Source organism: Cervus canadensis, chromosome 17 (genome assembly GCF_019320065.1).
Source record: "Cervus canadensis isolate Bull #8, Minnesota chromosome 17, ASM1932006v1, whole genome shotgun sequence".
Lineage (NCBI taxonomy): Eukaryota > Metazoa > Chordata > Mammalia > Artiodactyla > Cervidae > Cervus > Cervus canadensis.
This window is the reverse complement of record NC_057402.1, coordinates 29387671-29456709: the sequence shown is the minus strand read 5'-3', so window position 1 is coordinate 29456709 and position 69039 is coordinate 29387671. Positions and strand designations below refer to the sequence as shown.

The 69039-nt window shown below is 39.6% G+C and overlaps 1 protein-coding gene, 1 non-coding gene and 1 pseudogene across 2 annotated transcripts; 1 reads left to right on the top strand and 2 right to left on the bottom strand.

The window, feature by feature from the left end:
• Positions 1–28555: 28555 nt before the first annotated feature.
• LOC122455072 lies at positions 28556–29892 on the bottom strand (annotated as a pseudogene).
• Positions 29893–30507: 615 nt separating this feature from the next.
• On the bottom strand, positions 30508–30579 carry TRNAK-UUU. The gene has a single exon. It is a non-coding gene; the product is annotated as a tRNA-Lys (tRNA).
• Positions 30580–56820: 26241 nt separating this feature from the next.
• On the top strand, positions 56821–66218 carry FOXG1 (forkhead box G1). The gene is made up of 2 exons (XM_043489915.1): positions 56821–56914; positions 62139–66218. Exon 2 carries the CDS (start codon positions 63821–63823, stop codon positions 65288–65290), a length of 1470 nt encoding a protein of 489 aa, XP_043345850.1. The 5' UTR covers positions 56821–56914; positions 62139–63820; the 3' UTR covers positions 65291–66218.
• The last annotated feature ends 2821 nt before the right edge of the window (positions 66219–69039 follow it).

The window sequence follows — 69039 nt, the reverse complement described above, 5'->3', positions numbered from 1 at the left end:
ATAAAAAAATTAAAAAAAAAAAAAAAAAGAAAAAAAAAAAAATTTGTATATCAGTGCATTTTTATATTGAGTTGGCCAAAGTTTCATTCAGGTTTTCCAGTAAGATGGTGTAGAAACCCAAACGAACTTTTTGGCCAATCCAACACTAGTAACAAACTATAACAAAGAGAAATTAAGAAAACAATCTCATTTACAACTGCAATTTTTACACATTTTACAAAAGTACTTTTACAATTTACAAAAAGAACAAAATACTTAGGAGTAAATTTCACCAAGGAGGTGAAAGACTTGTACACTGAGGAATATAAGACATTGATAAAAGAAATTGAAGAAGACACAAATAAATGGAGAGAAGTGATTAAGTTAAAGTCATTAGAGTGGACTTTAATCCAGTCTGACTGGTGTCCCTATAAAAAGAGAATATGTGGAAACACAGAGAGACAGCAGGATTTACATGCACAGGGAAAGGACATGTGAAGAGGCAGCAATATGCAAGCCAAGGAGAAAGAACTCAGAAGAAATCGAGCTTTGACCCTGGATCTCTAGCCTCTGGAATCATCAGAAAATTTAATTTCTGTTGTTTAAACCACTCAGTCAGTCTGTAGCCTTCAGTAATGGCAGCCTTAGAAAATTACTACAGAATAGAAGAGTTCTAGTAATCCACATGTTTTAAAGAATTTGAGAATTATGTCAGAAAATGGCATAATATATTCATAAAGAAACATAGCTATCTTCAATAAATCTATAAAAGTCTATTAAAATATATGAGTTCCTTCAGAAATTCCACAGATTTCTCCCCTTAATTGTATAAAGAAATTCCTTCTCCTTGAGCACTAAAATGCAAAGTAAATAAAAAATGATTTTTCATGATCTTAGTTTTCAGTTTTAATTTACACTTCTACAACTTAATTGTTTTTACTTATTTCCTATTTGACAAGATTCAATCTATATTATGGTCTAAATTATTTTCTGCATTAGGCAGAAAGACAAAAATCTCAATATAATACTTTTATTTGAAAAAAAGATACTGTAAGTTTCAAACAACCAATTTAACCTCAAAATTTCAAAATATAACCAAATGTAATTTGAGAACTACCTTATACCTCACTGTGCATAAATTGTGTGTATAAACATATTAAGTATCCTGCTGCTGCTACTAAGTCGCTTCAGTCCTGTCGGACTCTGTGCGACCCCATAGACGGCGGCCCGCCAGGCTCCGCCGTCCCTGGGATAAAAGGGTACTAATCATGCGTAATGGGCTTTCCTTGTGTCTCAGCTAGTAAAGAATCCACCCACAATGCGGGAGACCTGGGTTCAATCCCAGTTATGCATAGTATCTAACCAAATTTTTAATACAGGAACTCTAAATCTCCCTTTTTATTGATACTCCCCTAAAAGCAGTGCTGTTAAGAATATAATTCAGTTAGAAGATTTATTTAGATAAATTGTACTTTGCTATTAAATTTTACTATAAACCTTACTCTTATATCAATACTGTCGTCCTTTTTTTTCTCACTTTTCCATCATCAGCTACAGCCTTTAAATTGACCGTTGGGATTTGTTGGTAACATAAATACTGATATCACCTGAACTCCTAAATATTCAGGACTGAGTTTACTTCTTCCTATTTAATGTCTGGATACATGTTTTGTTTCATGATTTATCTATGGTATTATTAAATATCTGAATGGTCCTCAGAAGAAAACATTTATTATTGACATTAGTTATTGATCATTAACTTAACCTATGTGACATGAATATATCACTCCAGTTGCTCAGAAATTTACAAAGTAAAACCAAGTTCATTTCAAATGATGGAGAAAAATCACCCTCTGTATTTTCTTAAAGTCAGTCCTTATTCACACAATTTTACAAAAGCCTCCTTTTTACTGGAGTTATTAATCCTGAGAAATCAAAGGGCAGAACATCAAGCATTCAAAACATGGAAAGAATATGTTCTTATTTCTTTTCCCTGTGATTGTTGTTTTAATAGACACTTACTACTTTTGTCTTTTTTCCTGGAATGCAGTCAGATTTCACTTCTCTGCTGTCACCATGTTGTGGTTTTAAAAGCTGCATATTGATTTAATTTCCATGCACTATGGTTTTCAACAGTAGTGGAACTCTTCATTTATCCTCCATGTTTTACATTAATACATTTACCTCTATAGAAAATGGAACTGCAGCAATGGTAATGATACCTGTCTCTACATTATGTCTCTACATTAAAAACATATCTGTATCACTAAGAACAGGAGAAAATTTATGCTCAGATTATTGACGTTTAAGTATATAGAATGCAAGACTACCATTATTTACAAGTGGTTTATTACTTTCTTTCCTGAATCAGGGTAGAGAAGTTTGTTAATTATATACTACAGATGTGGGAAAAGATATTCTTATACCTTTGAATGCTACTTTTTCCACATAATTACCTTTAAAGTAAGACAAGCCTCTTTGTACTTCCTTAGCTATAATAAATGCATATTCTCTAACATAGTTTATGTACCCTAAATACGTTCATTAAATTTCTAAAACTTTGTAATCAGAAATTCATTCTCCTGTGCTAAGACTTACAAAAGTATAGAGGTTCAAACATAGTAAAGTTTTCACTATAACTCTTTCGCAAACTGTGCTTCAAATACGACAAATAGTCATTAACAGCCTTCAATATGCAAGACACTATTCTAAGAACTTTGAAGAACTTGGAGATAATAAAGACATTGTTCCTGTTTATGGCAGTAAAATTGATACTTCACCTTGCTGCTACTGGGAATAAGTATGTAAAATGCAGTTCATAACTAATAAACACTTTACAATTTTAGATAAACCAAAAAAACATTCAACTAGTTCCTCAGAACAAATGAGATCTTCACTTCCTATAAGTTACTGACGCCCCAGGATAATAACCATATGACTAACCTCTTTATAATGCTGATGTCTGAAGATATGTGATTATCCATGTAGAAATTATAATCATATGATAAAATTGTTTTATAATATACCATGAACAACTTAATAAAACTTTGGTAATTCTGGTAATTGTGTGGAATTTTTTCTTTTTTCTTGAAATGTCTTTTTGACTTTTACTTGATGAAATGGTTCTTCTAAAATCCAAATTCAGGATTGAATTCTAAAATAACCTTTCTGTATAAAGAATTGCTTTATACAATCCCAAGCATGCCAGAAACACAGAATTAGTTCTTCCTAAATAACAATGTAGAATAGTAATATTTCAGGTGCCTCCATTTGTATGTACAAAATTGAGAGAGGACAGCATTCAAATTTTTGTAATCAATAAAACAATGAATATTACAAACAAATTAACTTTGTATTCAATGCAAAAAGCTTGAAAATTAAATAAACCAGGAGGAAAAACTTAATACAATTTAAAAATATATACTAAAGCAATTAGAATATATTGAGGGTTCAATCCCTGGGCTGGGAAGATTCTCAGTTCATCCACATCACTACAAGTAACCTAACTTCATTCCTTTTTATGTCTGAGTAATATTCTATTGTATATATACACCACATCTTCTTTAGATATTCATCTGTCAATGGACATTTAGGTTGATTCCATGTCCTGGCTATTATAAATAGTGCTGCAATGAACACTGAAGTACATGTGTCTTTTTGAATTATAGTTTTCTCAGGTTATATGGCCAGTAGTGGAATTCCTGGGTCATATGGTGCTTTTATTTTTAGTTTTCTAAGAAGCCTCCATGAAGTTCACCACAATGGTTGTATGAATTTACCTTCCCACCAACAGTGCAAGACTGTTCCCTTCACTCAACACCTTCTCCAGTATTTAGTGTTTTTAGATTTTTTATAATGGCCACGGAATAGCAAGTGCTTCCCAGGTGGCGCTAGTGGTTAAAGAACCCACCTGCCAATTCAGGAAACATAAGAAATGGGGGTTTGATCCCTGGGTCGGGAAGATCTCCTGGAGGAGGGCATGGCAACCCACTCCAGTATTCTTACCTGAAGAATCCCCATGGACAGAGGAGCCCAGTGGGCTACAATCCATAGTGTCACAAAGAATCGGACACAACTGAAGAGACTTAGCATGCACTCATCCAGTAGTAAATCTTAATAAAATGTAGAAGGAGCACTAACAGTATCTACCATAAGTTTATTCTATAGATATCTGTTTTTAGTATTTGTAAGATATATTAAAGTTACTTATTTACATTTCTCTCATAAATGACTAATTTCCTGCTTCATTCTTTAGAAATTTTTGGTAGAAACACTAAAAAGTACAGAAATGACATAGAGAATGGATTTCTGGACACAGTTCTGAGAAGGAGAGGGTGGGATGAATTGAGAGACTAGCACTGACATATATCCATTACCATGTGAACAACAGATAGCTAGTGGGAAGATGCTTTATAGATTAGGGAGCTCAGCTCAGTGATCTGTGATGGCCTAGAGAGGTAGGACGGGAGGTGGGAAAGAGGCTTAAGAGGAAGGGGATATATGTATTTATATAGTTGATTCATATTGTTGTGTAACAGAAACGAATACAACATTGTCAAGAAATTATACTCCAATTTAAAAAAGCAAAAATGAACAAGAATGGCTACATTAAACTAAAAATGAAAAGGCAACCTACAGAATAGGAGAAAATATTTTGCAAGCTGTGTATCAGATAAAAGCTAACATCAAGTATATATAAAGAAGGGCCTCCCCAGGTGGTGCCAGTGGTAAGGAACCCACCTGCCAAAGCAGGAGATACAAGAGACAGAAGTTGGATCCCTCAGTTGGGAAGATCCCCTGGACGAGCATATGGCAACCTACCCTGTATTCTTGCCTTGAGGCCATCAGGTAGTGATTCTCAGCATCACTAATCATCAGGGAAATGTAAATAAAAGTCACAATGAGATATCACCTGTACAAATGGCTATTATCTCAAAAACAAGAGATTAAAACGTATTGGCAAGGATGTAGAGATAAGGGAGCCCTCGTATACTGGTATTGGGAACTTAAATTGGTGCGACCACTATGAAAACAGTATGGAGATGCATCAAAAAGTTAAAAGTAGAACTACCGTTCAATAACGGGTATATAAAAAAATTAAAATAACAGGTATATATCCAGAAGAAAGTGAAATAGGATAATGAACAGAGAAATGCAAATCAAAATCACAATGAGGTACCATTACACGCCAGTCAGGATGGCTGCTATCCAAAAGTCTACAAGCAATAAATGCTGGAGAGGGTGTGGAGAAAAGGGAACCCTCTTACACTGTTGGTGGGAATGCAAACTAGTACAGACACTATGGAGAACAGTGTGGAGATTTCTTAAAAAACTGGAAATAGAACTGCCATATGACCCAGCAATCCCACTCCTGGGCATACACACTGAGGAAACCAGATCTGAAAGAGACACGTGCACCCCAATGTCCATCGCAGCACTGTTTATAATTGCCAGGACATGGAAGCAACCTAGATGCCTATCAGCAGACGAATGGATAAGGAAGCTGTGGTACATATACACCATGGAATATTACTCAGCCATTAAAAAGAATACATTTGAATCAGTTCTAATGAGATGGATGAAACTGGAGCCCATTATACAGAGTGAAGTAAGCCAGATAGATAAAGACCATTACAGTATACTAACGCATATATATGGAATTTAGAAAGTTGGTAATAATAACACTATATGCAAAACAGAAAAAGAGACAGAAATGTACAGAACAGACTTTTGGACTCTGTGGGAGAAGGTGAGGGTGGGATGTTTCGTGAGAACAGCATCAAAACATGTATATTATCTATGGTGAAACAGATCACCAGCCCAGGTTGGATGCATGAGACAAGTGCTCAGGCCTGGTGCACTGGGAAGACCCAGAGATTTCGGGTAGAGAGGGAGGTGGGAGGGGGGATCGGGATGGGGAATACATGTAAATCCATGGCTGATTCATGTCAATGTATGACAAAAACCACTAGAATATTGTAAAGTAATTAGCCTCCAACTAATAAAAATAAATGAAAAATAAAAAAAAAAGAAATAGGATAACGAAGAGATACATGCATTCCCATGCTTACTGCAGCATTATTCACAATAGTCAAGATATGGAAACCATCTGTCAACAGATTAATGGATAAAGGAGTTGTGAGAGATATATGTATAAAATACTATTCAGCCATGAGAAAGAAGGAAATGCCATTAGTTGCAACAATATGAATGAACCTTAAAGACCTTATGTTAAGTGATATAATGTAGATAGAAAAAAGCAAATACCATATGACATCACTTACATGTGGAATTCAAATAAACCAAACTCATAAAAACAGCGAGTATAATAATAGGAGGGTGAGAGAATTCAGGAGCTGCTGTCTAAGGGCACAGACTTGAAAACAGAAGATAAGTTTTGGAGATCAACTGCATAGCATAATGATTATAGTCAACAAGGCCACACCATACCATGTTCAGTCGCCTCAGTCATGTCTGACTCTTTGAGACCCTGTGGACTGTAGCCCATCAGGCTCCACTGTCCATGGGATTTCTCAGGCAAGAATACCAGAGTGGGTTGCCATGCCCTTCTCCAGAAGATCTTCGTGACCCAGGGATTGAACCCTCATCTTCTGTGTCTTCTGTATTTCAGGTGGATTCTTTACTGCTGAGCCACTCAGGAAGCTCATAGTCAGCAATACTATGTTATAAACTTCAAACTTTCTAAGAGACTGTATCTTAGTTATTCCCATCACAATTAGAAATGATAAATATGTGACATGACAGAAGTGTTAGCTAATACTATGGTGCTAATCATATTGCAATATATATGAGTCTCACATCAATATGCTATATATTTTTAATGCATGCAATATCATAAGTCAATTACATTTCAATAAAAAATAAACTTAAGAACATTAATAGCAATGGCATTCACAGTATTTCTTTTTTCAGTAGTCATTCTAAGTAGTGCTTAAACATGATAATACTTATCCAGTAACACCATTCATAGACAGTTAGTCGGAAAATGTTATTGAGTGCTTCAATAAGTTAAAAATCACTCTCCTAATTTGAGGGTTTGGTATAAGATAAAGATTATACAATTATAGGGGGGAAAGCACCCTAAAATAAGAAGACAGAAATATTTGCTCCTTTCTGGTAATAGAGTCTTTGTTCCTTTCTCTCTTATATGACAATTTTCACTTTTCAGATGCTACCTTTTCTACTTTTCTAGTAGCCTCCAAGTTACATTTGAAGACTTTTCAAAGTCTCTATGTCAATCTCTTCCATTATCAATATGCTTATTTACTAAATAATTTTAAAAATCGACATGTAGAAAATAATTGGCTCAATTGAAAAATAAAGAAAAGTTTCTTCTTATATTTCCCCTTTCTCCTTGAATAATTCTCTACAAAAGCCAATAGATGAGGCCAAGTAAGAGCAGTACCCGTATGTCCCAGTTTCATGGTGTCAGATCACGCGAGTGAGAAGAAGGCATGTGTAGAGGGGGAAGGGACTTGGCAGTAGCTCTGGCTGGAGTCTAGCCAGAAGGAGAATGTTATTTTTGGAGAGAAAAAGGAATTATTAGTGGTAGCAGGTTGTTCAATATTCAAAGCAGGGAGTTGGTGGGAAGGGGTGGAAAGAGGTGGGGGATAGAGAGTAAAAATGGATTTGATGATATGGTAATGAAACAATGGTGCCATAAAAAGAGTCCTGAGCATTTTTACATTGTGGAAATACCCCTACCAGGGCAGAACACAAACTACCAATGATGAATGTGTGTGTGTGTATAACTATGTATTCTGTTTGTGTATGTTCCTTCCTTCCTCCCCTGCCCTTCTGGCTCTCACTCTCAGAACTTAGTTACCGTGATAGGAGAAACCCAAATTACATGGAGAGGCCATGTCTGGAGGCCTCTGTTTGGCAGCCACAACTGATCATCCAGCTCACCTCCAGACTCAACTCCCAGATATGTGGAGTGGGTGGGTGAGCAACTTGTACATCCAGCCCTGGCAAGTCTTCACATCACTTCAGGCCAACCACTATTTGACTTCAGTCTTATGAGAGGTCCCAAGCAAGAATGGTCTAACATATCCCAATCCACCTACAGATATGTGAAAGATAAAACAGGTATTTTAAATCACTGTGTTCTGGAGTGATTTGTTACACAGTAGTTGATAATTAGAAAAATAAATTCAGTGACACTTTAATGGGAAATGGGAAACTTGTATAGTATCTAAATGTCTCCCTGAAAATATATAAAAGGATAGAAAGAGTAAAATTACAGAGAAGAAACCTCTCAGGCACCTACTTTCCAAAAGGATCAAAGTTAATGTCTTCAGTAAGGGGACAAATGGAAACCATGTACCAGCTGATAGTATGAAACGAGAAGAACACAATATCACTCTGAGAACTAGCTGCCCAAAATGCACAACCTAAATCTAATCATGAAAAAATATCAGACAAAGAGACATTCTACTAAATAACTGGCCTGAAAATTTCAAAATGTGAAGAAAGTCCACAAAGTCAAGGGAAGACGGAGGGGCTCTTTCAGTTAAACAGAAGGAAAAAAAAAGTGATCTCATCAATGAACAAGTAGAAATTGAAATTCAAAATATATTACCTAACCTATAATGGAAAATAATCTGAGAAAAAAATATATATGTATATATATTGCTGAAATATATATATGTATATTTTAAAGACAGAAGCATTCTATCATAATGTGAGGTAAAATGACACAATGATGAATTGTGAAAAACAATTGAGAAATGCAGAATAATGTAGAAGTGTCAACATGATATAAAATGAGTTCCAGTAAATCACAGTATAGAAAATAAGGGTGTGGACAGTCTCATTCTCATCTTTTAGTCAGAAATGATCACTAGAAACTAAAATCTGTATGCTAGGAATGTAATTGCTTCACTGAGGCAACATGACTGCAACACACAATATAACAGTAATACTACTAATTTTACTCTGAACAATTAAATGACTAAATGGAAAAAACACATAATATCCTTTATATTAGCACCCTCAAAATAAAACAGTTAAATATATAAATCTTAGAAAATATGCAGGGGCTTCCCTTGTGGCTCAGTAGTAAAAATCTGCTTGCCAGTTCAGGAGACACAGATGGTCCAGGAAGATCCGATATGATGCAGAGCATCTAAGCCGCTTTACCACAACGAGTGAGCCTGTGGTCCAGAGCCCAAGAGCCACAACCACTGAAGCCCCCACACCTAGAGCCTGTGCTCTGCAACAAGAGAAGCCACCTAAAGAAAAGCCCATGCACCGCAACTAGAGAGTAGCTCCTTCTTGCAGAAATTAGAGAAAAAACCCACGTAGCAACGAAGACCCAGCACAGCCCAAAATAAATAAAAAAGAAAATTTTAAAAAGAAAATATGCAGAAGACCTCTATGAGGAAAACTACAAAGTTCTGATGAAATATATCAAGGAACTAAATAACAGGAGACAAAAGTTCTTAACACAAGAAAAATAATTTGGTAACTATTTACGGTTAAGGATATTAACTAGACTTATGTGGTGATTATTTCACAATACATAGAAATATTGAATCATTATGTTATACCTCTGAAATGAATATAATGTTTTATGTTAATTATACATCAATAAAAATTTTATAATACTTAAATAAGATTTTTTTTTTTAATTTGCTCTGTGAAAGACTACCAAGAAAATGAAAGGCAACTCACAGACTGGGAGAAAGTATTTTCAAAAGACAGATCTTATAAAGATCTGTTATCCAAGTACACAAAGAACTCTTTTAACTCAACAATAAACAAATGAACAACTCAATTAACAAATGGACTAAATATCTAAGCAGACTAGCTCACCAAATAATATAAACAGATGGTAAATAAGCATATTAAAAGACATTCAACATCATATATCATTTAGTAATTGCAAACTAAAACAACAGTGGAATACCACTACACACTTATTAGACCAAAATCCAAAACACAGGACACCACCAAACGCTGATGAGGTTGTGGTTACAACAGAAATTCTCATTCATTGCTGATGAGAATACAGCCATTTTGGACGACAGCTTGGCAGTTTCTTACAAAACTAAATATACTCTTACCACACCATCCAGCATGGCATTTACCCAAAAGAGTTGAAAAGCTTTGTGATTGCAAAAACCTGTACACGGATATCTACAGCAGCTTTACTGATAATTGCCAAAACTCAGAAGTAACCAAAATGTCCTTCAATAGGTGAATGGATAATAAATTGAGTTACTGTATCCAGACAATGAAATATTATTCAGTGCTGAAAAGAAATGAGCTATCAAGTCATGAAAATACATGGAGGAAAGTTTCATGCATTTTTCTACATAAAAGAAGCCAATCTGAGAGGGCTACACACTGTTATGATTCCAAGTATAATAAACAGCATTCTGAAAAAGGCAAAACCCCAGAGAGAATAAAAATGTCCATGACTACCAGGGGCTAGTTGGAGAGACAGGCAGAGCACACAGGATTGTCAGGGCAGTGAAACTATTCTATGATACTGTGGTGATACACATTACATATTTGTTAAAAACCACAGGATGTACAATGCTAATGGGCTTTGGATGGTAATGATATGCCAGTATGGATTTATCAGTTATAATAAATGTACCAGTCTGGTTGGTGTGGGCCTCCCAGATGACCCAGCAGTAAAGAATCCACCTGCCAATGCAGAAGATGTGGGTTCGATCCCTGGGTAGGGAGGATTCCCTGGAAAAGGAAAAGGCAGCCACTTCAGTATTCTTGCCTGGGAAATCCTATGGACAGAGGAACCTGGTAGACTGCAATCTGTGAGGTCGCAAAGAATCAGACACAATTTAGCAACTAAACAACAGCCAATCTGGTGTGGGATGTTGCTAAAGAGGAACCTGTAAGTCTAAGTGTGTGAGGGCAGGGAGTAAATATATGAGAACTCTATATTTTCACTTAGTTTTCCTGTGAATTTAAAGCTGCTCTGAAATTGATAAACAGTTAACTGGAACTACAGATTAAATGGTAGTGATGTTTTAATGTCAATATTCTGACATTGATTACTGTTATTGTGGTTAGGTAGGAGAATGTGTTTGTAGAGATTACACAATAAACATTTGAGAATGATGAGGTATCATATTATAACTCAGTTTCAAATGGTTCAGACAAAAGGTTTTTTATATATATATACTAGTCTTGCCATATGGAATTATTTCAAAATAAAACTTATCTTTAGTATTTAAAAAAGGAGAAAATAAATATTTCTTAAGGTAACACTCATAATATTGCATAGTTAATAGTTAAAATATAAGAAGGGAGACATTAACCAAAAAAAATTTCAAAAAAGATTATTTTTCCTATAAAATATTACCATAAAACAATATTAATTTCTAGTTTTTAAGCAGGATACTACATTCTTACTTCTTTATTGTTATGGTTACTTTCCTGACTACATATTATATAGATTTTTTGGTATGTGTCAGATATTATATTACATTGGGAAATTATCTGATATGTCCCCCTAAAGTAGGCACTGCATTATGCAAATATAAGAATGCAGAATCCCAAATAAAATTAACACCACTCTTCAACAAAATGCAACTAATGATTTCAACTTTTAAAACCACTTAAATTTTCTCCACTTTTTCATGTGAGTTGGTCATTTTGGACCTTATAAAGTTCAAAAGGGGTGAACAAATATATTAGATGAAGGATTTTTAATTACTATTTTAAAATAGCTCATTACCAGCGACTTTTGAAAAACGACAAAGGATATACTGAGCAAATAAATGGTATCAATATGTATTAGCCAATATGTAATTTAAGTACATGCACAAAGGAACATATAGGCAATGCCAAAGAATGCTCAAACTACCGCACAATTGCACTCATCTCACACACTAGCAGAGTAATGCTCAAAATTCTCCAAGCCAGCCTTCAACAGTACGTGAACCATGAACTTCCAGATGTTCAAGCTGGATTTAGAAAAGCCAGAGGAACCAGAGATCAAACTGCCAACATCTGTTGGATCGTGGAAAAAGCAAGAGAATACCAGAAAAAATATCTACTTTGTTTTATTGACTACGCCAAAGCCTTTGACTGTGTAGATCACAACAAACTGTGGAAAATTCTTCAAGAGATGGAAATACCAGACCACCTGAACTGCCTCTTGAGAAATCTGTATGCAGGTCAAGAAGCAACAGCTAGAACTGGACATGGAAAAATAGACTGGTTCCAAATCAGGAAAGGAGTACATCAAGGCTGTATATTGTCACCCTGCTTATTTAACTTATATGCAAAGTACATCATGAGAAATGCTGGACTGATTGAAGCACAAGCTGGAATCAAGATTGCCAGGAGAAATATCAGTAACCTGAGATACATACATGACACCACCCTTATGGCAGAAAGGAAAGAACTAAGGAGCCAATAAAAGTGAAAAAGACGAGAGTGAAAAAGTTGGCTTAAAACTCAACATTCAGAAAACAAAGATCATGGCATCCGGTCCCATCACTTCATGGCAAATAGATAGGGAAACAATGGAAATAGTGAAAGACTTTATTTTGGGGGTCTCCAAAATCACTCCAGATGGTGCCTGCAGCCATGAAATTAAAGGACACTTGCTCCTTGAAAGAAAAACTATGACCAACCTAGACAGCATATTAAAAAGCCGAGGTCCATCTGGTCAAAGCTATGGTTTTTCCAATAATCATGTATGGATGTGAGAGCTGGACCATAAAGAAAACTGAGCACCAAAGAATTGATGCTTTTGAACTGTGGTGTTGGAGAAGACTCTTGAGAGTCCCTTCGACTTCCAGGAAATCCAACCAGTCCATCCTAAAGAAAATTAGTCCTGAATATTCATTGGAAGGACTGATGCTGAAGTTGAAACTCCAATACTTTGGTCACCTGATGTGAAGAACTGACTCATTGGAAAAGACCTTGATGCTGGGAAAGATTAAAGGTGGGAGGAGAAGGGAACAACAAAGGATGAGATGGTTGGATGGCATCACCAACTCTATGGACATGAGTTTGAGTAGGCTCTGGGAGCTGGTGATGGACAGGGAGGACTGGCGTGCTGCAGTCCATGGGGTTGCAAAGAATCGGACATGACTGAGTGACTGAACTGAACCCAGCTGGACAAAGGAACACATTTTAGTAACAAAAGAGTACAATTTTAAAAGAATTGTACATTCCCAAATAACTAAAATAGATTCATCAAAAAATAGAACTTTCTTGAATTGCCTCATACTTATTTTACGGTATATTAATTCAATCACCAGAATGTAAACATAATAAGAACAAGCTATTTTGTTCAATGTTGTGTCTCCAGCACCTGGAACACTCCCTGAGCAGATGTTCAAAACCATTTTCGATTGAATGAATAAATGAATCATATCTGGAGATGATGCACGATAATCTTTTCCACGTTTAAGGCACCTAAATACTTGTAATTCAGCCCCAGTCACCAAAATACACTGTACTACATTTCAAACCTCAAAAAAATAAAACTGAAAAGGTCCCCCTTCTCACTAACAAAAGTAACAAAATTTGTTGGTGAAAATAAGTCCATCTTCATGTCCTTTATACAATAGCATTTTCATCTTTCCTCTTTTAAATGTTAGTGCATGTATGAGTGCAAGCATTAGTGCATGTATAAACAAAAACCAGAAAGACCTGAAGTTGATATGTACGTTCTTGCTATTGATCAAGCATAGCATGACTGTCTTGGAGGAAAAGAAATTAAGTTGCAAGGTGCTGCAGCTGTAGTGGATTGTGGGAAAAGTGGAGAAGGACAAAGAGGCAGAAGATTTTTAATCACAGGCTTTAATTTAAATCAAAATTTTCTGCTGAGAATTCCTTTGATAATTGCTTCTAATTTCTCTATCATTTGTCTTTTATGTTTTTAGCTATGTTCATTATGGGGAAGATTTTAAATTTAAAATAATTATGCATACCAAATTCTCTATTGCCTCAATTTTCATTTTATTACCTTCCTTTTAATATTATAATGAACAATGTATTCTGATGCATCTAGTTATTAAGGAACATTTGACTAGTCAAATACAACTTTAAAAACCTTAGTTTCTATTATTTTTGTATTCTATTTTAATGCATTCTTATAGCTTTTATTGTTTTTATTATACCAGTTTTCAGATCTAATTAATTCTGCGAGCACAATAGCTTGTTAAAATGCTTTGAGACAGTAAACAGTGGAGATGTATGCTGTATATATATATATATATATATATACACACACACACACACACACACAAATGGTTTGATTATTTTAAGCAAAGTGATTGGATGTTAATTGCTTAAAATGAGTAAATTCATTTAAAACAGTTAAATCTTCTGTGTGCATAAAGAACTACAATATCAAAATAAACATATTGGGAGCTCCATATGATGCTACTCCCTCCTAAAAATATTTAAAACCAAACAAGGTATTTCATGATGTACCCAGAAGGATTGTAATTCAGTCTCAAGGAGGCACACCTTACTTCTAGATAGCTTATGGTATTGGGATATAGGTTCAGCCTAAATTAAAAATGACTTCCATAAGCTAGACATAGGTATCTAGGCTGATGCATCTAGATAGGTTTAGCTCTTGTAAACGATGCAGCTAGATATGTTTAGGTCTTCTGTTTAAAGTCACCAGGTGTCCAGATTCCTTATTTCTTGTTGTTTCTACCGTCCATAACGTGTTACCCTTGCCCTTTAAAAGCATAAACTGAAAGCGGCACACATCACTTCTGCTCACATCCCAATGGAAGACCTTGATCACATGGCTCCACCTCGCTGCTGGGGAGGCTGCCAAGCAGTCTTTATTCTGAGCAATCATAACCAACTCAAGTTTGTGAGAGTAAGTAGCAATCTCTGCCATATACAATAAGGCTCACAAATTTAATATAAAATCACTTTGCCTTTTAAAATTCCACTTTGCATCTGTATAATTGAGAATTTAGACTTAAGTATTAAGAGACTTCAACTGAATTCCAAAAAATGTTTCCAACAAATAGAGAACATTTAAAATTTTTTTCAATATGGCTTTCAATACTGTACACATCAATGTTAGTCCAGTAGAGTCAAATTATAATAGAATATACTATCTACAAATATTACCATTAAACACAGTAACATGGTTTTGTTTTCTTACGTTGCTTCCCTTTATTGGACACTGGTGATTGCCCAGCATCCTTTCTTCCTTTCTGTTCTCTTTTTCTTTTTTTGGCCATGTCGTGTGGCATGTGGGATCTTATCTTAGTTCTTTCTTAAATAATTCCAACTTAATTCAAGTGTTCACATAAAAAGCCTCTCTCTCCCTCCATCTTTCTCTCTCTCTCTCTCTCTCTCTCTCTCTCTCAAACACACACACACACACTACAAAAACAAAAAAGTTTACAGCATCCATCCCAAGATCATTAAGGATATCAGGGGTGTATAAAGCTGGTGTCGTAGGCAGCAGGGTAGAGAGGCTAAAAGAACTTGGACCCTTAATGGCAAGGTTGAGTTGATGAATCAGTCCATCTTGATGTCATCCCTGGAAGATAATAAATTTTCTTATTTTTAAACTGTCCTAAGTCGGTTTTTCAACCACTGGCTTCACAAAGCCTTCTAACTGATATGCACTACTTCCTAAAAAACTCACTTTACTACTCACAAAAACACTGAGCAATATGATTTCTAGAGTTCAGAAAAGCTATATACAGCTCTAAAAAGCAAAATTTAGCTCCAGATTATCAAATTTCCATGATATAATTTCATATATATTCTGAATAAGTTTGGATAAGGCTAAAATGATTCAACTTAAGTTTCAGATTGATCAAATCAAAACTTTTTCATTTTAAAGCATAGATTTCAATATGAAATCACTGGAATTTGTTTAATTTCTTATCTAACCATATATCAGTGTGACCCTCTTGAGATTTAGTGTTTTTAGAAATATATCCATTAAATCAGGAACAGATACCTATCTGCCCAGCATTAGGAAACTGTTTTTTTGCTGAGATGTATCTACTGATGGCTTTTTTTTTTTTTTTTTACCACCATTAGGCTTGTCTTTTACACAAGAAGAATCCTGAAAGCTTATCTACTTCTACAGGCCAGAAGTGATGCTTTATTCAAATGGAACTTCAAATGTTCTCACTTTGTAATAGAAACTGTCCTTAAAGGGTCTTAGAATAGTTAGATTCTATTGCAACAAGTATTTATTTCCTTGACTGAAAGAAGAAACTATTGTACATTATTTGACTGGGGTTTTTTCTTAGACTTTTTTCTTTTATTTCATTCCTATTCATGGCTTATTTACAATTTATTATGCTTTGTATCACAAGACACATCATTATAATTGTCAATCCCTTTTAAGGTTTTGAAAGATAATGAAAGAGATAGGGTTTTAAAACTCTGAATAAGAAGTGAAGTCATATTAATGTGTGATTGAATGTCAGCTGTTTGAGTAAAACAGATGATTCAATGATTTCTAAATGCAATACATTCTGGGTTGAGATTAAGCTAAAAGTCCTCTTAAAAGAATCAAAAGAGATATATATGGACTACTTACGACTTCATAGAGAACATAGTACTTCTCAGTTCAGAGAAATTCATTAGAAATTATCTCTCTAGTATTAAAAGCAAAAGATTAGTAGTATTGACATATTCTAGCACACAATAGGAAATCAATAACTGAATGTCACAATCTCAGATTAAAACAAAAGGTTGATGTTACAGCTTTTCATTTTACAAAGTGTAAAGAAATAGTGATTACAATTACAGATGTAAATGAAGGAGAGTTTTCTCTGACCACATGAAAAGGTCCATTTTTGTTAGTAAAGATAAATAAGTATGCATTAATATATTTTACATAATTTAGCAGTGCTTTCAGAAATCATCATTGGATGCCAATATTGCAATTAGTTAAGAGCATAAAACTAGAATGCTGAAGTTCAAACCTTGGCTTTACCATTTACTGACTGTGTACCTTTAGGCAAACCAATAAACTTCTCTGGTTCTCAATCTCCTCATCTGTAATATGGGTATGATTATAATAATACTAAATTTTTCATAGGTTTGTTACAAGGATCAAACGGTAAATACAGATTAGGATTTAAAACAGTGCAGGTACTGAAGAAATAGAAACTATTAGTAGTAATTTTATATCCATGAAAATTATCAATTCACTCTATATGTTTAAGAAATGTCAGTTAAAAGCACACTTCTATATTTTTCTATTAAAATAGAAATGGTCATACAAACACACGATTCTATCAGATAGAATTGCTGAAGTTGTCCCAGTGGGCCCCTAAACTATACAAATTTAATTTTTTTTTTTAATTTTTGCTATTCCAGCTCGGTGATTTCCACTACTCTGGCTCCAGATCTCTGATGTGTTCTGTATCATCTAATCCAAGGCTCCCCAACCCCCAGGCCATGGACCGGGTACCCACCCATGGCCAATTAGGAACCAGGCTGCACAGGAGAGGAGCAAGCTCCTCTGTATTTAAAACCACCCCCCATCACTCATATTGATCACTCACCACCTGAGCTCAGCCTCCTGTCAAAACAGCGGCGGCATCATGGGATTTTCCAGGCAAGAATACTGGAATGGGTTCCCATGCCCGCCTCCAGGGAATCTTCCCAAACCAGGGATCGAACCCAGGTCTCCCTCATTGCAGGCAAATTCTTTATGGTCTGAGTCACCAGAGAAGCCCATTAGATTCTCAGAGGAGAGCAAAGCCTAGTGTGAACTGCCCCTGTGAAGCGTCTAGGCTGTGTGCTCCTTATGAGAATATAGTAATGCCTGATGATCTGATTCTGCATGATGGTGAGCTGCATAATTATTTCATTATATTTCATATATAAAATAATAGAAATAGTGATAATAATAGTAATAAAGTGCACAATAAATTTAATGTGCTTGAATCAACCTGAAATCATCCCTCCCTTCCCCCTCTCCCAACCCCTTGTTCTGCAGAAAAATTGTCTTCCACACAACCGGTCCCTGATGCCAAAAAGGATGGGGACGGCTGCTCTAATCTGGCGTTGGTTCTCTCTGGCATATTTTTCATTCAAGTTATTGTATTCTTTAGCTCTGCTGCTGCTAGGTCGCTTCAGTCGTGCCCGACTCTGTGCAACCCCATAGACGGCAGCCCACCAGGCTCCCCCGTCCCTGGGATTCTCCAGGCAAGAACACTGGAGTGGGTTGCCATTTCCTTCCCCAATGCATGAAAGTGAAAAGTGAAAGTGAAGTCGCTCAGTCGTGTCCAGACTCTTCGCGACCCCGTGGACTGCAGCCTGCCAGGCTCCTCCGTCCGTGGGATTTTCCAGGCAAGAGGACTGGATGGGGTGCCACTGCCTTCTCCTATGCTTTAGCTCTAGTTGGTTCTTTTTGTAATTTCTAACTCTTTATTAAAGTTCTCATTGTGTCGTTCCATTTGTCTCCCAAGTTTGGTATGCATCTTTATGATCACTGCCTTGAACTCATTAATAAGTAGATTTCTTATCGCCATCTCATTTAGCTTTTTTTCTGAGGTATTGTCTTGCTTTTTTTAAATTTAAAATGTATTTATATCTCTCCTCATTTTGCCTAATCCTTTATATATATTTACGTGTTAGGTGTGTATTAGGCCCTATGTCTCCAAATCTTTGGGAAGTGGTCTTATGCAGGAGATGCTCTATGAGCTCAGTGGCAGACTCCCCTCTGACCACCAGAGACAAAAGTTCCAGGGGTGTCTGTCTTCTTAATGGGCTGTGGGCTCCCTTCTGTCTTGGTGAGGCTGACTGCTGTGGATTCACTGAACCAACTAGTTGCAAGGCCTTGCCTTCTGCGGTTGCTGTGGGCATGCTGGTGGGCAGGATAGGCCCTCCAGCAGTGCTGGCTGCAAGGCCTAGTGGCATGTGACTGCAACAGGTATGCTTGTGAATGGGGCAGGCCCCCGGGGCTAACAGGCCATGGGAAGGATTCCAAGATGGTGCCCACCAGAGCCATTGTCAGCAGGGTAGAATGAGATCACAAAAATGGCTGCCCCCAGCATCTCGGTCCCCAGGGGAAGTCCCAGCTCCCTCGTCCCTCTCCAAGAGGCTCTCCAAGTCACCAAGTGGGTCTGACTCAGGGACATTTCAAACTGTTGCCTCTCAACTCAATGTGGGGTTCAGGTGAGAACCTCCTCACTTCTCCAGGAGGATCTCAGTGATTGAGATATCCTTCCTACTTATGGTTGCCTGCCTGGGAGTGTGGGTCCTGACTAGACCACAGCTCCATCCTTCCTACCCATCTGGTTGTGGTTCTCTCTTTATATCTTTAGCTGTGGAAAATCTTTTCTGCTACACTTCAGGGCATTCTCAGAAAGGGTTAATTTGTAAGTAGTTGTAATTTTGGTAATTGAAGTTTGTGCTTTTGGAAAGAGGTGATTTCAGAATCTTTCTACTCCACCATCTTGATCCCTCGCCTTCCTGATATACATTTTGAAAATAATAAATACACTGATTATATTCACAAAGTATAAACTGCTCAACCAGCTAAAAAGCTCCTTTTTAAATACATTCATTACATATAATACATTCAAATCACTTATCCTGACATAGCTGGCATTTTATCAGATATAAAAATAATAATGTTTACTATATATTTCCAACTAATATATGGGGTATTGTGTTTTCACTTAGTTCATATTGTTTTTAGGCAATTATTTCTCTTTGCAGTAAACAGGCAATTCATTGTGCTTGTGATTTTAATCACATTGATTCTGCTCCCCATGTCACAAATGTTGAGATACCACACAATATTTCCATACAACATTTGTAACTCCCCATTTGGAAGTCAAATATTTTTTTTTTATAATCATCCCAGGTGGCTCAGTGGTAAAGAATCTGCCTGCCAATGCAGGAGGCACAGAAGGCATGGGTTCGATCCCTGGGTCAGGAATATCCCCTGAAGAAGGAAATGATAACCTACGCCAGTGTTCTGGTGGAAAATCCCATGGACAGAGGAGCCTACAGTCCTTGGGGTCACAAAAGAGTCAGAAACCGAGTGACTGAGCATGCAATGTTTATATCACACACCAGTCAGATTCAGAGAATCTCTTGAGTTCTAGCTAAATAAGCCAAAAATAGTTAGAAATGGAAAAAACTCAGAACATGCTGGACAAATCCTTCTTTTCATAGGCAAAGAAACCAATGCCCACAAAACAACCTGAGATCATGGAGAAGCTCAAGGTCACCATCTTTACCACACAGAAGATTCAGATTTTTGCTTACTACATCCCACTGCTCAGCCCTGTCCTCCAATTATAACCAAACTACTAGAAACAGCAAATGGATTTGATTCTAAAGGCATTATTATGGTCTTTTACAAAGCTGTATTGAGATCTACAGAAAGCTGTCTTTGATTCCACTAAGGATATAGCACTATTAGCAGACAACAACAACAAAATGGTAATACCCACAATCTCATCTAAAGTTTGTGATGGAATCATTATGTTATTCTGATTAAAGAAATTGCTCTCCTTTGGTCAATCTGCCCCAGCTATTATCTGAGAACATCTAATCAAAAAGTGCTGGATGGCATGTTCTAACAAGAAAAGAGGCAATTGTAAGTTATTAGAAAATGTTGGTTGACCCTTTATTTACAGTAGGAAGAAAACTGCAATAAGATATTCGTGAATCCTGACATATTTCTAGGAAGACTCACAATTTTAATCTTTTAGTCAATTAGAATATTTGTATACTCTATCTTCATTTTAATTTATACACAATGACAATTAGAGAATAACCTTTTCATAAGAGTAAAGAAGAGAGTTATGCATCCACCTCATAAATCATATGTGTATAGGTACCAAATGCTGGCATTCTGCAGGAAATTTCACTTATTTTTCAATTGCTATTTTTCAACTGAATTTTCTGATTAATTGTCTTAATCTCCAAATTTCTTTGTTGATCGAAATTCAACCACATAAAGGCCAGTAATCAAAGAATTATTAAAATGGGAAAATTTTCCATAACTCCTTGACTTCGATTTGAAAAAAAGTAGGTTTCTTTTTTGTTGTTTATTTCTTAAGATCTATTTGTATCACTCTATTGAAAATAACATGCACAGTTAAATCCAAATTTGATAGAATGTGAATGTTCAAATAATCTCAATATGAACATTTAACTGTTTTATTACTTTCCCCTTTCTCTGCCATCCTAGATAGATGGTATACCATCCCTTCCTTCATGGAATATTTTAAAAGAGTAGGCTTTCTGGTTCAAGGACATGTAAATAATATCTTTGTTGGTATTGATTTGTATTCTAGTTTTAATGGTAATTAATATCAAATGTTGCAAGAGAGGGTATGGAGTGGTGATTCCTCTAAGCATGACATTAGAGAGGTCTGAGAAACCCAAACAATAAGGAAACCCACCCCTTATTCCTAGAAGAATTCCTGAGAGGAAGACCATGAGACCAGAGAGCAAAGGTGGTGGGTCCATCTCAGAAGTTTGGTCCAGAGGCACATCAGCGAATCTGAGCTGACTGATGGATTGGCCAATGTTCTGTGGCCTAAGGATGATACAGAAGCGGCAACAAACTCATAGACTTGAAGTAGTCATTGTCAGTGGTAATATGCATTGTTGAATGATGAATGGCATGTAATTCTCTTCTCAGCTCCAAATAATGGCACAATTCTTGTGAGACTTGGCAAGGTTTTGTTTCACTATTCACTACTATTCACTGGTCAGTCTATGCCCCAGGATAGAAGATAACATGAATGTAGCCAGCTTAGGGGCTTCCCTGGTGACACAGACGGTAAAGAATCTGCCTGCAAGGCGGGAGACCTGGGTTCAATCCTTGGGTTGGGAAGATTCCCCTGAAGGAGGGCATGACAACCTAGTCCAGTATTCTTGCCTGGAGAATCCCCAGGACAGAGGAGCCTGCAGGCTATAGTCCATGAGGTCGCAAAGAGTCGGACATGACTATGACTATGACACATAACTATGTGACTAAGCACAGCACAGCCACGCTTAAGAGGCAGGTAAGTGATACTCAGGTTAAAGACTAGAGCAGTATTCAGGGTTGCACACAGATAATCTACACACCAGATTCAAGTAGTGCAGTGTTTACTTGTAGCAAGAGATGAAAGAGTAGCAAGACACAACACTTTGCAATGCATTGGTCCCCCAAGGCCAGCAGATCCTTTCTACAGCCTCAGAGATAGTGTGGCCGCGTGCACCTCACTTCATATTGCAATACAAGGACCTCAACCACTCCCCTGTGTGGTCTGAAATACAGAGAGTTGTGGGGGGGTGGGTGGTGCCTGAGGGTCGTAGACACCGGACATTACGCAGTAAAAAGGAGCACACACTGATTATGAGACAGGGAAAGATATTCCTATGCGAGGTGGTAAGCCCAGCAAGGCTGTATGGGTTCCTTATCTCTTGGTCAGTGTACTGATCTAGATCCAGGGCCCATTCTTATGTGGCCAAGCTGCAGTTGAAAGACTGTTTGCAGGAGACTCCCTTTCTTAACAAGCTTCCAGAAGCATTTTCATTGTTGTTCAGTTGCTAAGTCATATCCGACTCTCTGTGACCTCACAAACTGCAGCACACCAGGCTTCCCTGCTCCTGGAGTTTGCTCAACCTCATGTCCATTGAGTGAGTGATGCCATCCAACCATCTCATTCTCTGTCACTGCCTTCTCCTCCTGCCCTCAATTTTTCCCAGCTCCGGGTCTTTTTCGGTGAGTTGGCTCTTCACATCAAGTGGCCAAAGAAGCACAGCTGGGTTATAACACCATCAATTAAACCACTTTTTTCAATGAATAAATGTGATGTCTCCTGCTGAAATCAAAACATCCCAAACGCATTCAGAGAGAGTTAATATCAATAGTGAAATGGTTTCCTCCTGTATTGCTTTTTCTCCTTTTTCTCTATAACTACCACTTCCTCAATTAAAATTTAAGTATCCACCCTAGTTTCCTAAGCTTCATCAACTTTCTGGCCAGTTTTTTGCTCAGTGTACATGGTGAGCGTCTACTTAATACCTACTTGTATTTTACTTTTCTCACAAACTTCTTGACATCCTTGCTACTTCATGTCACTGTTTCATTAGGATGCTTCTACTTATTAAATTCTCACTTCTCCTTGACATCTTAAAATCTGCTTTAGTGTATAAGTGATGATGAAAACCAATAATGAAAAAAGAGTTGTGTTTGTGCAAAGAAGCCACTGATTGTGTATGCCCACATATCCTAATAATATCTTAGTTCAGTAACTCTTTTGGACTCCTTCCCTTATTCTTTCATCCCCATCCTGTTTCTCTTAACCTACCGACTTTCAGAATGTACCCACAGATACAGAGCTGTGCTCCTACACACACAAAACGTGTACACTCGTGGTCGGTTTGTTCATTTTGATTCAGCTGACTCACTGGAAAAGACCCTGATACTGGGGACAATTTAGGGCAGGAGGAGAAGGGGACGACAGAGGATGAGATGGTTGGATGGCATCATCGACTCAGTGGACATGGGTTTGGGTGGACTCTGGGTGATGGACAGGGAGGCCTGGTATGCTGTGGTTCATGGGGTCACAAAGAGTCGGACACGACTGAGCGACTGAACTGAACTGATAATTCCCTGGTGGCTCAGCTGGTAAAGAATCTCCCTGCAATACGGGAGACCTGGGTTCAACCCCTGGGTTGGGAAGATCTCCTGGAGAAGGCAACAGCTACCCACTCCAGTATTCTGGCCTGGAGAATTCTGTGGACTGTATAGGACATGGGGTCACAATGAGTTGGACACAACTGAGCAACTTTCACTTTCAAGTTTTCACAATGACTATTTTTACAAAGAAAAAATTCTGAGCCCAGTTATAAATAATAATAGTGTCACTAAATACATTATAAGGGGAATTCCCTGGCAATCCAGTGGTTAGGAGTCAGCCCTTTCATTGCCAGGGCCTGGGTTTGGTTCCTGGTCAGGGAACTAAGATCCCATAAATCATACAGCTAAAGAAAAAAACAAAACACCATGATACAGGTTCACAATTTTACACAATTACATAGCTAATCTGCGTGGATTGCTTGATTGATTGAACTCATAAAATAAACAATTAAAATAATTGTAGTTTAAAAAGAGGTTTTTGTTAATATATTGCAGGCTGTAAAGATTATCTGGAGAGGTTACTCATGCTGGTGGCTGTTACTGGTTAGAAATAATTAATTCCCTATGGGTTATAAGGGATTAACCACATCTAAACTTCCTCTTAATCATTTATCATGAAGTCTTTTGCTCTACATTTCCTTCAGGGGAAAAAAAAGTCCTCTTTCTCTCACAGAGCAATATTAATCACACAAGAATAGAAAATCTTCTCATTAAAGCCCTGAAGCTCACTGGGGAAGTTTAAGTTATTCTAACACCTCCCTGATATTGTTGGATCCATGTAGCAAAGATCACTAATTTTCCTGCCAGTTAATTGTCTTACATGAGCTGATCTAAAGACCAAAGTCCATTTTCTACGCCAAGTGGAAAGGAGAGCTGTAACTGTTTCTACTAAAGCAGCTAATTAAAAGTTTCTCTTCCAAAACACTCTATGTCCTTTAGTCCTATTACATTAGCACATGCTTGTAAGCATGTTACAGATATGCTTCATTTTATGCAACTGATGTTTCTGAAAAGTCAAGGATATTTAGAACCCATCTGAGGAACAGTGAAGATTTCAGGTTAAAGGAAACCTATGCAAAAATAATTTTGTCAAATGAAACATTCTGAGATAAACACCTCTCCTCTAACTGACAAAATTTTTATAAAATCATTGTGGGAACACAAACATAATAATACACCATGAAGCTGAAGAAACATTGGCAAGACAAAGACTGCAATGTAAGAAAAGAAAGAAAAAAGGCAAAGAATCAAAAGAAACAGGACACACAGATTTAGTAAATTAATAATGAGGATATGGAAGGGAAGAATCTCACCTTCAGAAAGCAAACCCACCTAAGACTGATTGTCAAGGAATTTTGGAAATCATCTGAGGTGATAGTGAACAACTAAGGAAGCCATTTAAGAGGAAAAAAGCCTCTTATGTAGTCTAACCAAGTGGAAAGTATACATATGAAAGATTTCCTCTCCCACTTAGTTCATGCAGTAGCAAAAGCACCCATAAAGTTAACTAAAGTATCAATTTTTAAGTTCTAAGTCTTTCCAACTAAAGAATAAACAGCATGACAAATGTTATGCAATTTTAAGTTCTCTGGCAACCACTGGATTGAACAAACTAAACAAGTATAATTTCCCTGAAAACCCTTACTTTTGAGTTTAAGCATATTATCATATACGGTAAAGCTTCAATAGAAAGATACATTGTTTCCCCAATTCAAGTCATTGAAATTTTTGCTAAAATTATTTTCAGGAATTAAGGATAAGAGCATCACAAATAATCAAAAGTTATATTAAAATACATGAAAAATGATACAGAAAAAAATGACACAAGGAGACAGGAAACAATTAAATATAAATATTTTATTAAATTTGATGTAGAATATTTATGTGAAATTTCCTAGGTGGCTCAGTGGTAAAGAATCTGCCTACCCAATGCAGGAGACCCAAGAGATATGGCTCCGATCTGTGGGTCGGGAAGATCCCCTGGAGTAAGAAATGGCAACCTACTCCCAGTATTCTTGCCTGGAGAATCCCCATGGACAGAGGAGCCTGGCGGGTTAGCCTCCATTGGGTCACAAAGAGTCAGACACGGCTGAGCGACTAAGCCCAGCACAGCACAGGACACACAGCCAGTGTAGAATAAGGGCTGTTCTTAACAAGGTTATGGAGGGGAGAGGAAAGGTGCCGTGTGCCAGTTGGAAAAAGCCATGGGCTTCACTACTGCTAAAGGTACCAAAGCATTAAGAAGTATAGGGACAAATGATGAATATATGCCTGTTTGACATCCTTCAGATTAAATTTCCATTAAGGAATATGGTCACAAGCTTCAATAGGTTTGAGCAAGAAGAACCAACTAAAAATAAAAAAGGTCTAAATCTGAAGTCTTTCCAAGCTGTTACAGTTTTCTTAGCATATCCCAAAGATCAAATACTTTATAAGATGTTCTTCACCATCTATATGCATTGTTGTTTCATACACCTAGAAGTTTCAGCACATAAGTTTTGTTATGAAGACTTCAAACTTTTCAGTTATTACCTACAGACAGGATCCAATTTTAGTGAACTTACAACCAATGTGGTTTGTGGTCTTAGACCAGATTTTTATCAGGTTTTGACTTGAACACCTGAGTGGAAATTTGAGAAGAGATGAGGGGTTGATGGGTTCCATTTTTACCACTTGGGAGATTTTCAGTAAGCAATTAAATATTCACATCTGAAGTTCAAAAATAAGATGGGCTAAAAATAAATATTTGGGGTTCATTAACAAATAATGGGAACTGAAGCCAAGAAAGTACTGAAGATTATTCAGATGGGCTGTTCAGATGACCAGTGTAAAGTGATATGAGAAAAAGTCTAGGAAAAAATAAACACCTTGAAGAAAAAAGAACTCATTACTTAATGCTAAGCCAGAAAAAAGCAAGAATTTCTTATTGAATGGCTACTTTTCAAAGCCTGTTCTGTATTGAAGCTGTATCATTTTATTGCCTTTCATTTTAAGTTCATTTTCACTTTGCAAATCACACAGCACACAGACCCATACACACAAACACAGATTTCATAATTGTGGTTATGGCACAGCAATATTATAATAGCAACAAATGTTTATGAAATATTTACTATGTACCAGACACTGTGCTAAGTTTTTATATAAGTTAACTCATTTAATCTTCATAACAGCCTGCTCTACCTATCTGTGGCCATGTAACAAACTAACAGAAAACTTGGTATTTTACAACAATAGCCATTTATTATACTTAATGATTAATGAAATCAAGTCAAGGGATCAGGTAGGGGATAAGTATCATACTTAAACTCCACATGAAGTCAGCTGAGGTCACTAGATGATATTCAACTGGTGGATTTAACATAATTAGCAAAACTAAAATTTTTGGTAGTTTGAAAGGGTAAATTGTTAACATATTACTGGGCACAGCACACTCATTGATTTAACAGAGGATACAAGCTTTATCAACATACAAGCCTCAAAAAGTTTATATTTTAGTGAAGGGAATGAGGGCAATAACCTCAGCACGAAAGCTTCATTATGTATTATGAATCAAGTGCTGTGGAATATCTATGGCATGTCAGAGGAAGAAAATAGTCTGATTTGCACCGATCCTCCATATGGAATGTGTTCTCTGCCATCATGACTACCTCAAATGTCACAGCCTCCTGAATCTCCTGAATCTCCTGAATCTCCATTCCTGAATCTCCAAACTCTCTGCCCCTGGAACCTCTGTTGTTACACTTTTTACATTTATCTCAGGATACTCACTTTATCTCACTTTATATGTAGTTATGTTTGCCCTTTTCTAATCTCCTCTCCTCTATTAACCAGACCATTTGTCTTACTAATCTTTAGCTCTTATCACATAGCACAGAAAAAAAAAAGAATCAATAATTATGAATTAATTTTGAATATGAACTTATCAAAGAATTATTGAGTGTCCACTTAAATTGTTGATTATCTACTATATACCAAGAACTAGGTATAGAGAGCTTAATAAAACATGTGTGTGGCATGCTAAGTTGCTTCAGTCATATCCAACTCTGTGCGACCCAATGGACTGCAGCCTGCCAGGCTCCTCTGTCCATGAGGATTCTCCAGGCAAGAATACTGGAGTGGGTTGCCAAGCTCTCCTCCAAGGGATCTTCCCAATTCAGGGATTGAACCCAGGTCTCTTATGTCTCCTGCATTGGCAGGTGGGTCCTTTACCCCTAGCACCACCTGGGAAGCCAATAAAACATGGTCCATGTACTTACAAGCATTGATGATGTAGTTGTCAATTAGATCCAAATTAGAGTTCAAGGATTCACACTATCACAATTAAGGCACCCATAATAATGTCTTGAATCCAATTTAAAGTGAGAGATTGACCTAACACAAATTTTACAGCTTCATTTCTTACAACTTACAAAGACCTAAACACTCAAATAATCTTACAACATTAGGAATCTATTTTTTTTGCCCAATTAGGGGAAAAGCTCTTCCTTCATCATCAAGCAGTGTTACTTGCAATTTTTAAAAACAGATTAAAATTGGTGAGTAGAAAACTAAGTAGGCCAAGGGCTGAAAATAAATGTTAACATGTGACTGATAACAGCTTCAGAATATCAATGGTAGATCAAATATCCTTATTAACAAAAGTATGTTACTTAAATTTTATTTCACCTGCCCTTTGGATTTATCACCAATACATTTTATCCTTAAAGTGATATATAAATGTTCAGATTCCTTTATCAAAACTTTTAGCATGATTTACGAAAAGTAAATCTTGCTATTTTCAATTCACAGTGCTATTTTTTTCTTTCCTAAACTTTTTACTTTTGAGACAGAAGTCTTACAGGTACACATGGTCACTGTTGAAAGCTAAGACAATCTAGTCAGAAAGTTTTTGCACCTGTAAGCTAGCGCTGATGCTCTGAGTATGAGGTGCTGCAGGGCTCGAAGGAATGGCAATTAGTATTCCTCTCCTTCTTCCTCTCCCTCTCCTTCAGCAGAATCCATACCAACCTCCTCATAATCCTCCTCAAGGGCAGCCATGTCCTCACGGGCCTCAGAAAACTCTCCTTCCTCCATGCCCTCACCCACATACCAGTGAACAAAGGCACGCTTTGCATACATCAGGTCAAACTTGTGGTCCAGGTGAGCCCAGGCCTCAGCGATGGCTGTGGTGTTGCTCAGCATGCACGCAGTTCGCTGTACTTTGGCCAGGTCTCCACAAGGTACCACAGTAGGAGGCTGGTAATTAATGCCAACCTTGAAGCCAGCAGGGCACCAGTCCACAAACTGGATGCCACACTTGGTCTTGATGGTGGCAATGGCAGCATTGACATCTATGGGAACCACATTACCACAGTACAAGTAGCAAGCCATGTATTTACCATGGCGAGGGTCACATTTCACCATCTGGTTGGCTGGTTCAAAGCAAGCATTGGTGATCTCTGCTACAGAAAGCTGTTCATGGTAGGCTTCCTCAGCAGAGATGATGGGGCGTATGTGGTCAGTGGGAAGTGGATGCGGGGATAGGGCCCCAGGTTCAGGTTGGTCTGGACTTCTACCAGATCCACATTCAGGGCTCCAGCAAACCTCAGGGAAGCAGTGATGGAGGGCACTAGCTGGCTAATAAGGCGGTTAAGATTTGTGTAGATTGGGCACTCAATATCAAGGTTTCTATGACAGATGTCATAGATGGCCTCATTGTCTACCATGAAGGCACAGTCAGAGTGCTTCTGGGTGATGTGGGTGGTGAGGATGGAGTTGTAGGGCTCAACTACAGCTGTGGAAAGCTGGGGTAGGGCTCAACTCCAGCTTGCACATCTTGCATAATTGACAGAGAAATGTTCCATCAGCAAGGAGGTAAACCCAGAACCAGTTCCCCCATCAAAGCTGTGGAAAGCCAAGAAGCCCTGAAGATCTGGGCACTGGTCAGCCAGTTTCTGAATTCAGTGCAAGACAAGGTCAATGATCTCCTTGCCAATGGTGCAGGGACCTTGGGCATGGTTATTGGCAGCATCTCCTTTGCCTGTGATGAGCTGCTCAGGGTGGAAGAGTTGGCGGTAGGTGTCAGTTCAAACCTCATCAATGACTGTGGGTTCCAGGTCTACAAACACCTCGCTGGTCACATGCTTGCCAACGCCTGTGTCACTGAGGAAGTCATATCCTCCCCCAATAGTCTTGTCATTGCACATCTGGCCATTGGGCTGGATGCCATGCTCCCGGCAGTAGAGCTCCCAGCAGACATTACTGATCTGGACGCCAACCTGGCCAAGGTGGATGGAAATGCAGTCGTACATGGTGGCTACAGGTCAGCAGGCAGAGGCAACAGGAACAGACACTAGGTCCCAGTTGCCGTCCCCAACAAGCTAAGAGTCGAGGTAAGTAATGCACTGTTGTTTTTTCATTAAATCAGCAATAGTAATTTTCTAACTCAAAATAAAGGCTAAAAATTCAGGGACTGTTTAATGACTTTTGCACATAATAAATTCTTTTAGTGGGCATGATCAGTTCTAATTTATCCTCTATAAATCAATTGGAACTCAAGGTGACCTTCCATGAAAAACAAATCCACAAATTAAACAAATCTTTCAAACAAACAAACAAAATCTTTTCTGTTCATTTCCCTTAACCATGGACCTGCTCACAGCTACTTTAAACTTTCTACTTGCTCATATCAAAATAAACCCTAAATAAAATCAATGAAAATTCAGCCAGAATAAAATATAAAATGATTATAAAGTTTAAAGAGTTAATTTTCCCAGAGAGATTTGAATTGTAGCAACAAAAGTCTCTAAGCACACATAAATAATTTCTACCTGAGAAATTTTTTTATATATTTTATTTATTTGTTTGACTGCACTGGGTCTTAGTTGTGGCATGTAGGATTTATAGTTGTGGCCTGTGGGATCTAGTTCCCTGACCAGGAATTGAACCTGGACCCCCTGCATTAAAAGCACAGGCCTTAACCACTGGACCATCAGGGAAGTCCCTCTGCTTGAGAAATTTAGGCATATGCTACTAACCATAGATGATAATCAGTGAGAAGAGAGTTCTTGGCTTTACTGGCATCTTTATATACACAAAATTTGATTATAATAGAATAATTATGAGACTAATAACTATCCAACACAAGTGGATATCATTCTCTGTTCTTTTAAACTACAGAATATGTATTAGTATTTTCCTGGTGACTCTCCCCTGAGAAGTTGCCTACACCCAATTATTTTAGAAGAAGACACATTAGAAGATGTCTATTAAGCAATGCTCAAACAGAGGCCTGATTCAGGAAGAAAGGACATTAAAATGTGCTTTAATCTACAAGAACTTATTTTTCACTGCAGAGTTAGAAGAAGCTGGCTCTTTTCCCTCTAAAAAAAGGGGGAGACTAGAAACAGAGTCACAAGACATAGCGAACTCACAGAACTTTAATATTGCTTCCTATTCTCCTGAGGGGCTTCGCAGCTGGCACTAGTGGTAAAGAACGCGCCTGCCAGTGCAGGAGACATAAGAGACACAGGCTCAGTCCCTCTTGGGAAGATCCCCTGGAGGAGGGCACAGCAAGCCACTCCAGTATTCTTGCCTGGAGAATGCCATGGACAGAGGAGCCTGGAGGGCTACAGTCCAGAGGTCACAAAGAGTCGGACACGACAGAAGCAACTTAGTGCACACACACATCCTCCTGAGACCTAGTAAGTTAAAAAAAAAAGTGGAGAGGATCTTATTCAAAGAGAGATTATAATTTCTCGCCATTATAAACAGGATATAATAATGCACCCAGTCTGAAAAAATAACAAACGGTGTTATTATTTCTCCAGTTTAAGAGTCCACACCGGAACTGCATCAATCCTTACCCTTTTCAAGAGGTAAAATATACATCATCAGGAAACCTCAATGGGATCAACAGAAACAACACAGGTCATAAAGTCAAGACTGTTAGCTGTTGACTAAAAATGCATTTTCCCTTTATTCCTAGACACAAAACTAAACAAGAATTTCCAGCCTTGTGTGACTATTTTTCTCCATAGAATAAAATGTGACACGTGCCTCTAATGGACCTAAGTCTTCGGACCATGAGTATGCCTCTACCACGCTCTTTCCTTTCTCACCCGGGAGCCACAGAGACTCCATCTCCACCGTGCAAAGAATGACAACCCTAAGGGGATGATTGGGCAAACAATGGAAAAAACTTGTGTCTCTGAATAACCTCATGGAACAGAGTTGAACCTTTCAGTTTGGGCTGTTATTTAAAAGAGAAGCCAGATTCCATCTTCTTTAACGTATTGACTCATTGTTCTCTTTGCCACAGCATCCTGAGCGCACACTACTCAGTTGCTTTAGTCGTGTCCGACTCTGTGATCTTATGGACTGTAGCCTGCCAGGCTCGTCTGTCCATGGGATTCCCCAGGCAAGAATACTGCAGTGGGTTGCCATGCCCTCCTTCAGGGGATCTTCCCGACTGGGGGATCAAACCCACATCTCCTGCATCACAAGTGGATTCTTTACTCACTGAGCCACCTGGGAAGCCTGCCATAGCATGCTGCTGCTGCTGCTGCTGCTAAGTCACTTCAGTCGTGTCCGACTCTGTGTGACCCCACAGACAGCAGCCCACCAGGCCCCCCCATCTCTGGGATTCTCCAGGCAAGAACACCGGAGTGGGTTGCCATTTCCTTCTCCAATGAGTGAAAGTGAAGTCGCTTAGTCGTGTCTGACTCTTAGCCACCCCATGGACTGCAGCCTACAAGGCTCCTCCATCCATGGGATTTTCCAGGCGAGAGTACTGGAGTGGGGTGCCATTGCCTTCTCCTGCCATAGCATTCTAGTCTTAGACTAATAGAGACAAATATTTCCTGTTCACTGAAATTGTCCAAGAAATACATTATCAGTACTTCACTTCATTATTCTTGATCAGCATAGGTCTGATCTAATTGAGAGTAGCCAGGTATCCACATATCCAAACATAAGCAATCTTTACAAAGAGAAAATTCTGCTAATGTAATCCAAGTATAGTGACGATACCTAAATTCAACAACTGTAGATAATCAAACTTCATAATGGACTTCATATAAAAACTTGGAACTTCCAAATCACTGAAGGTCATAGTCTGGTGATCAACAAAAGAAAGACTTAGCTTTAAAAAGACATTATAAAGTGACATTTGACATTTAAAAAATTCATTTAAATCTTTTTTCAACAAGAAGTTATTTAATAAGTTTGTTTTTATTTTATGGTTTGTATAAAATATAGGTAAATTACCCTGCACCTAATTTATGATATTTCTAGACACTTACTCAAATCTACCTTGCTTCCTCAAAAATGCCCAGATCTCTTTTAACAGAGTAAACTGTCTATTAAAGGGAAGATAAGATTCTAGATAATCTTCTGAGAAGGAAAAACAATTTGATTTTATATCCCATTATAAAAGGTTGATTTCATATATTTTTCCAAAAATATTTTTTACTGAAGGATAGGGTACATGTGAGAGTTGGACTATAAAGAAAGCTGAGCACCGAAGAATTGATGCTTTTGAACTGTGGTGTTGGAGAAGACTTTTGAGAGTCCCTTGGACTGCAAGGAGATCCAACCAGTCCATCCTAAAGGAGATCAGTCCTGAGTATTCATTGGAAGGACTGTTGAAGCTGAAACTCCAATACTCTGGCCACCTGATGCAAAGATCTGACTCATTTGAAAAGACCTTGATGCTAGGAAAGATTGAGGGCAGGAGAAGGGGACGACAGAGGATGAGATGGTTGGATGGCATCACCAACTCAATAGACATGGGTTTGGGTGGACTCCGGGAGTTGGTGATGGACAGGGAGGCCTGGCGTGCTGCAGTTCATGGGGTCGCAGAGTCGGACACGACTGAGCGACTGAACTGAACTGAGGGTACATGAAAAGTAGAAATGAGTGAGATATTTTTTAGAATGAAAAGCTGTACTTAATCTACTTTTAATTTAATCTAGAGTTGATTGATTCCACTGCAAATAAAATGATAATGAAAAGAAATCAATAGATAAACTAAATAATCAGCCAACAAAGAAATGTAATATTGTTAACAGCAGATGTGTGATTATAATTACAGTAGAAATCAGTTTTATACTGAAACAGCTAATAATAATTATTTTTTTCTAGAATTCATATAAGGAAACCAGTCTTCTCTCCCTGAAATTCACCCCTCTTGCTCATTGGTAAATGATCATTTTGTTAAATTGGCAAAAATATAGGATATTTAACATCTCTAAGACAGTTTCCTTATTTGTAAAATAATAAAAATAATACCTACATTATAAACTCACTGTGTGGTTAAAAAAATTACATAAGTGAACTGTCAACACAATTCCTACTATTCATAGAAATTTAACAATTTTTTCTCTTTTCTTTCTCTTTTTTAATTCTTCCATTGTTTTGTAAAATGCAAAGTTCCTCGGGTACTTGTTTTGTCTGAGCCAAATACCAGAATCTAGCAAAAAGTATTATACAATTACTCTGAATGTACTAACTTTGCTTTGCCAGCTTTTTATAATAATAATAATAGCTAATGAGAATTTCCTAACCCTAGTGGTCTAGTGGTTAGGGATCGGTGCTTTCACTATAGCTACCTGGGTTTGATCCCTGGTTGGGGAACTAAGATCCCACAAGCCACATGGAATGGCCAAAAACAAAAACCTAACATTTGAAGAAAGCTTACAATTTTATGCCATAATCTTTAAAAGGCTTTATAGATGTAGAAACTGAAATTCAGGTAGGTTAAGAAATTTCCAAAGGTCACATAGCTAGTAATTTGGAGAGCTGGAGTTTTCAAGCAGGAAATCAAACTCCAGAGCACAAGTCTTCACTCATTATCTTATACTGCCTCTCAATGTTATTTTCATAATATCTGCCTGAATATAAAATAAACAATCCATTTTTAAAATTATTACCTAACAGTTCTTAAAAAGATCCACTTTTACCTCTCTTTATAAACCCTATATTGTACACAACCCTCTATTCATAAAAGTTTTATTTCATTATTGCCCTTAAAATGTTTATCAAATATTGCCACAGTTAACCTAAGAGTCAACTTTCTTATGACAAGGGTTATGAAGGAGATTTAGAAATTATCAAACATTAGAGTTAAAGGGAGTTAAAAAACTGACTCTAGACTAAGCATGACTCAACCATTTAGAACATATTAAAGGCACCCCTGGTGGCTCAGACAGTAAAGAATCCGCCTGAAATGCGAGAGATCTGGGTTCAAACCCTGGGTTGGGAAGATCTCCTGGAGAAGGGCATGGCAACACACTCCAGTATTCTTGCTTGGAGAATCCCATGGACAGAGGAGCCTGGCAGGCTACAGTCCATGGGGTCGTGGAAAAGCAACTTAGCACACACACAAAGGACGAACATTAATTACTCTACCTAGCCCATCGTCTTACAAAATTAACTGTTTAAATTATGATTTTTCACAATGATCTTCAAGTCTCCTAAACTCAATGCTTTTCCCACTATGAAATCTTTCTTCTCTTAAGGTTTTGTTAAACTGGACATTATTCCAGGAAAGTATTGTCTTAATACAGTGACATTCCTTATTAAACAGAAAATTAGACAAAAGAAATAGACTAGGTTTTAATTATAAACTGTTCCATATATTAATTTATTTTAGTGCTTTAAAGGTTATCTTTCCATTATTTTCTGGATTCTATTGTTTACATAGAGAGGATAGTTGTCACTCTTATTTTGCCTTTATTAGCTCCTGTGAAGGCAATATATCTTTTTTTTTTTTTTCCCTAGATGCTTTCTTTCAAAAAGAAAAGTTTTCTTTTTGTCTTTGGTTTTCATAAGTTTTATCATGATTTGCCTAGATGTGATTTTCTTTATATTTATCCTATTTGGGGTTTTTAGCATTTCTTGCCTTAATATTTTAAATCAGTTTTGGACATTTCTTCTGTACCATCTTTCTTATCTCTGCCTCATTTTCACTCTGATCTTTCTGCTTTAGATCACATCCTGATTACTAGTATGAAATTGTTTGCCTTTGAATTTTCCTTCCTGCCTCTAGTCTTTTAATATATCTTCTTCACAAATCTGACTACTTTCACTACTGAAACACTAAGTGCTTGTAAGATAAAACTAGAATTCTTAGTAGAGGGATCTACAAGGCCCTTGTGATATAATGTCGAGCAGTTGTTTCAGTCACGTGTCCTACTGTTGCTAGTTTAATACTTCAACCTTAATCTGTTATTGCCTATAGCTCCCCCACAAAATCATACTAGGTTTTAGTGATACACCTTTACTTTTCATCTCTTCTGAGTCTACACTAAATAGAACCAGAAATCTATAAAAATAGAAGGGACTTCCCTGGTGGTGCAGTAGATTGGAATCTGCCTGTCAATGCCGGGGACATAGGTTTGATCCCGGGTCTGGGCAGATTCCACATGCTGCAGAGCAGCTAAGCCCATGCCCCACAACTGCTGAATCCCTCATGTCTGGAGCTTGTGCTCCATAACAAGAGGAGAAGTCACTGCAATGAGAAGCCCACACACCATTCACTGCAACTAGAGAAAGCCTGTGCAAAAGCAATGAAGACCCAGTGCAGCCAAAAATTTAAAAAATAAAATAAACAAAAAAAAGAAGCCTAGCTATAAATATAGAATTAATACATAACTGAGAAAAAAAAAGTAGGAGAGATATTATCAGCCAATAAGACATATCAAAAGATTGCTAGAGGCTGGAAAGTGCCAGAAAGACAATTAACTAAATGAAATTAAAAATAAATTCGAAAATAAAGTTGAGCCCTTCTAGAGTCTAAAGCAGAAATGTGAAGAGTCAGAAAGTACTAGGGCAAAGATGAGTTATAAGGGACCATCATAGAAATCCAACACCTGAATAATAGAAATTCAAAAAGAATGAATGCAGAAAATGGAAAAGAAAGAGAAATAACAGACCAATTCTTTACAGCTGAAATGTTTGAGTGTTTAAAGTACAAAGTAACAGTGAAATGATTGTAATTAAGACCTACACTTATAGACAATTATAAAAGTTTTCAGGATTAAAAACAGCTTATCTAAAACAGAATTAGGATGTATTGACTTAGGTCTATCACCACCACTGTATGTCAAGAAAATTGATAAATGCCTTTCAGTTTGCAGCAAAATTTTCTTGACTCTAAAATTATATAGTCCAATATCTAGTCTCTCCTTCTTTCACACACACACACACACACACACCCTGACAAGCAAACACACACAATGAGAGCAAAATACAAACATTTGCTAATATTATATGTATTTACCATATATCTTTATTCAAACAGTTACTTTATGATGCTGACTAGAAAAAGAGACAAAACTGAAAAAGAGAAAGAGGAGAAATGGGCTTTAGAATGTTTGGTCCCACTCAAGAAAGCAATAAAGGAAATTTCTGGAAAGAGGCTATTCACTAGCCCTAGAAAGCAACTGGTTCAGATTAGAGTAGATAAATTGATGGTGCTAGGAGGAAGGCATATGGGAAAAGATCTCAGCTTGAGAAGAAATAAGGAAAATATATGAAATGTAAGATGCATATAACTTTTTTTTACAAATAAAAAAGAAAGTTAATTGCTAACCCAAAGGGGAAAAAACAAAGTTGTGTGGTAATAAGGTATCACCTCACCAGCTAGAATACTCATCTTAAAAAGTCTACACGCAGCACTGTTTATAATAGCCAGGACATGGAAGCAACCTAGATGCCCATCAGCAGATGAATGGATAAGGAAGCTGTGGTACATATACACCATGGAATATTACTCAGCCATTAAAAAGAATTCATTTGAACCAGTCCTAATGAGATGGATGAAGCTGGAGCCCATTATACAGAGTGAAGTAAGCCAGAAAGATAAAGAACATTACAGCATACTAACACATATATATGGAATTTAGAAAGGTGATAACGATAACCCTATATGCAAAACAGAAAAAGAGACACAGAAATACAGAACAGACTTTTGAACTTTGTGGGAGAATGTGAGGGTGGGATATTTCCAAAGAACAGCATGTATATTATCTATGGTGAAACAGATCACCAGCCCAGGTGGGATGCATGAGACAAGTGCTCGGGCCTGGTGCACTGGGAAGACCCAGAGGATCGGGTGAGAGGGAGGTGGGAGGGGGATCGGGATGGGGAATACATGTAAATCCATGGCTGATTCATATCAATGTATGACAAAACCCACTGGGGAAAAAAAAAAAAAAAAGTCTACAAAGAGAGACTGAACCTGGCAGTTCAGTGGTTAAGACTCTGTGCTTCAACGCAGGGGGCACAGATTTGATCCCTGGTCAGGGAATTAAAATCTTGCATGAGGCGCAGCCAAGAAAAAAAAAAAGTCTACAAGTATTAAATGCTGGAGAGAGTGTGGAGAAAAGCGAACCTTCCTACATTGTTGGTAGGAATATAAAATTGGTGCAGCCAAAATGGACAACAGTATGGAGGTTCCTTGTGTTAGTTACTTAGTCATGTCCGGCTCTGTGCATATGCAACCCCATGGACTATAGCCCACCTGGCTCCTCTGTCCATGGAATTTTCTAGTCAAGAATACTGGAGTGGTTGCCATTCCCTTCTCCAAGGAATCTTTCCTGACCCAGGGATCAAACCCAGGTCCCCTGCATTGCTGGCAGACTCTTAACAGTCTGAGCCACCAGGCCAGGGAAGCCCTTAGAGTTTCCTTAGAAAAGTGAAAATAGAGTTAACATATAATCCAGCAATCCTACTCCCAGGCATATATCCAGCAAAGACAAAAATTCTAATTCAAAAAGATATATGCACCCCAATGGTCATTGCAGCACTATTTATAACAACCAAGGCATGGAAGCAACTAAGTGTCCATCGATAGATGAAAGGATAAAGAAGATGTGGTAAATATATACATCAGAATATTACTAAGCCACAAAAAAAAATGAAATATTGTCATTTGCAGCAACATGAATGGACTTAGAGATGATGACACTAAGTGAAGTCAGACACAGAAAGACAAATATTATATATCACTTTTATGTGGAATCTAAAAATAATACAAATGAATTTATTTACAAACCAGAAACAGAGTCACAGACATAAAAAACAAACTTAGGATTACCAAAGGGAAAAGGAAGGGGAGGGATACTTTAGGAGTACTGGCTTAGCAGATGTGTGTGTTAGTAGCTTAGTCATGTCCGACTCTTTGCAACCCCACGGACTGTAGCCTGTTCATGGAATTCTCCAGGCAAGAACACTGGAGTGGGTTGCCATTTCCTTCTTCAAGATACACACCACTTAAGAGATATACATCACTATAAATAAAATACATAAACAAGGATTTACTATATAGCACAGGAAACTGTACCAAATATTTTGCAATATCCTACAATGAAAAAGAATCTGAAAAAGAATATATATGTATTAGGAAGGTTTAGTTGCTAAGTCATGTCCAACTCTTGGGCTGTAGCCTTCCAGGCTCCTCCATGGGATTTTCCAGACAAGAATACTAGAGTGGGTTGCCATTTCCTTCTCCAGAAGGACATGTATATATTACATACATACAAATAAATATTTATATAACAGAATCATTTTGCTATACACCTGAAACTAACAAAATATTGTAAACTGTCAACTATAGTTTAATAAAAAATAAAGCAAAGCTGTGTAAAAAGCCACAATTCAAATGTGGAGAAGGTAAACCTTTGCCATGATTTTAGCCAATTGATAAGGAGAAAAGAAACACTATTCCACCACAGCACAGTACATGACCTAACACAGTTAAAAGTGAAAATTTTCAGAGTCAATTATGAATAAAGAATGAAAAGCTTCTGTTGATTGCTGTTTCATATCAAATTACAAATATAACACTCTCTTCTTTCACTATTTAAGAAGCTTTTTTCAAAGACATTTTTCAGTTTTTTTTTTAAATGCTGACATTTTTTAAAATTTTATTTTATATTGGAATACATTGGAGTTGATTTATAATGTGCTAGTTTTAGTGAGTGAAAGTGAAAGTCACTCAGTCGTGTCCGACTCTTTGCGACCCCATGAGCTATACAGTCCATGGAATTCTCCAGGCCAGAATACTGGGCTGGGTAGCCTTTTCCTTCTCCAGGGGATCTTCCTAATCCAGGGATCAAACCCAGGTCTCCCGCATTGCAGGTGGATTCTTTACCAGCTGAGCCATCAGTTTTAGGTGTACCGCAAAGTGATTCAGTTATACATATAAATACATCTATTCTTTTTCAGTCTTAAAAAATAAAAATACAAGGCAGTTGATAAATGGTGGAGACTGATGAAGGTAAAAAAGTGAACAAAATAGTACAGGCAATAATATCACCTCTTAGTAGTGTATCAGTATATTATTTATTATCAAAAAACTAAACTTCAGAACTAATAGAAAGATAAATAACCCTATAAACCACAGAGAATGTATAATCATATGATTTAATATTCTGGAAGAAACACCAAAGGAAATGCAATCAAAAATATTCAAAAGAGCTTGCCTTTAGGAAACCAAATAACTGTTGAGTAGAAATAGTTCTTTTACTTTAATCACAAACTCTTCTAAACTGTTTAATTGTTATTATATGTTCATGTATTCAGTTCATAATTTTTAAAAAACTTTTTGAAGAGAGACTTTGGGTGGCATATCCTTCCTAAACCTGAAGATCTAAGTGGCTTTCCTTTGTACTTGCATAGTATTCAATGCATACCTCCGATGTGGCACTGATTTTACTGTACACATAAGACTATGTGTTTTCCTTCTCAACCAGACTGTTCTCTTGGAGTAGAAGTTAAATTTTATTCATCACTCTACCCTCATCTCCTGGTACATTATCTGGTGCAGAATAAATAATGATTATATATTCACTTAGTAAATAATCAACCATATTGGGTAATCTAGATTAAAATCAGTATTTTGATCCATTTGTGAGCATGAATATAAACATTCATGAAATGTTTAATTCTTTCATTCCCTCATCATACATTTTAACTTTAGTGGGCTAGTGATCACATAAAGCTACATGTCTCCAAACCACCAGTGTTTAGCAGACACTGCAAGGGAATTTTAACCATAATATAATATTCAAAATTCATCCCACCTAGAATTTAAATGTAAATCAAAAGGTGCTTCTCAGTCAAAAAAGAAGTAGACTCACAGATATAGAGAACAAACTTGGGGTTATCAGTGAGGAGAAAGAAGGGGGAGAGGCAATATGGGGGAGGAGATTAAGGGATACAAACTGTTATGTATGAAATAAACTAGAAGGATATGTTGCACAACATAGGGAATATAGAGAGTATTTTATAATAACTACACATTGAATATAACAATTAAAAATTGTGACTGACTATATTGTACTCCTGTAACACATAAATTTGAACAACTATACTTCAAAAAAATTTAATTTAAAAATAATTTAAATAAAATAAAATTTTAGAATAAAAATATTCTAAAGTTGGTTTTAAGTCTATCCAGTTTTAAATCAACACACCAACCTCAAAAATGTTAAAACCGCTCACTAACTCACAGCATGCCACTATCAGTCTTAATTTGGTATTATTTCATAGAAATGTTGCAATTACAATTTAGTCCACATTGATCAGCAAAAGTTAAAGGGCAAAATTAATTAATGGAAGCAGTAAAGGGCAAAAAATTAATATGATGACACATCTAAAATGCTTAGAGTGTAGAGAGGTACTGTTATTTTGAGATTATCCAATTTGATTTTGCAAAAGAACAGAAGGGAAAATCTGTGAATAAGGCTGAATTTCAACACACTTAATTGTATGTCAGTATTTAAAAAAATAATTACTAAATATGACAACCACATTATAGATTTGAAACTTCTGACTAATAGACCTAACAATGACTAATGACATTACAAATAAGCTGTGAAGAAAATGTACAGCAGCTGCATTGAAACTGTGCCTTCCTAGTTGATGTGTGAATTTATACTAAAACTTCATATTTTAAGAATGACTCAATTCTATTAAAATGCATGAATAGTTTTAGACACCATATAAAGTATATAAATTTTTTAAGTTGCAAAGATTTTCTGGTGATACTTATTTTAAGTACATAAGGAATAGTATCATATTCAAACAATGAATTCAACACACTTATAGAATATATGAAGACTTTAGATCAAGCTACTGTGAGTAGTTGGTGACAATAAACATTCTTATCTTTTGGAATATTTGTGCAACTTTCAGACTCCTAACATAAACCAAATCCAAAAGTAAAATCAGAATATTAACTTTTCTATTTACAAAACCCCATCATTACATCTCACTTGCTCCTATGAACAAATTTCAGAGCTAGACTTGGCAGGTGTTTCAAAATATATTTTAGGTCAAAGGAAAGTAAGAGAGATTAGAAGGAGAAGCTCCTTATCACAGAGTTATTAAGTATCTATTCTAATAATAGAATGTTAGTTGTTCAGTCCTTTGTGACTCTTTGCAATTCCATGGGCTGTAGACCACCAGGTTCCTCTGTCCTTGGGATTCTCCAGGCAAGAATACTGGAGTGGGTTGCCATTTCCTTCTCCAGGGGATTCCTGGCCCAGGAATCGAACCCATGTCTCCCACATTGCAGGCAGATTGTTGACTGAGCCACTAGAAAGACCAATAATAGAATAGAGTCTAGGATTTACGTCTTGAGATGTTCAATGGTCTTTCTACTAAATGGTGGTTTCCAGTCCTTTTCAACTACTAAAACACATATATCCTGTCAGGTCTCAATTAGCAGTCATTTGTAAAGTAGTAAAACCTGTATTGAGCCATTTCCAAACTAAGTACTTTTTTAAATTAATTAAATAATTATTGGCTGTGCTGGGTCTTAGTTGCATGGGCTCTCTAGCTGCAGTGAACGGACTTAGTTGACCCCACAGCATGTGGGATCTTTGTTCCCCAACCAGAGATTGAACCCACGTCTCCTGCATTGGAAGGCAGACTGCCAACCACTGGACCACCAGGGAAGTCCCTAAACTAAGTAATTTTTAAAGCCTCTCCCACTCCCACATACCAAGAAATGGCTCACCATAAGTAGCATAAGTGGAAGAAATAACAGACACCCACATGCAATCTAGAACAACATTCTATACTTGCCAACTAAAGTAGTTAGGAGTGATAGTCAATTCTAACAGGTTACGAAAGAAGTTTAAGAAACACCTTTTTTTATGAGCTGCATTTAAAAAGCTGCCTACGATATCCTTATGCTTAAAATGATCCTTCTGATTATTGGAGGAAACACGAATATAACCCTGTCAAATTTAACAAACAAGTTGTCAGCTATCTAGCATCTCTGATCCAAGATGTTCAAGTACCTTAAGATCCATGTAACACACACCACCAAGCAGGCAGATATTGGATTGCGCTTTTTCATCACTGTTGGCTCTAATATTAATATAACAGATCTATTGAGGCATTTCAAAATTGTAAACACATAATTCATGCATGGATAGTGAGCATAAAAACAAATGCCTTTCTGCATCTGGGGGATGAATTAACAGAAAAAATAGGAACGATTAGAGAAAAAGTGTGATCTTGCTTCCTAGGGTGAAGTTCTTGCATGAGATCTTCATGCAGCCTGTGGATCTAGTTCCCAGAACAGGGATCAAACCCAGACCACCAGCAACGGGAGCATGCAGTCCTAGCCACTGGCCCACCAGTGAAGTCCTAGCATGTACATGTCTTTTAAAAATTTATACCTGGCTAATAGCAGGTCTCATTTGGGCAACTACTCCACCTTAGCAGTGGAAACCTATTCCATCCACAGCTGTGCTTTCCAATACACCAGCCACTCAGCACATGTGGCCCTGTATAGGTACATTTAAATTAACTAAAATTACATAAATAATCAACATAGTGACTAAACAAGGTTGGGGCAGCTTATGGGCACTGCTGAAAAAAATCCAGAAAGCAACCTGACTGGCCATTAAGTGACCTCAGAGAATCAGAGAACTCACCTCCAGAAAACGTCATTAGAATTGAAGCTTATAATTGTGTGAGGTATACTAGTTTCCTGAATGGGTTAGCATCTTTAGGCTCTGGGAAAATCTAGGATGAATTATTAGACATATTTAAGATCATTAAACCTGTAATAGTAATATTTCAAAAATAAATAAAAATAAAAATTTATACCATGGGACCCAAAAAAATTTCTTCCCCTACGAAAAACATTTTAAGAGGAAATAATCAGAGTTGGAGAACTATCTCTATGTGCGAAGATGTACACTAAAGTCACTTGATGAAAAATTAAGTTCTAATGAAAAATTAGAACCAACCTAAATGTGAAGCAATGGTTAATAGACAATTGTTATATTTTCATTGTTAATGCATAAAATAACAAAAATAAGTTAAAAGTTAATAGTAGTTTTCAAAAATAAAAATAGTGGTGAGGAAATAAATATTCATGGTAAAGCACTGATGAAAAAAGGGAGAACTCAAAACATATTCACAGAATGACTTTAATTATTTAAAGTGTACTATATAGTATATGTATATTTCTGCAAAGGAAAAGGACTGTTTCTTTTGAATTATGCAAAATATTAACTGGAGTTATCTTTAGGTTTTGTCTTAGTGCGTGATTTATATTTCTTTTCTTAATATACTGGAAAATTTTCTCAGCAAGTCTGTGTTAAGCTGGTGAAAAAGTCAGAGTGTTAGTCGCTCAGTTGTGTTTGACTCTTTGCGACCCCATGGACTGTAGCCTGCCAGGCTCCTCTGTCCATGGGATTCTCCAGGTGAGAATACTGGAATGGTTTGCCAAGCCTTCCTCCAGGGGATCTTCTCAGGGGGATTCCCTGGTAGTCCAGTGGTTAGGACCCTGGGCTTTAACTGCCCAGGGACCCGGGTTCAATTCCTGGTTGGGGAACTAAGAGCCCATAAACCTCACAGTGAGGCTAAAAGTAAAAGGAGGGGGTTAAAATTTAAAGTAAGCAAAAATTAAAGATATTTTACAAAATAATTTATTAATAAAAATATACAACACTTCTACCTCATATAAGGACATATGAAGCTTTAGATTCTTCCTGCTGTCCTGACTCACATGTACAGTGAAATTAAGGTATGTATTTCTGATAGAAGACAATACTACAAGACTGCACGATGAAAACAAAACTAGAAATTTCCCGTCAGAAAAATCCTCCAAAGGAAGGATGAAGATTCTCACCCAACAACCCTGAATCAGTCCTGTATACGGCGTTTTTGCCAAAATATGGACTACTATTTTTCTTTTAATATAAACATCTTATTAGAAATCCTAAGGTTTCTCAGAATTTCAATTAAAAGTTAAAGATTTTCCAGAAATTATTTTTAAAACATCTGCAAACTAATGAAAATACATAAATGTTCTATTATAAGGATTTTTCTGCTGTCAAGTCTTTTTGTTCTTCATGATACCATATCATGAAGTGTCTTACTATGAAGTTACTATATCATAGATGTGTCTTCCCAAGAAGCTATGTTATCATTTTACCTGAATCCATCTCAATGAAGATTAAGAAATACCACGTTTCATGTGATTGTGAGATGTGTATATTTTAAAAACTCTGAGGCATGGATGCTTCTCACACTTCATGGCATGTCACATAAATTCACGGCACTTTTTCTTTCTTTAGTCTTTTAAATAATGGTTCACTTTACAATGTGTCCAACTCAATTAAACATTCCAACCCCTCACCTCTTCCATTTTATCACCTCAAATCAATAATGCAAAACCTTGATTTTATAAACTCCAAGTTTCCAAAACCTCTAAAATTTAAGAACATTTTCTAAGTTCAGAACTCTTCTCTCAAAAATCAACAAACCACTTAACTTGACCAACAAGAACTGGTTCGCAGTGCAAAGACTAGAGAAGACATATACAAACGTGTTGTTTCAGAGTTTGTACAAGGAACGTACCCAGGCAACAGTATAAATGTGTTACACACAAAACATTTCAAGTTAGCCATCAATGATATGTAAAGCAATTATTGAACCAATGGTCAAAGACATGGATATGTGTCAGCTCTGGCTAAGACTCTGAAGCTAGACAGCTAAGCTCACTCAAAAATAAGGGAATGAAACTATCTAGCCTCCTATTTGACTGAGATGGTTAGAAGCTGCTTTTCTGACAAGTACTTTATATATCTCTGGTGGATGGCTCAGTACTTGGGTGAAGGCAACTGCATTATTCCTGAGGAAAGACAAGCAGCTTATTGTGACCCTCCGTCCCTGACATCACACTTGGAAGACCTCTTCAACCAATATAGAATTTTTTTGAAAGTTGTACCTGTAATTAATATCAATAGTACTTCCCCCCACCCCAAAACCATCTGTGTTTAACTTGGGACAGACATTCATTTCAAATAGACCTGGTATATTACAGAAGACTAAGTAACTATACCTGTTTACTTATGATTGGTCCTTCCACATTAGAAAGAAAAAACTTATTCCATTTTGCCAGTGATATCTGTTAGACTGGGCTTCCCAAATGGCGCTAGTTGTAAAGAACCCGTCTGCCAATGCAGGTAGATATAAGAGATGCAGGTTCAATCCCTGGGTCAGGAAGATCCCCTGGAGGAGAGTATGGTAACCCACTCCAGAATTCTTGCCTGGAGAACCCCAGGGACAGAGGAGCCTGGCAGGCTGCCATCCATAGTGTTACACAGAGTCAGACCCAATGGAAGCAACTTAGCACAGATGCAATCCTCTGTTAGAGTGTATCTGTGAGTTAGATAGAGTGTATCTACAGTGTATCTAGAGTATATCTAAGCAAAAAACATAGGAAGAAGACTTAATTTAAAAAAAAAAAACAAAGAAAAAAGGAAAGACAGTAGTAGGTCCCATAATCAAGGCAGCAATAGCAGTGGCTTCCATGATAGCTCTTACAGGGGGCAAACATCAGACATTCTAACAGAAGAGAAGATTGTGATAGAACAAACAGATGAAACATCTTTGCAGCTGAAGGATTCATACATTCATCTGCATCAATTGCTTTAATAGACCCATACTGAATTTGTAATAAATTTATGAATGAGGAATAACACATTAAATATTTGTAGCAAAAGTCCCTATCTAACTTTGGTTATGACTCTCAATCTTAATACCGATATTCTTAAAAACATGGAATCCCTGAAATGTTTTTCTGGCAGGAATGATTAGATATGGTAGTGTCATATTCCCTCAAAGGGCATTTTGCTTATTAATTCATTCAATAGTTATCTTTCTCAACTAGTAAACAAGCTCAGTAAAGGCAGAATGTGTTTTTACAGTTTGCATCTCCTTTATCCAGCACTGTATTCTCAGCACCAAGAAGAGTGTCTGGCACATAGCGTGTGTCTAATACATAATTGTTGAATAAATGGAAACTGTACATATTTTTAGGGATTTCATACAATTCACTATATCTTTATAGTAATAAGATAAAATTGCTTAATATTACTCAAGACTGAGTAAGGACAGCACGCTCAAAAATTTGAGGCCGAGTATCATTTGAAGTGTATTTCAATACATTTCAATACATTGAAGTATATTTCAGCTTGGTAATTAAATAGAAGTTTTACACTTTCAAGTAATCCCTTCCAAATACTCCAGCACAAATACATGAAATTAGTATAAGTCAGATACTTATACACAGCCCATCAGCAAATTCGTTCTCAGAAAGCAAGAACACGAGGTACAAGTGGACACGAAGGGGCCTGGGTCCTATGTTTCATGCTATAAAAACTACACATAGGGCTGGGCTTCCTATGGTTAGTAATACTCTGGTAACTCTTTCGGAGAGTTAGATGCAGTCTTAGTGGAGAGGCAGAAGGCTTGCTGGCTCTAGTGGCTGAGTGCCAGTGGAGGGCAGCAAAGAGCTACTTCAGACAGAATAACATTCAAGAGGAAGAAAACAGCTCCCGGTTGAGAGCAGGGTCCTTCGCCAGATCTACAGCCTGCTACTGAAGAGGCAGCCCATTTGGAAAGCCAGCCCACAGGGTAGCCAGCAAGAATGGAATTCCCAAATACATTAATGTATGAAGCCAAGAAGGAAGGGAGATGGGCAAGAAACAAGGCCAGAACACTCCGAATAACCCAAACTGGGACTCAGCACGGATCCCAAGAGCCACTGATTAAGATAGTGATCTCTCTCCAGAGCTGCTGAATCAGAGGATGTCTTACATCTGTTTCAATTCCAAAATCTAGGATCCTAAGTTGTTAACAAACATGTTTTGAGTATAATCCTTTTGCATTGATTGTCTCTCCTGTAGAAAATATAAATATTATATTTTTACATTATTTTTGCTATCTTTTTACAATGATTATCCCTCAAGAAGAAAGTATAAACAATATAGATAATATAAAATTGTTAGCATTAAGAGAAGCAAATCATACATGAGTGAAAAGTAGCAAGGACAGATTCTATCATGGTGCAAGGTTCCCAAGAATCCCCTAAAAGTTGAGACTTCTCAGATATATGTGGTAGGATCTTGGTGAAGCCTAAGGAACAGCATCAGGCCAGTCAGTAACCCTGGTTCCCAGTGTGAGGACCTCAACCCTGAGGACCACCCGCAGTAAGATGCAACCTAGTCGAGGCCAGAATTCATGTTGCTGCTCTGGGTCTTCCTAGAGGTCTGAGATCAGGTGAGTAATTTAGTCTCTCTAGGCCAGTTTCCTCACTTCTAAAGTAAAATAATACCCAACTCTTGAATCTGAGAGGAATTCACAGAAGAAAATATGCCTTGCTAATTTTATACCAATATAGGGTATTTTTATTACCAGTCTGAGTTGTATGAAGAGCAGGAGGACATCTAGAGAGATGAGAAAAGAGAAAGCAAGAAGCATCTTAAAAATAAGCCCTTGAGAGATTCAGAATTTTCTTTATGATGAACCTGTTCTTTCTGTCAAACCAGGTCAGTTTAGTTTTGATTCTCCTCATATATGTCTTGAGCCTCCCTGGAGCCTATATTAAATACTGAGCATATTTGCATCTGGATAAGGAAATAGCAACCCACTCCAGTATTCTTGCCTGGAAAATTCCATGGACAGAGGAGCTTGGCGGGCTATAGTCCATGGGGTCACAAGTGTCGGACACGACTTAGGGACTAAACCACCACCACCATATTTGCATCACAGGGTAATATGTGCCTCCTGTGAACAATCTTCTTGAGAAGTATGTGTGATGATATCTTAAGCCAGATAGAAATGGGAGACATTTTACTGCCATCTCTTGAAGAAATGTATTCATAGGGCCACAGAAACAGGAAGGAAATGTAGGCTGCTTGCAGCCAGAATACTGTGGCTCTGGCTAATAATACTAATAAATAATCATTACTATGAAGATATGGGAACATGTTAAATAAACTCAAATACAGCTGCCCCAGCTTCCTATTCAGTTGTTCCATTTTCACACTGGGATTTTTCTGGATGGACGGCAGAGGACTGAATGAATGCCAACCAATTGGTAAATGTTGACTGGAAAGTCTAAGATTTTTGCCATTTCTAAAAATCAGACAAAGGGGGAGATGGGCAGGACATGAAGAATTAGGATTCCTCAGTTCCTTTAATTGCAATTTCTGACCAGATGCCTAACTGGAGAATTCAGAATCTACACTGAAGAGTCACAAATGACCACAGAGTCACCCGAAGAGGGTCCTGGCAAATGAGGATTGGAGAATTATTGATTTACAGTTGTTTTGAGCAATGAGGGACATGGGGTTTTCGACCTCCTCATTTTGTAATTAAGGAAGCTAAGGTCAAGAAAGGGGCATGGGACTTCCCTGGCGATACAATGTATAAGAATCCACCAGCCAATGCATAGGACAGGAGTTCATTCCCTGGTGGAGGAAGATTCCACATGTTGCAGAGCAACGAAGCCCATGTGCCACAATTACCAAACCTGTGCTCTGCAACAAGAGAAGATATCACAATGAGAAGCCCGTAAACCACAACAAAGGGTAGTCCCCACTCACCACAGCTAGAGAAAGCCAATGTGCAGCAACAAAGACCCAACACAACTGAAAATTAATTAATTAATAAAAAAAGAAAGTGGTGTGACTAGCTTAAGTTCTCCCTGGGGTTAATTATGTGTCTAGTTGTCTTATTACACTAGAATACTACCTGGCTAAAATATCTAGTAAGTCAATCAGTGGTGAAATTACATAGTAAAAGTGCAGAAAGCACTGGTCAAAAGTAAAATATAATAAACAAAGTTGGCTTCCTTTAAAGTTATAAAACATGGATCCATACATTCCAGCAGTCATCATCTGCTCTGCTATTAGGAATTGAAACACACACTTCACCAAGTGTGTGAACAAACTATGCCCACACACGTGGCCAGCTTATAAGGTCACAGAGAATAAGATGAATTTTTTACCTCTGTCTAAAGTATGAAATGCCAAGAAAATGCTAACATAGTTACTCTGAAATGTCTTAGGCTATGCAGGCTCTCTGCCATTACTAAGACTTCACCTGTGCCCAGATAATCCTTGATACAAAAAGAGATGAAGACTATCTAGTAACGGGAATCCATTTCTTTGAATTTAAAAATATTTCAAGCAAGGTGATATACACAGAGTATATAAATATGGTGACTTAAAGGAGGGAGTTATTTTTAGTGTGTTCCATGATATTGACTAGACAGAAATCTGAAATCATCTAAATGGTTGATGCAAATGGAAGGAAATATTGGAAATTTCTAACTTTTTCCAATTTTGTTAAGTATTTGTGCAGTAATACAATTGGTTTTAATTTGGGAAATTAGCTAAATAAAGCACAATCCATAAAACTATTTCTTAGAACTAGTCTCTTGAAATTAAGACAGTTGCTTCTTCAAAGAAAAGCTATGACAAACCTAGACAGAGTGTTAAAAGGCAGAGACATTACTTTGCTGACAATGCTTCATATAATCAAAGCTATGGCTTTTCTAGTAGTCATGTACAGATGTGAGAGTTGAAGCATAAAGAAGGCTGAGTGCTGAAGAACTGATGCTTTTGAACTGTGGTGTTGGAGAAGACTCTTGAGAGTCCCTTGGACTGCAAGGAGATCAAACCAGTTCATCCTAAAGGCAATCAGTCCTAAATATTCATTGGAAGGACTGATGCTGAAGCTGAAGCTCCAATACTTTAGCCACCTGATGCAAAAAGCCAACTGATTGGAGAAGACCATGATGCTGAGAAAGATTGAGGGCAGGAGGAGAAGAGGGCAACAGAGGATGAGATGGTTGAATGGCATTGCCAACTCAATGGATATGAGTTTGAGCAAATTTCAGGAGATAGTGAAGGACAGGGAAGCCTGGAGTGCTATATAGTCCATGGGGCTGCAAAGAGTCAGACATGATTGAGTGACTGAACAACAGTCTCTTGACATGGAATTTAAAACATTAGAAGAATGTTCTGATCATTTTTAACTGCCGTATATGCACACTTGAGGTTGGTAAGCATCTTTCTTTTTCTCACTGCCATAATCTATACTCCGTAAGATCTCTTTGAATACAAAAGAGTACTGTTTGCCAGACAATTAAGATTTATTAGAAAAACCAAGATATCTCACTCTGAAAGCCCACTCCTCAGTAAACTTTCCAGTTACTATTGAGCAGTTACTACTGAGCATTATGGTCACTAGATGTCGCTGCTGCTGTTTGAATAAGATTTTTTAACCTCTTCCCAAAAAAAAAAAAAAAAAGGATTCTTAGGGTTTGGGGAATTGTTTTTAACTGCTTTTGCAATTTTGGTGAGTGGATGATAGCTTCTATATTAATGAATGCAGATGAAGAAAAAAAAAACTATAAAGGTGAAGTCACTTGCTAAGAAGCCATAAGAAGAGCATGGTGGAGCCAGAGCTACAAAGCTCTGTTCTAACATCTATATTTTTTAGGTTTTCGGAAAAAAAAACCTAAAACATTTTAAATGGGAGCAATAAAGGTAATCATCTTTTAAACCAAAACTGAAAAAATACTTATTATATATTAAGTGAATTTTATTTTTCTTTCTGTCTAATGTCCTTCTCCTTGGAAACTGGATACATACTAATCCTGAGGACACAGGACTTTCTCAGGCCAGACTTTAAGAAGTAAGAGAACCTGACAAAAGGCCATCAGCTAAGCTCAGGTGATTCTTTCCTCAGGACAGTCTTCTCCAAAGAGAGGTTGGGGGAGGAAATGTCAGCAAGCCCAGGACAGTCTCCTCCATAAAGTTATTAAAACTAGAAAAGCATTCACAACACACAAACAATCTGATACAGAGAGCATCTCCAACCCAGCTTTCCTGCCAAAACAGAAAAGAGAGCCAGCAGAGTTCTCTTCAGAAGGCAGGAGCTAAGAAGGAAGCAGAGTAGGCTGTGAGCAATCCTGAACTGCTTTCACACGCTGAGGTGAGAAGAAAGAGGAAGGCAAGTTAACCGAAGAGGCAACCAAGTGCCACGGCTGAAGCTTCCAGATTCTTCGGCTCCTAAGAGAAAACCAAAAATTCACTATCCCTCGGGTGGGTTGGCAGGCAGGAGATAGAGGGAGGGGAGGTCTCCCACCCTCACACACAGTGGTTGGACCCCCTTCTCAGTCCCCACCTCAAGTAAAGAAGAGTGGGGGGCGGGGGGAGGAATGGACGTGCCCTGAAAAGAGAAGGAGCCAGCATCGCGGCTAGCCTTGGGAAAATCTCCACAGATGAGCATTTTTGTTGCGTTAAGTGGACTGCATTAGCAGCCTAAACACGTAGGGGAAGGCTAACATCGCCTGTTAATATAATGCGGGAGAGGAATGATAGACCTGGGAGTTGAGAGTGGAAGCGCTAGTTTGACGTAAAACAAAACGAAAAGATTCTGGGGACTTAAGTTCTTAGGGTTTGGGGCGTGCCTCACACCACCGGGGAGGCGTGTACTGGGCCACCCGTTTTAGGAGAGAGATAGCTGTGTCTATATTTCGACTATTTAGAAAATACTTTCTCCAGTATGAAAAAGAGGTCCATGGTTCTGAGGTTGTCTCTGGGATGTCTCCTTTAAACTCCGGCAGCGTCGGGGCTGAGAACTGACAAGTAGGGAGTTTCTGAGAAACTCGGCACAGAAATGGTCACCTCCACCCACCTCGCGCTGTGTCTTTTCTGTCACACTATTTGGATAGGTTGTAGAGACAGAAATAAAGATAGGCATGGGGAGGTGAGAAATTGGGAAAGGAAAGCAAAGAGGGGAGGAAGAAAGGGAAGGGAAAACTTAAGGAATGAAACCAAATTAAAGTCATATTTATCAGGGTAGGGTTTTGGTTTGGGGTTTTTATTTGCTCCATACGAATTCAGCTTGCTAGTTTTTTTCCTCGGCTTTCTAGCAAACTTTCAGCTTGAACAATGTTCTAGGTACATAAAGAAAAGCAAAACAAAACTTTGGACGGATGGGGCGGGTAGAAACGCATGCAGGGTCGGCGCGCAGCTGCGGACAGCTCGCTGCTCGCTACCAAGCAGGGCGCCCCCCTAACTTCTGTTTTCCGAGCCCCTCGCACCCGCTTAGCGTCTCCTTTCCCCAAGATCTGCTTCAGAGCAGCAGGCAAGATTCGGATGTAAGATTGGCTCTCTCTGTGCGATGAGCCGGCCGATAGATAGGAGCCACCAAAACTAAAATCCGAAAAGGTCCCTGGTCCCTCCGGGGTCCAGCCTCAATTTACCCTGCAAAATGTGGACGTTTTCCAGGATTCAGTGTAAAGACCTGGGATTTCTCCTGGTTCGGCCTTCCCGGGCCACGTGGGTGACCCCTCCAAACACGGCTTTGCCCCATCGCCTTTACCTCAGAACTTCCAACAACCCATTTAGAAAAATCCGAGGACTCTTTGGGCTTGAGCGTTCGATTAGAGAAGAACCCGGCCGCACAACTCCGCGTTTGCGGCGGGGAGGGGCGTGATGTGGGCCGGGGAGAATTCGGGGGTAAAGGCCCCGCGGTGAACAACTGGTAGACAGGGGGAGCCGGGTCCGGGCTGTGTAATTACCCTAAGAACGCCCTTTAAAAAGCACTGGAATGTGGAGATCCGGCATCAACTGTTGCCTTTTGAGACCTGAATTCAGGCTGCTCTGGATGAACTTTGGTCAAAAGTGGATTCTCTCTCCAGACCCCAATATTCCCTGACCTGCTTCCCCGGCGCGCTCTGGCGCTTTGCTGAAGAGGATCGCGCTGCCAGAGACTAGGCGCTTCCGTCAATTGCACAGAGCAATTACTAAGAAAATATTATGACGATGTTGTAGGGCGGAAGGGGACTGAAGCGTGGGGGAGGGGGAGTTGGTTTGGAGAGCAATTTGCAAAGGAATATTAACTTTGATTCCCGAGGTCACCGCCGGAAAACGGGTTGGCGTTGGCTGAACTGCATAGCTCTTCCTCTAGGTGGCGGCCGTTGGTACCCAACAACAGTTAGGCGGTGCTGACTCCAAACACAGGATTAAGCTTCTTGCTGGTTAAAAATAATAATAGTAATAATATAGAGGTGTGGGGCTGTTTTTCCCCCCTTTTGGATATTTATTTATTGCAGGGAAAAGTCATTGATTTTTCTAAGCAAACTGTGTTTCTCCTTCACTTGGTGGAAAATAAAAACTGTTTGAATAAATAAGTTATTTCTGAACATTTTGTTGTCAAAGTGTTAAATGTTCCCGTCATTTTTATTCAAACACTAACATGATTACAGCCAATTATATATTCACCAGTGTTCTTTATTTTAGAGTAATTGTACTTGTCACTAATAAAACAGAGGCATAATGGATCGCTACTGTTCTGGATTTTCAAGCAATTTTGTGTAATTTGATTGAATTATACATCTTATCTGCTACTTTTTTATTTTTATATTTGGAGATCCTATTTTCTTGAAAATTGCAGCTCTATGCTTGTTTTGTTGTTTCTCCAGTAACGTACACTTCGGTAACACTGATAAATAGAAAGAGTCCCTTTGAAATGTCGAAAATCAGCTGTTTCTTTCCCCACCCCACCCCCTTCCTGAACTTCGACGCAGGGAAGACCTGAACTCTGCGCTGCCAGGCCGTCTGAGCCAGTGGGCGCGCGCTTACCCGAAAAGTCCACCGCCAAGACAAACTCTCCATTCACCTCAAGCTAGACGCCTCCCTGCCTCTAGTCTTTGGGGTTTTGTCTCTTTCCTGTAATGATACTGTTGGGTGTCTGGGGCTTCAAACATGCCAAGACAAGCCGACCATGGGCTCAGTCCGTGTGCAATAAGTATCAAGGGAAAGAGTATATACAGCACCGTGGAAAGATAAACTGTGTATATTACTCCAATTACACAACCCCCAAACGTCCTACCTACCCAACCATCCCCCAGCAATTACAACAATTATCTGTCTATTCGCCTATGTTCTTTTTAGTTTCAGATATACTTTAGAAAACTGAGATGAACAGCTTTTTGTTTTAAAGATAATTTCAATTAGAAGATACATGGTGGGGGGAGGGTGACACATATACCCAGCGTTCACATATCTGAACAAATAAAGAAATAAACGTGACTGTAGACAGCAAAGAGTAGGATTTTAAGGGGCCATGTCTGCAGCTAAAAGAGCAGAGACGGTGCAATGCTTTCCCAACAAATCTCTCCAGTTCCTAGAACACAACTCAAACGCCCCTCTAGGAGCTGCAAATGCCAGTCGGAGCCAAAGACTCTGACAAGTGGCTGTGTATGACCCAATATTTATCAATAACAATAACAACAAAATCAAGTGAAACCTAGGCTGGGGATTTTGAACTGCTTCTAAAGCTCTGGCGTGGATACGCACGTGGGAGAAAAAAAAAGTCGCTGGAGATGAGTTGGCTCCATTTGTCCGCCCTGGGGAGCAATCCCGGGGCAAAATCCAGTGCTAATTGATCCCAACCAGCCACACTATCAGCTGAAATCTTTGAGAGGGACAAAGACAGAGGAGCGTGTGCTAAAGATACTCTAAGCATTTCTTCAAGTAAATCGCCGTGTGTAATCAATAGCATGTGGAGTATATATAAATAGGAAAAGAGAGCCACTTCTAATCAATGGGGAAAGCAGTGTTCACGCGTGACTCCACACTTCTTTAAAATCTAGTGTCTCCCACCCTCCGATTGCTTTGTGGTCCGGACTCTGGATTTCTAGGAAAACCTGCGGGCTGCGTTCAGTGTTCCAAGCCGGAAAGCAGATACTCAACTCAGCTAGGGTTTTTTCGCCTTCTGGGGTGTTTCTTCTAAGGCCAAAGGATAGGCTGCCTAGGCGACGATCACAGCGCCGGGTGCCTCCCGCGGGTGGCCGCGGGGACTTGAGTTGGGACCGCTCCGGAGGGAGCCCTGCGCCCCTCAGCTCTGTCCAAGGCAGCGCTCAGCGGCCGCCTGCCAGCCTCAAGGCTGCTCTCCAAGGAGCCGGGCTTTCTCAGCGATCCCATTTCCCTGTGGCCTCATCTATCTTATCTAACAAGTTCACGCTCCAAGAGAAAAGAAAAGGGTGAGGAAAAAAAAAAAAAGGAAAAGATCTTCACCGCGGTGATTCACAGTTCACACACTCGGGAGCCAAACTTGCCGACCCGGCTTTCTTCTTGAACGGGTGCTTTCTTCTTGAACGGGTACTTTCTCTCCCCAGTGCTTAGGACAAGCCTAGAAGGAAGATACTAAACAAGAACCTATCTAGGATTGTTTTTAAAATAAAAGTGACCCCCCTCCCATCACCACCACTACCTTTTTTGTAGATTCTGAACCGGAAGAGTAGAGTTGTTTTGTTTGCACAGGATAACGGTCACTAGTTCCTGACGCTATCCTGCATCTCGCTTACCCTGGCCGCTTCTCTCCTCCCTGCCTTCGGCTCCTTCGAAAGGGCCGGAGAGAAATAGGGTTATAACCGCTCTCCCCCATCACCCCTTCCTATAACTGAATATTCAAGTTAACTTCACCTGCACACACCCCCGTCTTTTAACTCTGAGCTGTGCTTTATACAAATAATAAGCTGAAAACCTTTAACTGGGCTCTATTTTTTTTTTCCGCCTTCACTGTGGCACATGACCTCTTAGCCCAAAAATATTGATCTGTATGCCTGCTTCCGGCATGATGTGCAAACACGAGGCATCTGGGCTGAAAAGGTAACTCTAAGAGGGGAAAATCCGGAAATGAAACCTAAAAGCAAGTCTTCTAGGAGGATTGCGCTCGGCAGACGCGGGCGACAAAGGAGCGCGGGGCAGGCGCGCGGGTGCGGGCGGGGAGGAGCGGCGCGCAGGGCCAGGGAGCCAGTATTCCGCTTTGCTCCTCGCCGGAACCGTCGCCGTTACAGCCTCCAGGGGTTAGCGAGGGAGGGAGAAGATCGAGACTTTTTGCGAAACGTTGCTCCAACATATTTCCACTGCTTCGAGCTGGAGGGGGAGGGGAAGACCTACAGGAACTGCAGTTCGAGAGTGAGGAAGGCAGGTGGGTATGAGAAAGACAAGAAGTAAAAACTGGCTCATGGGTTTGTCCACCTGGGTTTTTAGAAAGGAAGCGGATGTATTTGATTAGTAAATAGTGTTTTTTGTCTCATATGACTTTTCAAATGCGAAGGGGGACTTCGGGGGTGGAGGGGTCTCCGCGTGCCTCCTGGCCTGCTCACCCCAACGCTGGCAGTTTTCTCCCTCGTCATTCCTGCACAAGCCATCAGTGGGTGCGAGCATTGTCTAAAACATACTCATCAATCTTCTGTATTGTTCGGTGCTCTTCGTGTACTTTTTAACTATTTAGAGTGACTGGTTTGGAGCCGACCGTCCTAATAACTGCCACTTAGCCGCACCTTTTCATCTTCTCTCTCAACGACTGGAATTTTGGGGGACCTTTTGGAATGGTACTTAAGAAAAGAGGAGACTCGATGCCCCACATTCTCTGAAGAGTGCCGTTAGCATTTCCCAAAGTAGATTATTTGGTCTCCTATGGGAAATCAAAATGAAGTCCCAACAAATTGAAGAGAACAGTGAGGGGACAGTAAAGAGCTGGAACTCCAGGAGCTCAGCATTTTGAGGCCTGTAAGTTCTTCTTTCATACTGATATATGTTTATGAAGTCATTTCCCCCCCTCTTTCAGTGTACCACTGATGGAAAAGCCAAGGTAGCATTGTCTTGTGTGCTGACTTTGGCCAACTCTCACTTCCTTCCTTTTCAGATAGACTCAAGGGTTAAAGCTAAGGACCCAGCACTAGCTTCCGTCATTCCCGCTTACCATCACCCCTCCAACTCTTTGTCTTTGCCTGACCCCTCTGAAGGATGGGCTGTGTCTCTTCCTAGGGCAACTAGAAGAAAAAAAGAAACTGGCCTCTCAGGGCACGATTGCCCAAAAGGTGTGGGATTTAGTCTCCCAATTGGATCAGGTCAAAAAAATGGAACAGGCCTGCCCTCACCACTAGCAGGACTCAACTCCCTCTGCAGATTGTCCACAATCAGAGATCCCAAGCACGCTAGCAAATAACAGGGAACAAGTAAAGGTCTAGTGGGCATTTTACATTTACAAGATCTGTGCAGATTGTTCCACTGAAAGGTTGTTCAGAGAGGCTTTTTCAAGGTCCTTTGAGGTTAGGGTGGTATTTCCTTATGGATTTCTCCATACCTGGCTGTCTGCAGGGTTAGCAATGGGAAGAAGCTTCTCCGGGGTGGATTTTGTTGCAGGTCCCAAGATGATTCCTTTGGGTGAGTACGTGCTTGCCTTCAGAGAGCATGGAAGCTGTCTGGCAGAGTCACAGAAACCTGCCTGAGGAGTCCCAGGGTCTCTATCCAGACCTCCTCTTGCTTCTCTTCTTTTTAATGTTTTTAACTTTGGACTTTCTTGCTTCCAAAGTGTTTCCCTAGCTTTTACAAGTTAAGCATCTCGATGCTCAAATACGAGGCTCTCCCATGGATTTTTTTTTTCTCAAGGTTCTCAAGCAAAATTGCCGGTGCCACAATGTTATGATGGAAGGATGCTGAAATGACAGGCCTAGTAGACGCTTGTCTTAATCATCGGCTTCTTAATTTAGTTTTAGTGAGGGGAGTGTGTGTGTGTGTGTGTGTGTGTGTGTGTTGTACACGCGCGCGTATGTGCGCGCGCACATGTGCGCGCCCCTGGGGATATTCAGGGTGCGCGCGCTCTCTAAGAGCAGCCGCTTGACAACCTGCAGCTCCCTAATGAGTGATGAGGCAGGGCTGCTGCAGAAAAGTAACACTTCCCTGGTGTGAAGACCTCTCACTGAGAAGTTTAGTTCACTACTGTTCTCGCAAACCTAATCGTATAACCTGTAACCAAAACCCACAGAACAAGAATACAACACGCTAAAGAGTAACTTATAATCACTAAATGTTAGCACCATTACCTGCTGTTAGGAAGGGATTACAGACGAGTTGGCTTGAGCGAGAGCAGACCTCAATAGTCACGGGATCTCTGGAAATACCTGGATGCCTCCTTAAGTAAGGGTTCCGCTCACTCCCAAACGTCAGCGGGCCAGAGGCTCCCCTTGCATCTGCAGGAAGACAGCTTTACCCAGAGCTTGGCGCTGGGCGCTGCTCCAAGAACACCCTATCCAGGGAGCCCAGAGCAGGGTGGATTTTAGGTAAAGATGGCTCGCCCTCCTTTAACCAGCAGGTAACAAGGGGAAAAGAAGCAAAGCACCGACCAAAGCGCGAAACAGGCCCTAAGGAAGACTCAACCCCACCAAATGGAAAAACCAAACGTGCTGCTCCCTGCAAGTTGGCCGTGGAACCTTGGCTATTTAATTAAAACTAGAGATGGAATAATCTAATTCATTTCCCAAGGAATTCTTCCCTTGGATCTGCTCACTCTTTTCAAGGCCTGTCCTCATTTAGGGGGTTGGGGTGGGGGGCAGACAGAGAAGTTTACCACTGTATATGCCAGAAAATTACATTTGCTCTAACTTAGGCTTTGACGTTAACACTGTACATTTATAGATCCATGTGTATGAGAGCTCAAGATTAAGCTGATGATGATACAATATTAAAGTGATGAGAATTTTTTTCAGATCAGAGACCACCAGATGCCTTCTGTCTTTTGAAGGTAACACAGAGACTGAATGAGGTGGAAATACAGAGTTAGGGTCTCATGTGTTGAGGCAAGAGGCCTGAGGTAGATGTGGGCAGTCCTTCAAATCCAATTTGCACCCAAATTGGCCGGTAGGATATACAAAGCTCTATCCAGGGACTTTCAACTTGAACAATACTCTGTCCAAGAACCCCCTCCCCCTCCATTTCATCTAGTAGCAGTTCTAAAAAGAAGCCATTGCTGAGACAAATGTGGGCTGCTGAGTAAACAGTGCATGTTTTGTTGAACAAGCCCATATATATAATATAGATGTACATATATACATATCATTCTATCTCATCATTAAGTCTAATTAAAATTATTAGAAGGAATTCAAGCTCACCTCCCCCCCCCCCACTGCAAATAACCTTTGTCATTAGGAAGAGTATCTTTAATATGGTTATATTAAACTTTAATCTATTTATTCCTACCACAAATATTTTAAGACTTGCATCCATGCAACCCTTGAAATAATATAACACATTTTAAATCTGCATGCAAAACATTTTCTCAGTCAATATATGCTCCTGGCACATAAAATCAGATTAATCCGGCTCTCATTAGCAGACCCCAGTTTTTGCTATTTGAAAGTAAACAGAAGAAAAATTTATTTTCACCTGCTAAAATTTTATGCAGGATTACAAAACAATGAACACTCAGCTTTGACCTAAGAAACACCTTAAAACATTAAAAATTCATCAGTCAGTGCTAGTGTTGTATTCAAGGAAGTCTCCTCCAGTTTGCTGCTGCGCTCGGATTTGAATAAAATGTCCAATGTTAACAAACAATACCCACGTTTGGCACTTTGTGTATTAAATTGATCAAACAGATTTTACCAGGCACAATGCACAATTTGTACCGACCTGATTGAGTTAATATAATATCAGCAAATTTTACATCGAAATGATTCTGTTTCTTTTCTTTGTGTTTAAAACCAGCACAGATTACAAATTTTAATGATCTGAAAATGTTTGGTATACAAAATCATGCTTATTTCAGTATTAGCAAAAACACAAGAAATTTTTCAACACAAACACCCAGCTGTGTCTATTTTAAAAGCAGTTCAATGACAGCTTGCACTTATGAGCATGCAATCAGCTAATTTCGCTTTTTTTTTCCTTCTGTGTTAATCAACACTTTCCTTCCTGCATATCAGAGTACAAATAGTATAGTTACTCCACATCAGTAAATGTTTACGTAACCTGTCCTTTCCCAAGAATCCGGTTACACCGAATCATTTCACGCTAGACCGACTACGAAAACGTACCGGGCCGTCCACCTCAGAGGGAGCCCTTGTGTGCCATTATAAGTGGTGATGAGGAGGGGGGCTTTGGGGGTGGGGTGGGGGTGGAATGGGGAGGAGTAGGTGGAGGAATGGAGTGAGGGAGAGGAATAGAGGGAGTTGAGGTGGGGGGGGAGTGAGGGGGAAGGAGTGGGGAAGAGGGGAGGAGGCAGGAATGCGAGTTGAGGAAAAGTAGGAATAACAGGCTTGGGGCGGGGAGAAGGGTGGGAGGAGGAAAAGTGAGCCGAAAGAGGAAGGCCCACAGATCTCTCCAACCGGGCCCGCAAAAGCCATTAGCTCACCGGGCTCTGTGAGAAATTCGGAGCTTAGAAGTCAAGAGTATGGGGCCCTGTCACCATCAACGGAGATCGCTAGGACCTTTGAATTTCCCCACATGTAAATACAGTTTATTTTAAAGTAAGGAATTATGTAGACATAGGGGGAACCCACGCACACATACATACAGTGAATGGATAGTTGAGGTTAGTTTAATGTTCAAAGCTCCTTTATTGCCATTCCTCATAGATACATATTTAAAAATCATTAGTTATTTGTAATTGTCTCTTATTCCCTTCAGCATTTATTCTCATAATTTCAAGGTGGGGTGGGATGGGGAGAGTAGAATAGCTGTCAACCTGAGTATTCAATTGCATTTTAAAATATTAGAACCGAACTTTTAACAGCACAAATAGGCACCGCTTTTTTCTTCGTTTTCGTAAATAACCAAATCTGTCAGATAATTTGAGAGTTTATCAAAGTGAAGAAAGGTTTACATTCTGTGATTATTTACCTTACAGAGGTAAAGGTGCTTTTCATGTATGCCTCTCCTCCACCTCCCTCTTCTCTCAGGCTTCATCCTCCGTAAAATGTGCTATGTTTCGTGCCCATGTGGGATGAAACAGCCTTTGAATCAGTGTGCTCCGCACCAAATTCCAATCCCTGGGAAATGCTGGGCCTTAGCCCTGCCCCTGGCCACGGGATCCCTTTAAAGCCCTCGAATCACAATCTCCCCACTCACTTCAACCCTCAGTCGAACCTTCCAGTCCTAAAGCCCAAGAAGCTGGAATTGTGGGACGCACGTTCCCAAGGCTCCTGGGTGCCTCCAGCAGCATTCAGGATGGGAAAGGGCTAGCTGAAGCATGAGGTTATTTCAGGATTAAGGCCCCCACAAATTAAAAACATTTGAGAAACGGAACGAAAAAGAAAAGAGGGAGTGAAAATAGGAAGGCTTAAAAAAAAAAAAACCACCGGAAAGAAATAGACGCCCACCCTTTTTCCCCCCCCTTCCAATGTCAACAAGCAAAATGAAAACATTTCCAGGGTGATCGCTCGCGGCTACTCGCTTCCAATTCGGATTAGAAGCTGAGAAGACGCTGGAGCGGCGAGAAGAAAAACGGCACCGAGTCGCCCAGAGCGTGAGCGAAGGTCTGGAGCCGGAGAGAAGGGGAAGGAAGAGACGCACAGACAGAGCATGTATTACCTGGTTTATTTCGAGATTGTTTGGTATTGTTTTCTCTCTGAGCACCCGTTATTTCGGAAGGCCATCATAGGCACCCACCACTGAGCCGCCCTCGCCCGCCGCCACCGCCGCGCCTGGAGCCCCAGGCCCGGCTTCCCGGCGGCGCCCGAGCTCCGAGCTCGCCGCCGACCGAGCCGCAGGAATCGAGTAAGTAACCCCCGTTTGGCCCCGCGCTCGCCAGCCCACTTCCTCCTCTTCTCTTCGTTTCCAAACCTCTCCCGGGCCCTCCTCCCTCAAGGTTTAGGACACCACCCCCACCCCCACCCCGCTCCGCGCCCGAGGTGGGCCTTTCCTCCCCGACCTTCCGAAGCCTCGTAGGAGCTTTACCTACGGCACGCACGGCTTTCCTACGGGCTCAGAAATGCCGGACCCGGGCCTGCAAGGCCGACCCCGCCGAGTAGTGCCTCGCCTCTTCCTCCTCCATTTCCTGCCCTCTCCCACCCACTTCTTCTCTCCGCCGCCGCCGCCACCACCGCCCCCGCTTTTAAAAATAAAATTGGATACAAACTTTAATCAATAAGGACAAATATTGACGCTCAAACGAGACTGACTCAATACTGTGAGAAAGAAGCCGAAAATGGGAGAGATCTACCCTAAGAGGGAGACTTCGGTTGAGCAGACCGGCGGGGTGGCAGGGGTGGAGTGGAGGTAGTCGGGGGTGGGGGTGGGGGGGCGCAGAGAAGGGCCGCGGCGCAGCGTGCTCCCGCCGGAGTATCCCTACGCGGCTCCGCGCGGCCGCGAGGCCCAGAGCCCGCGGAGAGGGGGGAGGCGAGCGCCCGAGGGGGCGGGAGCCGGCGGGCAGGCGGGCGGGCGGACGGGCGGACGGGCGGGGCGGGGGTGGGTGGGCCCGGGCCCGCCGATTGGTCGACGGCGGGAGAGACGCTCCCGCACGCCGCCGGCTCTGATTGGCCCAGCGGTAGGAAAGGTTAAACCAAAAATTTTTTTACAGCCCTAGTGTGCGCCTGTAGCTCGGAAAATTAATTGTGGCTATAGCCGCCGCGATCGCTGTCTCCCCAGCCTCGCCGCGGCCGCTCCGGGACGCGCCCGCCCGCCGCCCGGCTCTCCCCCCCTTTGGGCTGCTGCTGCTGCTGCTGCTGTGACTGCTGCTGCGAGAGGAGGAGGAGGAGGAAGCAGCGGGGGGGGGGAGCGGGGGGGTGGGGGGGAGACCGAGAAGCAGAGTTGGGAGCGAGGGAGCTTCACCCCCGGGGCGGTGGTGGTTTCTTTTTTTTTTTTTTTTTCCCTCTTTCTTTCTTTTTTTCTTTTCTTTTTTTTTTTTTCTTCTAATTCCTGAGGGGTGGTTGCTGCTTTTGCTACATGACTTGCCAGCGCCGGAGCCTGCGGTCCAACTGCGCTGCTGCCGAAGCGCTCAGTGCCGCCGCCGCCGCCCGCGCCGCCCGCGCCCCGCTCCGCACCCACCGGTCGCCGCTGCCCGGCTCCCGCGCCGCCGCCGCCGCCGCCGCCGTTTCCCCCCGACGACTGGGTGATGCTGGACATGGGAGATAGGAAAGAGGTGAAAATGATCCCCAAGTCCTCGTTCAGCATCAACAGCCTGGTGCCGGAGGCGGTCCAGAACGACAACCACCACGCGAGCCACGGCCACCACAACAGCCACCACCCCCAGCATCACCATCACCACCACCACCACCATCACCACCCGCCGCCGCCCGCCCCGCAACCGCCACCGCAGCAGCAGCCGCCGCCTCCGCCGCCCCAGGCCCCGCAGCCGCCCCAGGCGCGGGGCGCCCCGGCCGCCGACGACGACAAGGGCCCGCAGCAGCTGCTGCTCCCGCCGCCGCCGCCGCCGCCGCCGCCGCCCCCGGCCGCCGCCCTGGACGGGGCCAAAGCGGACGGTCTGGGCGGCAAGGGCGAGCCGGGCGGCGGCCCTGGGGAGCTGGCGCCCGTCGGGCCGGACGAGAAGGAGAAGGGCGCCGGCGCCGGGGGGGAGGAGAAGAAGGGGGCGGGCGAGGGCGGCAAGGACGGGGAGGGGGGCAAGGAGGGCGAGAAGAAGAACGGCAAGTATGAGAAGCCGCCGTTCAGCTACAACGCGCTCATCATGATGGCCATCCGGCAGAGCCCGGAGAAGCGGCTGACGCTCAACGGCATCTACGAGTTCATCATGAAGAACTTCCCCTACTACCGCGAGAACAAGCAGGGCTGGCAGAACTCCATCCGCCACAACCTGTCCCTCAACAAGTGCTTCGTGAAGGTGCCGCGTCACTACGACGACCCGGGCAAGGGCAACTACTGGATGCTGGACCCGTCGAGCGACGACGTGTTCATCGGCGGCACCACGGGCAAGCTGCGGCGCCGCTCCACCACGTCGCGGGCCAAGCTGGCCTTCAAGCGCGGGGCGCGCCTCACCTCCACCGGCCTCACCTTCATGGACCGCGCCGGCTCCCTCTACTGGCCCATGTCTCCCTTCCTGTCCCTGCACCACCCCCGCGCCAGCAGCACTTTGAGTTACAACGGCACCACGTCGGCCTACCCCAGCCACCCCATGCCCTACAGCTCCGTGTTGACTCAGAACTCGCTGGGCAACAACCACTCCTTCTCCACGGCCAACGGGCTGAGCGTAGACCGGCTGGTCAACGGGGAGATCCCCTACGCCACGCACCACCTCACGGCCGCCGCGCTCGCCGCCTCGGTGCCCTGCGGCCTCTCGGTGCCCTGCTCCGGGACCTACTCCCTCAACCCCTGTTCGGTCAACCTGCTCGCGGGCCAGACCAGTTACTTTTTCCCCCACGTCCCGCACCCGTCAATGACTTCGCAGAGCAGCACGTCCATGAGCGCCCGGGCCGCGTCTTCGTCCACGTCTCCTCAGGCCCCCTCGACCCTGCCCTGTGAGTCTTTAAGACCCTCTTTGCCAAGTTTCACCACGGGACTGTCCGGGGGACTGTCTGATTATTTCACACATCAAAATCAGGGGTCTTCTTCCAACCCTTTAATACATTAACATCCCTGGGACCAGACTGTAAGTGAACGTTTTACACACATTTGCATTGTAAATGATAATTAAAAAAATAAGTCCAGGTATTTTTTATTAAGCCCCCCCCCCCATTTCTGTACGTTTGTTCAGTCTTTAGGGTTGTTTATTATTCTAACAAGGTGTGGAGTGTCAGCGAGGTGCAATGTGGGGAGAATACATTGTAGAATATAAGGTTTGGAAGTCAAAATTATAGTAGAATGTGTATCTAAATAGTGACTGCTTTGCCATTTTCATTCAAACCTGACAAGTCTATCCTTAAGAGCCGCCAGATTTCCATGTGTGCAGTATTATAAATTATCATGGATCTTTATGGTGGACGCAGACCTTGAGAACAACCTAAATTATGGGGAGAGTTTTAAAATGTTAAACTGTAATTTGTATTTAAGACGCATTCGTAGTAGAGGTGCCCAAGAAATTATTTTGGCCATTTATTGTTTTGTCCTTTTCTTTAAAAAGCTGTTTTTTTTTTTTTAATTTTGTTTACTTTTAGACCAAAGATTGGGTTTTAGAAAATGCACTTGGTATACTAAGTATTTAAAAAAAAAAAAAAAAAGAAAGTTGTTTCAGTTGGCAGCACTGCCCATTCAAATGAATCGGAAGGGGACAAAATTAATGATTGCCTTCATTTTGTGTTGTGTATATTTTGATGTATGTGGTCACTAACAGGTCACTTTTATTTTTTCTAAATGTAGTGAAATGTTAATACCTATTGTACTTATAGGTAAACCTTGCAAATATGTAACCTGTGTTGCGCAGATGCCGCATAAATTTGAGTGATTGTTAATGTTGTCTTAAAATTTCTTGATTGTGATACTGTGGTCATATGCCCGTGTTTGTCACTTACAAAAATGTTTACTATGAACACACAGAAATAAAAAAATAGGCTAAATTCATATATATCTTGATACTTTTGTCTCTTTTATTAAGTAGAACTAATTTTTAAAAGATCATTAAAGTTCTAGGGAATTCAAAGGCTTTTTCAGCCAACTGAAATTTAAACTGCTCCTTTCATTTGAACTGAGACTTTTCAAATGAAAATGATATTTTTTCCATTGTGGATTCAAATTTTACCAGGAGCAGGCTATTTAATAAATGCTAGCTTTAAACAAAATATAGGCTTTTCAGCTGATATCTTTAAGTTTCTGTAGATATACAGTAAAAAAGAGATTATTTAATTTTATGTGCATAGCTATTTACCTTGTGTTTATTTTCAAATCAGTTGATAGAATGCTTTTTATATATTTTGTTTCAGGTATCTTGTTTATAGCACTTGGCAAATTATAAATAAATATATGTATATGGTTAGATAGAAGTGAATATAATGCACACATATGTAATATATATAGACACACAGAGCCCTTCAGTTCAGGTACAATTTGCGCTATGAATGCTGCAAATATTTTTGTTTAAATATTTGTATTTATACTTTCTAAGTCAGCATTTATTTTTGTGGCTGTTTACCCACAATGAAAGAGTTCTAATAAAGATGTGCTGAAGTTGCAATATAGATTTTGCTGAAGTGATCACCTGTTGTAATGACTTGCAGATCAATGTTTATATTTTAAAATTATAACAATTTAAAGATCCAGATGTTCAGAAGACGTAAAATGCCTCTCTCCTTTTCTTTCATTTTTACATCATAGAGGTATTTCTTGATTCCCTTTTAAATATGTGTGTGTAGTTTTATCTAGAAATTTGTCCTCTTGCTTAGTCATAATTTTGTTTTAACTTGCAGTATACATATGCATGCACATATATGCATATAGATATAAATCTGAAGCAAAATGAAAACATTTTCTTGAGTTGTTTAGCAGTCCAATTGCTGTGACTCCAGAAAATAATTAGTAAACCTAACTAAACGGTTTAGTAACTAATTGGATCCTGTGGTGAGTCGGTGGAGGACAAGTTGTTCATTTGTTACAATTGTATAGTCTGAAATGTGTTCTGCAGTAATGCAATAAGCTGGCTACTTCTTACAAAGGGCCCAATGAAAAATAATCTGTCCCCAAGATGTTATCGGCAAACACTTAGAGAGTTGGTCAGGAGAAAAAAAAAAAAAAAATCTAGGCGAGAAGCAGGCTGATTGAAACAGATTTGAAATACAACTACAGAATAGTTAATATTGGAATATGGGAATGGGTGGCCTGTGGAATGGAGAGATAGAGGAAGAGACAGCTAGAGGGAAGAAAGGGAAAGGAGGATCTTGAACCTTTAAAAAAAAAAAGTCCCTGCTACCAAAAAGAAAAATTGAATGAGAGAGAGGAAGAGAGAGAGATCTAAGACAGAAAAAGGCCAGGAAAAAAATTAAAAGAGCTGGAACCAAATATACACAAATGGGGAAAGAACTAAAATAGACCAAGACAGCTAGTTTAATTATCTCCTTTAAGCAGACTGGACAAGATTCTATTTTCTTAGTATGAGAGCAGTTTCACCAGAGGTCCAAGTTTCTTGGAATTTAACAGTTCTTTAGGATGAAGCATGAAAGAAAATTCCACAAATAAATTGTTTTAGAAGCCAAATGTATGATTGATAATAAAAATAGTAATAGCGTCCAAGTGAATGAAGTTAGGCAAAGGAAATTCCTATTACACATTTGTGATCCAAAACAGCTCAAAGACAAGCATGTGTTTAGACTGGAAAAGGTGATGATGTATTGTTTGCTTTCACCATGGGTTTTATTTGTAGAATAAGAATGTACTGGGACAGAAGAAATATAGTTTTTTGCCTATCAAAAGTTACAAAGACAGTTGGACTCATAGTGAGGTGAAGGGACATATATATAGAAGACAGATTTCCCCCATTAGTATTTTTTTCTGGCCATATTAAATAGCTATTATTTCTGATTGTTTATTTGCATGATCAAGAAATAGAATTCCAGTGGCAAATTTAATGTTCTGAAATCAAAAGTAAAATCGACTTCTTTGAATTGATTAGTAACTAAGGACTGGAGTAGAAAGTTCTACTTGGATGCATGTCCAAGTTACACATACAACAGATATGATTAGAAGTAAGAATAGTTTGCTTAATATGCATACTAGATACTAAGGGGGATATACAGAGAGAAAGAACTTTGTGAAGGCCTCCTGAAGCCCAGTGTGAACATTTCATTTATCTCAGTTGAGTCCTATCGTCCCTCAAACTATCATCTTCAAAAACACACAGAAATCTAGCATGGCATTTAATAGATTTTTTGCAACAAATTGGTTGTAACATTGTGTTGTTATTTGTTATCTTCAACCTTTGCCAGTTAAAATTAACTTAATGCTGGAAAAACATTTTGAAACTTTTTGAAGCTTTTCTTCTTTTATACTTATAACTGTTTTCAATGAGATGAAGGTTGCTCTTTTTGAGATTTTGGAACTGGAAGTGCTTAGTGATCATAACTTATTTGACATCTCAAATTGCAATTTCTTTCCAGGTTTAAAGTATTTTGTCTGCTACAAGTTAATACAAATTATTAATATATAAAACTTTGAGAGAGTGACTTACTTAAGCTAGAGCAGTGAAAAGATTCTTCCAAATGTTTCTTCAAGTTGTTTCAAAATTGGAAATTACGGAAATATGAAGCCCAGAACTAACAAGATTTAATACAAATATCTATGTTCATGGAAGATTTCGTGTGGTTTCTATTACTCACATCAAATTGAGGATAGATAAAAAAGAAAATGAGACTTGTAGTGTTTGATTTAATTATGTATATTTAAATTGGTGGTTAT

Excerpts from the sequence above, each read along its gene's own strand:
- FOXG1 (XM_043489915.1), top strand. The coding sequence starts at position 63,821 with ATGCTGGACATGGGAGATAGGAAAGAGGTGAAAATGATCCCCAAGTCC.